The sequence below is a fragment of the Lolium perenne genome, chromosome 1 (genome assembly GCF_019359855.2).
Source record: "Lolium perenne isolate Kyuss_39 chromosome 1, Kyuss_2.0, whole genome shotgun sequence".
NCBI classification, from domain to species: Eukaryota; Viridiplantae; Streptophyta; class Magnoliopsida; order Poales; family Poaceae; genus Lolium; species Lolium perenne.
Window position 1 is genome coordinate 1,760,212 of NC_067244.2, and position 72,089 is coordinate 1,832,300.

At 46.3% G+C, this 72,089-nt stretch overlaps 1 protein-coding gene and 2 long non-coding RNA genes across 7 annotated transcripts; 2 read left to right on the forward strand and 1 right to left on the reverse strand.

Moving 5' to 3' along the window:
• Window positions 1-41,609: 41,609 nt before the first annotated feature.
• On the forward strand, window positions 41,610-44,739 carry LOC127303468 (uncharacterized). The gene is made up of 9 exons (XR_007853339.1): window positions 41,610-42,259; window positions 42,956-43,037; window positions 43,118-43,238; window positions 43,346-43,492; window positions 43,605-43,939; window positions 44,033-44,089; window positions 44,164-44,250; window positions 44,336-44,410; window positions 44,514-44,739. It is a non-coding gene; the product is annotated as an uncharacterized lncRNA (long non-coding RNA).
• Window positions 44,740-47,802: 3,063 nt separating this feature from the next.
• Window positions 47,803-54,297, reverse strand: LOC127340894 (uncharacterized). 4 transcript variants are annotated; one of them, XR_007875003.2, is made up of 5 exons: window positions 53,874-54,297; window positions 50,352-50,816; window positions 49,544-49,666; window positions 49,211-49,423; window positions 47,803-48,524 (listed from the first exon to the last, which is right to left on the reverse strand). XR_007875003.2 is itself a non-coding variant. In XM_051366680.2 (5 exons), the coding sequence occupies exons 2-5, from the start codon at window positions 52,517-52,519 to the stop codon at window positions 49,328-49,330; spliced, it is 723 nt and encodes a 240-aa protein (XP_051222640.1). In that variant the 5' UTR covers window positions 52,520-52,626; window positions 53,874-54,010; the 3' UTR covers window positions 48,886-49,327. The 4 variants fall into 4 exon arrangements, 3 of the variants coding, with proteins under 3 accessions (XP_051222640.1, XP_071681860.1, XP_051222627.1); XM_051366680.2 differs by lacking the exon at window positions 47,803-48,524 and adding an exon at window positions 52,481-52,626 and having other exon boundaries at window positions 48,886-49,423; window positions 53,874-54,010; XM_071825759.1 differs by lacking the exon at window positions 47,803-48,524 and adding an exon at window positions 53,298-53,389 and having other exon boundaries at window positions 48,886-49,423; window positions 53,874-53,987.
• Window positions 54,298-54,533: 236 nt separating this feature from the next.
• Window positions 54,534-57,261, forward strand: LOC127340909 (uncharacterized). 2 transcript variants are annotated; one of them, XR_007875018.2, is made up of 6 exons: window positions 54,534-55,305; window positions 55,600-55,707; window positions 56,039-56,182; window positions 56,258-56,627; window positions 56,720-56,753; window positions 56,833-57,261. It is a non-coding gene; the product is annotated as an uncharacterized lncRNA (long non-coding RNA). The 2 variants fall into 2 exon arrangements; XR_007875016.2 differs by having other exon boundaries at window positions 54,536-55,707.
• The last annotated feature ends 14,828 nt before the right edge of the window (window positions 57,262-72,089 follow it).

The window sequence follows — 72,089 nt, forward strand, 5'->3', positions numbered from 1 at the left end:
GTAACTACGCTATCATACGCCGATGACGAGACTAATGTCAAGGAAAGATTTTTTGGAAGGATCGAGGAGATATGGGAGTTCAATTACTGTGGAGAGACGGTGCCAATGTTCCGTGTGAGATGGGCCAAGAAGGTCGAAAAAGAAGGCCGATATTTCACCACCATGGTTATACCCGATGCCAAATCGAAGAACGCATCCGCGAAAAATGAGCCATGGGTACTCGGTAGCCAAGTTGACCAATGCTTCTTCATCACCGACCTGTCGAGGCCTAGCCGTGTTGTCGTGAGGAGGGGCAAGAGGAGCATCATAGGAATGCAAGGAGACGCCAACGAGGAAGACTTGGACCAGAACGGTGACCCGAAGATCGAGGAGGAATTCGACAAGCACTTCGACATGCCTACTACTAGTAAAATAAGAACGAAGACCTCCCTACCCTCTAAAGGTTGTCCATTCACGCGAAGAAATCTCAAGGTGGCCGACATAAAGCATTCAACCGCCAACAACAAGGGCAAGAAGATTGCGAAGAGACGCTAGAGCTCGGAGCCGGGACGAAGAAGATCTTTTTTTGGTCTATGCACATGTGTGTGCGTGTGTGTGTGTGTGTGATTGTGGCTTTTTTTGTGTACTCTAATGCACACATATATTTACTTTGGAAAACATGTGTGTATATGTGTATGACAACCAGAAAATGGCTAGTGTAGTGAACCAGAAAATCACACCAAACATGGACAGCCTCTCCTGGAGTGCAAAGATGAGGAGCACTGGCTCCAGGGATGCCTCTCTTTCCAAGACTTTTTCTATGGGTAGGGCAGACAAGGAGTTGCTAGTGTATCATAGGAGAAGTGTGCAAGAGAGGGAAGAAGCTGCTACCAGGCGCAGGGAGAGGGAAGAAGCAACAGCAGCTGGCTTGAACCAGCTAGGTGTGTGCCCTGTGTACACACAGGTTCTCCCACTTCCAAAATCCAGACCTAAACCTATTCCCAAAATGAAAAAGTAAAGCATCAGTTGAGGGAAGGAGGACCCACAGAGGTGCTTCCCTACTATGTGTCACCAAATCTTGAAGAAAAGGTTAAAGCTGGAGTTATCTTGTGCTGGCTGAGGAAGGGCATGAAAAAAATCAAAGATTTGGTATCCTAGTTTGTTGTAGTCTGTTGTAGTTTCAGCCATCTAGTTTTAGTGTGTCCTAGTTTGTCTAAATAATTATGTAATGTAAGGGTTGATGTAATGCTTCTATGCAATGATGAATAAAAGGGTTTATGTAATGCTTCTATGCAATGATGAATATAACCAGGCATGCTTGGTTCATATATACACTGGTTCATATATACACATGAATAAAAGGGTTTATGTAATGCTACTACTAGGATTTGTTAGCTAGACCCTAATAAAATTCATATACATTTGTACTTGTGTTCATATATACACTTGTTCTTGTGTTTCTCCTGTCCTCTTTACTGGTTTGGCTAGCTAGCAGCATATTTTTTACTGGTTGTTGTTGTAGTTGCTTATCAGCATCACTATGCAGATGCTACTGGTTGCTACTTGTTGCTGGAGAATATTTAGCTACTGCCTTTTCTATTAATTTCTGAACAAATGATGATGAATCTGTGCTGATAATGTATATGGGCAGAGGACTTATCTATGCTCTAGGTTTTGATTACTGGTTTGGACCAGTAATAAGGACTTATATATGCTCCAGGTTTTGTATCTGTGGTGAATGTGTGGCCATCATGAATCTGTGGTGATGATGAAGTCATGATTTTGTGTGGTGATGATGAATCTGTGGTGAATGTGTGTATGAATCTATTTTTGCAGGGATTTCATGAGTTGCCCATTTCTCTCGAAGCGTTGATTCACTTCTGTTTCGGTTGAGAAATGGGCACTCCTATGTAGAAATATTAGCAAAGGTCATGCCGAAATTTTGAATTTTTTTGTTGACTTTTGTACTAACGTTTTGCCTCTTTTTAATGAAGTGCAAATAAACATGTCGGCCAGCACTTCTAAGCCCAGGAGCCAGGAGGAAGACGCCAGAGAGGCCGTCCATGAAACTGTGCCGATCAACACTCAGGACATCAGAAGCGAGGCCAACACGGCTGTGGCCGAAACCCTCCTCCAGAAGCTTCACCAACGATACACGTTCCCGGAGCCATTCAATAAAAAGGTGGACTCTTTAGCTCTCACGAAGATGAGCACCGCCTTGAGCAGCTAGAAAAACCGGCTGAAGAAAAAGATCGAGGACGGTGAAAGCTAGGAGAAGATAAGTAGCAAAGACCCGTCGCTCTCCATAGCAGATTTTGAAGCATTCACTTTGTCCTTAGAGACTGACGATGCTCAAAAATGGACCGCCTGGGGGAAGAAAATGCGGCAATTGAACCTAGGGGCTCACCATTGCGAAAGGGGCGGTTACCGAGGAGAACAGCCCATTTGGGACAAGGAGGGTGCCGAGATGATACGTCTGGGGAAAGAAAGCCCCTGGCTAAGAATCGCGGATTTACAGGCTAGGAACTTTGTCCAGTCCCGCTACTACTTAGACTAGAAGACGGGGGAATTTGTTACGGATTACCCGACATGAAGGACTTCGAGAAATGCCTGGTAAGGATAGTCTATATTATTGCGCTGATCTTATTAGGCAATGAAGCCAAATGGGCTAACCTTACGTTCCTTTGTCTGAAGGAGGATGAGTTGAAGGCTAGTTCTACGGCTGACCCGTCGTCCCAGGGGTCGACGGAACCATGGGACATGCCTTTCAACAGGGCGACGAATGCATAAAAGCAGAGGGACCTGGACAAGCCGCCGACGTCGGCTGGCCGTGTGTCCGGCTTTGGCACAAGTATGAAGCTATCCGAGTAATACGGATTGGATGCCAAGAAGAGAAAGGAGAGGAGGTCCTCGGCTAAGGATAAATCCGAGGTTCAGGAGCTGAAGAAGGTGGAGTCACTAGAGAAGCTGGTGGCCGAAAAGCCGGCGGAGAACACCGAGCTGATGAGTAAGTTAGTGGACGAGAAGATCCGGCAGATCATCCCTCCTGGGTTGATGGAGGGGTTAGCTGCTTGGAATGTGGCAGGTCAACAGGGGCCAATACATGTGCCCAGTGTCTGCGGCAGCAACTCAAGCTTCCAAGTGTCACCGGAACTGGTGACCCCGACGCCGCCGCTCCAGCCGTCGCCGCCGCTCCAGCTGGTCGCATTGACGCCCCCAACCGCGGAAGCTGATAGGGTGGTGGTGCTTGATAATGCACCCGGCACCGACGCCCTTGTATCGACATTAGCCGAGATCGACGCCATCAAGAACGTAACTCATTAGTTAGTCCTCCGCGTCATCTTCTTTAACTATATGTGCCTTTCGTGACTGCCATCTCATGATGCCCAACATGCCCCTGACTCAGGACGAACCTTGCATACTCCTGCATACGGTGGAGCCTGGCGGTAAGTTGATGGAAGTTGCTCGCGACATTGTCATGGCCAGCCGCGATATGCACCACGCTAGAATTGCGGAAGATGTGATGAAGGTCAGGTTGGCAATGGTAGTGCTGGAGTACCGCTACATCACCCCCCCCCCCCCACCCCATCAACCTCCGGGCGAAGAAGAGGACGACGTTATGGTCCTTGGGGATTGCACCTCATGGCTCATGACATGGCCGAAGAACCAGATTCGTCTGGGGGGGGTCTTCCGAGTGCTAGCCGCAGCACCGGCGCCACCTCCCCTATCATCCGGCCCAAGATCACCCGCGCCGCCACCACCCTTAAGGAAACGGCAGTCGCCGCCCCGACTACCCTAAACGAACCGGCGGTCGCCGCCGCCACCCGGAAGGAATCGGCGATCGCCGCCACCACCACACGCCACCGACAGTTGTTGGGAATGCTACCGCAATGACCGTCGGCCAAACGCAAGGTACGCCAAACGGCGGCATCGCAACCGCCACCACCTCAGGTCCAGGACATGGCGCCACTTGATGGCAACGATGGAGATGATGATGACATCGATGCCTACATCAACACGAGCGCCTGCAGCCAAGATATGTACATGCCTCCTATGGATGAAGAAGCCTTCCGCACTCACGGCGATCAACTTGGTCGTCCCACTACAGTCACGCACCGCCTAACCTTCACGGGTTTTTCTCTGCAAGACACTCCTCCGGAGGCTGGCAATCCAGCTCAAGTCAAGCCGGCTACCATTTTCAGCCCTAACACGTTGCATAAGACGATCGTCGGGGAGCCACCCAAATCAACCCCAGCACCCGAAGCACCACCAGCTGTTGGAGATATGCCCAAGAGGCAATAATAAAGTGGTTATTATAATATCTTTGTGTTTATGATAAATGTTTACATACCATGCTATAATTGTATTAACCGAAACATTGATACATGTGTGTTATGTGAACACCAAGGAGTCCCTAGTAAGCCTCTTGTATAACTAGCTTGTTGATTAATAGATGATCATAGTTTCATGATCATGAACATTGGATGTTATTAATAACAAGGTTATGTCATTAGATGAATGATATAATGGACACACCCAATTAAGCATAGCATAAGATCACGTCATTAAGTTCAATTTGCTATAAGCTTTCGATACATAGTTACCTAGTCCTTCGACCATGAGATCATGTAAATCACTTATACGGGAAGGGTACTTTGATTACATCAAACACCACTGTGTAAATGGGTGGTTATAAAGGTGGGATTAAGTATTTGGAAAGTATGAGTTGAGGCATATGGATCAAGAGTGGGATATTGTCCATCCCGATGATGGATAGATATACTCTGGGCCCTCTCGGTGGAATGTCGTCTGATTAGCTTGCAAGCATGTGACTTGGTCACAAGAGATGACATGCCACGGTACGAGTAAAGAGTACTTCATTAGTAGGAAAACCCTTATAGGCGGAGCTTAGTTCTGTGGCGCACCACGAAAAATGCGCCACAGAAACTTTTTTTGTGGCGCACCAGGCAAGGTGCGCCACAAAAATAGCTTAATTTTGTGGCGCACCAAAGAACCGTGCGCCACAAAAACTTGGTGGGCCCCACCAGCTGACACCCCCAATCATTGGTTTTACTATTTCTATGGCGCACGTACCACAGTGCGCCACAAAAATAAGATATTCTGTGGCGCACGGCCACAGTGCGCCACAAAAATAAGCTATTCTGTGGCGCAGCTTGGCTCGTGCGCCACAGAAATAAGGTATTCTGTGGCGCATTTGTTCAGGTGCGCCACAGAATTAGCGAACCAGATATAGAAAAGTGAGCCAACCTCCCACCTACCACACTACACAAGCCATTCTTCTTCCTCCATCTAGCTCGTCCCCCCCTTCTCTCTCATACCATTTTGACTCTACTTTTCACTTGCTTGGGTATTTATTGCACTTACTTTGGTTGATACTTAATTGGAGTTGAGGAGAAGGCTCTCCATACTCTCTCCTCCTCTCGAACTCATCGATCGCGGTCTCGTCTCGGTATCGAATCTAGAAGGTGAGTAGTTGGAGGAGACATACATATGCTTGGAGGAGACATGCATATGCTTGTAGATCTTGTGTGGCCGTCGTGTGTATGGATGCTTGTTGCAGGTGAAGCGCTTGTGTGTGCCGGTGTGGTGCATGGATGTTTGCCGAAATGTTGATTCATTTCCGTTTCGGCAAGTTTTGCACTACCCATATGTCCTACTTTGAGGAGAGGTCATGCCGAATTTTTCCGCTCCATGTAATACCTTGAGGAGAGGTACGGCCCATGCATGTGTGTGCATTTGGTGCGGTTCTAATTTCCTGTTCTATGTATACCATTTGCAGGCAAGCATGGTCCTCTCGATGAGTTCCGCTCGAATCTCTAGATACAAGATAGACGCGAAGGAGGACATGATTCGGAACAATAGGCGCCAGATAAGATGTCCGTGTCGATCATGCAAACTCGAGCGCTGGATCAACCCTGATTCCGGACAACTGGAGGAGCACCTGCTGAGGCACGGTTTCATGCAAGACAACCAGGCGCGGCTGGCCCCATCAAATGGTGCGCATGAAGACCATGTCGAGCGAGATGACTATCATCATGAAGAAGACTATCATCATGCCGACGGGGACTATCATCATGAAGAAGAAGTCGGCGGAGAAGATCATCATGAAGAAGAAGATGCCGGCGGAGAACATCATCATGATGAAGAAGAAGATTCCGGCGCGACCCCGCTAATTTCGGCCTTGCGGGACTCTCATGTTCAAGATCTTCTCCTCCAGGAGACGAGCAATGATAGAGTTGCAGCTAGAGAGAGAGCCAAGCTGTCGCAAATGGAGAAAGACGGGATGACTCCGATCTTTCCTGGGTGTCGTCCGCAGGATACGCGCTTGCATGTAACGCTTGATTACCTGCAGATGAAGACGCAGAACAAGTGGACCGATTCCAGCTTCAGCAAGAACTTAAAATTCTGGCACGATCGTCTCCCGGAGGGGAACACATTGCCAAGTAGTACCGAGGAGGCCAAGAAAGTCGTGTGTCCCCTTGACCTACCGCATGAAAAATACCACGCCTGCATTAATGATTGTGTGATTTATAGGTGCGAGTACAAGGACAGAACCACATGTCCGGTGTGTGGCCACGGACGGTACAAGGTTGGGAACAAGAAGGTACCTCGAAAGGTGGTATGGTACTTTCCTATCACTCCCCGTCTGCAGCGGTATTTCGTGGACCCTAAGGAAGCAAAGCTCATGCAATGGCACGCGGAAAGGCAGAAGCCCGAAGAAGATCCGGAGATGGGCTATATGCTGACACACCCTTCAGACGCTGGACAGTGGCAAGCATTGGACATCGCCTTCCCTAGGTTCAGGGGCGACGAAAGGAACATCAGGCTGGGTATGAGCACCGATAGACTCAATCCGTTCGGCAACCAGAGTAGCACGCATAGCACCTGGCCTGTGTTTGTATGGCCTTACAACCTACCCCCGTGGCTGTGCACCAAGCAAAGGTACATACACCTGAGTATTCTCATTCAGGGGCCGAAACAACCAGGTGTCGACATGCATTTGTATCTCGGGCTGCTGAAAGAGGAGTTAAACACGTTGTGGAAGATGCCACCCCGTACGTGGGACGCCTACACTAGAACTTATTTCGATATGAGAGCCGCGTTGATCACGACGGTCACGGACTATCCTGGTTACGCATATGTATCTGCCCAGGTGGGCCACGGATTCAACGGCTGTGTGAAGTGCATGGACGATACCCCGCATCTACAACTACCAAGGGATCCCGGGTCCTCGAAAACCGTCTACCCAGGTGCTCGAAGGTGGCTTCGCTTGGATCACCCGTGGAGAAAACGCGGTGATCTGTTCAATGGTAAAGATGAGCCCGATGGACCCCCACGCCCGAGGAGCGGCGCAGAAATCGATGATCTTCTGAAAAATTGGAAGGAGTTCCCAGCGCCGGGAAAGAAGCGACCGAAGCCAGAGCCGCTGCTCGGTGTATGGAAAGCGAGGTCTGTTTTCCACGACTTGGAGTACTGGAAGGTCCTCCACACGCCCCACAGCCTCGATGTCATGCACATTACGAAGAACGTTACCGAGAGTCTGCTTGGCACTCTTTGCAACTCAGAAAAGTCCAAGGATGGACCGAAAGCAAGATACGATCTTAAACATTTTGGCATCAGGAAAGATCTTCAAGCCCCCGATACTGACGATGATGATGATGATGATGATCAGACGGAAGGGACTCAACGTCTCCGTAAAAGGGCTAAGAAGAACGCGGTGCAGCTTCCCGCTGCCTGCTTCACAACGAGTCCGGAGGAGCTCGAGCAGTTTTTCAGGTGCCTCCTAGGAGTGAAAGTTCCTCACGGTTACTCGGGGAATATAAGCAGATATCTGGACGTAGCGAAGAAGAGGTTCACCGGGATGAAGTCTCACGATTGCCACGTGCTAATGACGCAGATACTTCCCGTTGTGATCCGAGGCATAATGGACGAGCACGTCCGTGATACGCTGTTTGGCCTATGCAACTTTTTTGACGTTATCACCAGGAAGTCGATCGGCGTGAGGCAGCTCAAGATGCTACAGGATGAGATCGTGGTGACACTATGTGAGCTCGAGATTTACTTCCCGCCTGCATTCTGTGATATATGCGTCCATCTCCTTCTCCATGTCGTTGAAGACATCAAGCAGCTCGGCCCAACGTTCCTCCACAACATGATGCCTTTCGAAAGGCAGAACGGTGTCATGAAAGGATACGTTCGCAATAGGGCCCGTCCAGACGCAAGCATGGCCAAGGGGTTTCTAACCTACGAGTGCATCTCCTTCTGCCAGAATTATCTAAGCACCGAGGACAACGAGGATCATGCTGGTCTACCCCCCAGGACACACCTCGGGAGGCTCGCTGGAGTCGGTCACCGCGAGGGCTACCGCTCAGTCCATGTCGGCATTGACAATAGACGCGACGACTTTGACAGGGCTCACCGGGTCGCGCTACAACACTTAAAACTGATCGAACCTTTCGTGCAAGAGCACAAAAGCATGGTCGAGCAGAATTACATCGATATGGGCTGGCCGAGGAAGATGGGAGACGTAACCAAAAAGCACAACTCCAGCTTCACGCGTTGGTTCAAGCAAACTCAACTGCTTGAAGCACAGAGAAAAAGGCCTTCTACCGAAGATGAAAAACTCATATACACCTTATCACAGGGACCCGGGCATAACGTAAGGACCTATCAGGGGTACGACATCAACGGTTACAGATTCTACACCGAGGAAAAGGACAGAAATAGTGAAAATCAAAACTCAGGAGTAACTATGCTGTCATACGCCGATGACGAGACTAATGTCAAGGAAAGATTTTTTGGAAGGATCGAGGAGATATGGGAGCTCAATTACTGTGGAGAGACGGTGCCAATGTTTCGTGTCAGATGGGCCAAGAAGGTCGAAAAAGAAGGCCGATATTTCACAACCATGGTTATACCCGATGCAAAATCGAAGAACGCATCCGCGAAAAATGAGCCATGGGTACTCGGTAGCCAAGTTGACCAATGCTTCTTCATCACCGATCCGTCGAGGCCTAGCCGTGTTGTCGTGAGGAGGGGCAAGAGGAGCATCATAGGAATGCAAGGAGACGCCAACGAGGAAGACTTGGACAAGAACGGTGACCCGAAGATTGAGGAGGAATTCGACAGGCACTTCGACATGCCTACTACTAGTAAAGTAAGAAGGAAGACCTCCCTACCCTCTAAAGGTTGTCCGTTCACGCGAAGAAATCTCAAGGTGGCCGGCATAAAGTATTCAACCGCCAACAACCGAAAGGGCAAGAAGATTGCGAAGAGACGCTAGCTAGAGCTCGAAGCCGGGACGAAGAAGATCTTTTTTTGGTCTATCACATGTGTGTGAGTGTGTGTTAGACAAGTACATCCATGTGTGTGTGAGAGAAACAAGAACGTACATGTTTGTATGAGACAATTAATTTATAATACTCTACTAATTACTAAATAATGTTGTGTTATTTATTGAAATGTAACTAAAATATGAAAAAAAGGAAGAAAAATTGTGTGGCAGCCAGGGTTCGAACCTGGCTACTAATGGGCTAACATTGACCTTAACCACTGGGCTAGTGCTAAGTAATCACAAGACACAGCAGTAAACCATTTTGTTTTGCTAAGTGTCTAAATTCTGTGGCGCACGCCCCTTTAGGTGCGCCACAGAATTAAGGGATTCTGTGGCGCATGTCAGAGCTGATGCGCCACAGAATGCTTAATTCTGTGGCGCACGTGGAGGGGTGCGCCACAGAATTTAGACACTTGGTGAAATAACTCGATCAACCCTTTCTTCCCCACTCACAACAGCAGTTTCTTCCCCGACAACCCTAGCGCCACTGCAACCACCACCACCGCCAAGCGCCGCCACCTAGCGCTGCTGCCGCCGAGGAGGAGGAGGAGGAGGACGGCCACGCCACCGCCGAGCAGGACGCCCAAGCCCAAGCCGCCACCGCAGATCGAGGAGGAGGACGCGCGAGCCCGAGCCGCCGCCGCAGAGGAGGAGGAGGAGGACCACCACGCCACCGCCGAGCAGGACGCTCAAGCCCGAGCCGCCCCGCAGATCGAGGAGGAGGACCACCGCGCCCCGCCATCACCACCGCGCCCTGCCACCGCCGTTCGGTGAGATCGAGTCCCTCTCCCCCTCCCCACTCCCTCTCCCCCTCCCCACTCCCTTGTCCCCCTCTCATGTTCTTGTTGTTTACATTGCCATGATCCAAGCCATCCAAGCCATCAAAGAATTGCCATGATCCTAACAGTAGCTAATTTCTTGGTTATGGCATTATATTCTTTCTATTATTTTGCAAAATTGCAAGTTACATAGTAATGCATCATGGTTTTTTACAAATCAAATGAAACAACACCCTTGACATAATGTATTATGAATAGGAGAAAAAATATAGCACTGAATGAAGTGCAACTACAATGAGACAGGTCCCTCGGGTTAGATCCACTACGTGTGAATAATGAAACTTAGTTAAACTACAATTGCACCCCAAATCATGAAAGCACCAGAAAAACTAGCATGTTACAAATATAAATATATTAACTTTACAAATTCAAGGAGGTAGCCAAAATCAATGGCAAATGGTTGCATTCAGCAAAATCAGACCAGGCACATTACATCCAAAATGGCAGAAACCAAGTTCAAGCTACAATGAGAACACATAATGGTACCAACGTGTGTAGGACAATAATACTTAGTAGTGTATCATGTAGGCCAGACACTACATCTCCATTGAACAAGCATTCATGAAATAGAATAATGACTCCAATGCTACTGCTAGGATTTGTTAGCAATTCTTGGTGAAAGCTAATGATGCTACTGGTTTAAATGGAAATGATGAAATGATGCTATGATGCTATGATGAAATGATGAAATGTACAAGCTAGAAATTGATTTAGGTTCTCTTGTTCATGCAAATGATGCTACTGGTTTAAATGTAAATGCAAATGATGCAGTCAAATGCTATTTAATTTATTGCTTGCTATTTTTTTTAATTCATTGGTTGCTGTTTTTTTTAATTCATTGCTTGCACTAGAGCTAATAAAGTTCTTGCTATTTTTGTAATTCATTGGTTGCTGTTTTTTTTAATTCATTGCTTGCACTAGAGCTAATAAAGTTCTTGCTATTTTTTTAATTCATTGCTTGCTGTTTTTTTAAATTCATTGCTTGCAGTAGAGCTAATGGTTCAATAAAATTTACAATGCAGTAGGTTTTTCAATACAATGCAGTAGGTTTTTTAATAAAATGAAATGCTACTGCCTAGTTGATTTTGAATTGATGCTTGGATTTGTTGGCAGTAGAAAATTTAGGTTTAGAAAATGAAAATGCTTGGGTTAATAAAATGAAATGCTACTGCCTAGGATTTGTTGATTTTGAATTACTGCTTGGGGTTTCAAGATAATAATGCTACTAGTACATGAAATGCTACTGTAAGTCACTAGCATTTCCATATGATGCTCAAGCTTCTGCTATTTAATTATCTCTGGAATTTTATATGTTGATGTTCTTTATTGCTAGCTACTGCTAGCTAGGATTTGTTAGCAATTCTTGGTTCAAGCTAATGATGCTACTTTGGTTAGTGCTACTGTAAGTATAAGTGGTTAGTGCTACTGTAAGTATAAGTGTAATGCTCCAGGTTTTGATGCTCCAGGTTTTGATGTAGTTGTATGCTTCAGGTTTTGATGCTTCAGATTTTGATGTAGTTTGTAGCTCCAGGGTTTGATGCTTCAGGTTTTTGATGCTCCAGGTTTTGTTGTAGATGCTCTAGGTTTTGATGCTTCAGGTTTTTGATGCTCCAGGTTTTGATGTAGTTGTAGCTCCAGGTTTTGATGTAGTAGTATTTGGATACAATTTTGTATGATGATGAACATGGTTAGAATCTGTGAATATGGTGATGAATGTGGGCTCCAGGTTTTGCAGGGATTTCATTGAGTTGCCCATTTCTCCCGGAGCGTTGATTAACTTCCGTTTCGGTTGAGAAATGGGCACTCCTACGTAGAAAAAATAGCAAAGGTCATGCCGAATTTTTTGGTTGACTTTTGTACTAACTTGTTGCCTCTTTTTAATGAAGTGCAAAAATAAACATGTCGGGCAACACTTCTAAGCGTAGGAGCCAGAACGAAGAAGCGAGAGAGGCCAACAAGGACTTCTGGGAGGGCTACGAGCAGCCCCGGAAGGCCGCCGCCGAGTCGCCCGACGATGAGGAAGAGGCCCGGGACACTGCCTCCGAGGGAGAGGGCCGGGGGGCCGCCGCCGACACCGGCGACGATGATGATACCTGGGACGACACCGCCCAGACCGGTGAAGAGACGACCGGTGAGGAGAACGCGGCCAACCGCACGGAAGGTGATAGCGGCGGCAACCCTCAGGAGGGTAAGAAGAAGAGGACGGCGAGGAGGCCAAGGAGGGATCGGAGGCCGCAAGTGCTCGCCAACGTCACCGATGTTGTCATGGTAGTCTCCGCAAGTGGCCTACCGATGGAGCCTTCGTGGGTTGCCAAAGGGTACGGCATGCAACTAGGGTGCATCGTCCGTGAAACCGTGCCGATCCTAACTCATGACCTCAGAAGCAAGGAGAACGAGGCTATCGTCCAATCCCTCCTCCAGAAGCTTCACCAACGATACACGTTCCCGGAGCCGTTCAATAAGAAGGTGAACTCTTTAGCTCTCACGAAGATGAGCACCGCCTTGAGCAGCTGGAAGAACCGGCTGAAGAAAAAGATCGACGCCGGTGAAAGCTGGGAGAGGATAAGTAGCAAAGAACCGTCGCTCTCCTTAGAAGACTTTAATGCATTCAAGTCTTACTTAGAGAGTGACGATGTTAAAAAATGGACCGCCTGGGGGAAGAAAATGCGGGATTTGAACTTAGGGACCCACCATTGCGGAAGCGGCGGTTACCGAGGAAAACAGCCCACTTGGGACAAGGAGGATGCCGAGATGGTACGTCTGGGGAAAGAAAACCCCTGGCACAAAATCCAGGATGAACAGGCTAGGAACTTTGTCCGGTCCCGCTACTACTTAGGCGGGAGACGGGGAATTTATTACGGATCACGAAGACGTGAAGGATTTCGAGAAGTACCTGGTAAGGATAGTTCTATATTATTTCGCTCATCTTATTAGGCAATGAAGCCAAATGGGCTAACCTTAAGTTCCTTTGTCTGAAGGATGAAGAGTTGACGAAGGCTGGCCCGTCGTCCCAGGGGTCGACGGAACCGTGGGACACGCCTTTCAACATGGCGATGAACAAATACAAGGAGAGGGAGCTAGACAAGCCACCGACGTCGGGTGGCCGTGTGTCCGGCTTTGGCACAAGTATGAAGCTATCCGAGTACTACGGATCGGATGCCAAGACGAGAAAGCTGGAGAGGAGGTCATCGGCAAAGGATAAATCCGAGGTTCAGGAGCTGAAGAAGAAGGTGGAGTCACTAGAGAAGCTGGTGGCCGAAAAGCCTCTGGAGAACACGGAGATGTTGAACAAGTTATTGGACGAGAAGATCCGGCAGATCATCCCCCCTGGGTTGATGGAGGGGTTAGCTGCTTGGAATGCGGGAGGTCAAGTGGGGCCGATACATGTGCCCAGCATTAGCGGCAGCAACTCAAGCTTCCACGTGTCGCCGACGGTGCCGCTCCACCAGACGCCGGCGTCGGGGCTCCACCAGACGCCGCCGCAGCTCCAACCGCCGCCGCAGCTCCAACTGGTCGCATCGACGCCCCCAACCGCCGCCCTTGTATCGACAGTAGCCGAGATCGACGCCATCAAGGAGGTAAACTCATTAGTTACTCCTTCGCGTCATCTTCTTTAACTATATATGCCTTTCGTAACTGCCATCTCCCGATGCCCAACATGGTGCCCCTGACTCAGGATGAACAATGCATACTTCTGCAAACGGTGGAGCCCGGCGGCAAGTTGGTGGAAGTTGCTAGCGGCTATGTCATGGCTTCCCGCGTTATGCACGGCACTACATTGGCGAAAGACGTGGCGAAGGTCAAGTTGGTAATGGTAGTGCCGGAGTACCGCTACGCCATCCCCCCCTTTCAACCTCCGGGCACAGACGAAGGCGACGTTTTGCCCCTTGGGGATTGCACCTCATGGCTTATGACATGGCCGAAGAACCAGATTCGTCTGGGGGGGGGTCTTCCGAGTGGTAAGAAAAGCACCGGCGCCACCTCCCCTATCATCCGGCCCAAGATCGCCAGCGCCGACGACACCCTTAAGGAAACGGCGGTCGCCGCCCCCACTACCCTGAAGGAACCGGCGGTCGCCGCCGCCACCCGGAAGGAACCGACGATCGCCGTCACCACCAGACGCCACAAACAGTTGTTGGGAGCGCTACCGCAACGACCGTCTACTAGACACACGGTACGCCAAGTGGCGGCATCGCAACCGCCACCACCTAAGGTCCAGGACATGGCGCCACTTGATGGCAACGATGTAGATGATGATGATGACATCGATGCCTACATCAACACTGGCGCCTGCAGCCAAGATATGTACATGCCTCCTATGGATGAACAAGCCTTCCGCACACACGGCGATCAACTTACTCGTCCCCCTACAGTCACGAAGCAGCGCCTGGTCTTCACGGGTCTTTCTCAAGACACTCCTCCGGAGGCTGGCAATCCAGCTCAAGTCAAGCCTGCTACCGTTTTCAGCCCTAACACGCTGCATAAGACGATCATCGGGGAGCCACCCAAATCAACCCCAGCAACCTCAGAAGCACCACCAGCACATGAAGCACCACCATCAGCACCACAAGCACCCCCAGTAGGTCAGGTGAAGAAGGGAAGGAAGAGAGGAGCCAAGAAGGGCGCATCTTCGAGCCAGCCTGCTCCTAAGAGGATCCGGGCCGACGACATGGTACCACCTACCCCGGATGGCTTGCCCCGGTGTCATGAAGCTGGTAAACCTATACTGCCTCCGGACATGGAACACCTCGCAAGTGGACAAATGCTCCCTTTGCAGCACTCTATTCATTATCAAGAGAGCGTCCTTCTTAAAGAATAGGATCCAAATTACCCGGTGTTCTCGGTCAAGGTGCCGTCCGACCAGAACTTCGTCAATGAAGACCCCGCGGATATCTTCTTCATAGCGTTCGAGGACGTCTTCAATCTATTTCACTCGAAACGGCTCGACTATAACTTGGTCCGCCTATACGCGATCAATATTCAGATGAAGATCAATAGAGAGAGACCCCGCCACATCGCGGTAGCGGATCCCTACTACATGCGCGATAGCCAGCTCCAGGATGGCTCAAGGACACGGACCAAGGCGGTGCGGTACCTCCAGAACTTCATGCTCATGCACAAAGAGAGCAACACCATTCTTCTGCCTGTCTTTCCCGAGTAAGTACACATTCGCTCACGGCCGTCGTAACTTATGCTTTCTTATATATTTCTTCCATTGCCGATCATTTCCAACATTCCATTTCAATTGCATGTGTTGAGCAGGGACAAATACTGCACACTCATCATCCTAGATCCAAAGTGCTCACTAGCTGACAAGGTATCAACTCGTCAATGCCTATGGATTGTAGGCTAGGGTTTAGTTGGAAGTAGAGGGTAAGTAGATCTCGAAGGTTTCAGCCGGAAAGTACTCGACGAATATGAAAACTAGGGTTTGTAGACAATGATTCGATTCTCTTTTCGTCCCTCGCCTCCCCCTTTATATAGGAGGTGGAGCCGAGGGATTCGTGCTATACAAGTTACAGAGTCCGGGACGGTTTCTAACTCATCCCGCCAGATTACAAATAACACTTCCTATTACAACTCTTGACTTTCCTTGATATATCTTGGGCTCCCGAATCTTCTTATTCTTCGGGTAGTGGGCCTTCAGTAAACCCCGGGTACTATCTTCGGCAGGCCCATTTGGGATGCCTATGTCAAGAGTCTCCCCGAGATTTTGCTTGAATCGTAGAATCAGGGAAAATCTCCACTGTTTATTTTTATTCGAAAGCTTTAACTTTTTTATATTTCTTCACATAAGATTCTATATTGTACAGGGATAATGGTAGTTTGGGCTAGTTCATCTGACGGATCAGGTACTAGTTAACTGCTCTAGTGGCAATCCGCAAAAACCTACTTCAAAATCACGTCCCTGGACATGATCTCGGGATACTGGTGTAAACTTCGACAGGTGCCGCTTAAGGTCTTACCATTCTGTCGAGTCCCAGTCAAATTTATCGGGTACCTAACGCGTCCGTTAGGATTTTTCTTCGTATCTGTTGATACGGATAAAAGTAGCAGAGCGCAGTCTTTGGCGATGCCACGCCCAGCAGAACGGATCTGGGGTCTTACCTTCGCAAATTTGCGGCATTCAGAAATTGATCGCAACTTCGGCGTTCTGAGAATATATTGTCGAGTGCTTTTCCGGCTGTTGGAATGGCACATTTTATCGAGTCAAATATGACTTATACTGCTCTCCCGATGGGAGTATATGTAGAGTTAACTACAACTCGAAATATACTCTCTTGCTTTTCTATTTTTCCTTTGTTAATTTCATCGGGCACGCGAACAGCGTTCCCGATGGGAGTAGCCCCCGAGGCTACAGCCAAGAACTTGTGCTTGGTTGTAGGCTCAACATTTTAGTCCACCTTGTCGCTATATTGTCATTATTTCTCAATATGATCTTTTTCTTCTTCTTCTCTTTTTTTTTTACCCCTCGGGTGCGCGAACAGCGCTCCCGATGGGAGTAGCCCCCGAGGCTACAGCCAAGAACTTGTACTTGGTTGTAGGCTCCGCAATTTCTATATTGTCATAGTCGAATTTTTACTTTTTGTCGAAGTAGCCCCCGAGCATTTGGGGAAAAACTTGTTTTTGATCAAAGGCTCCCGAAGTATTGAATAATTCTTCCTGTCGCCAATCTTCTTTAACTTTTCTTATCGACATGCTTCCCTTAACCAAATTTACTTCATCCCTCTCGAATAGTCGTGATCTTTCTGCCCTGTGGGTCCATTGCTTCCACCACGTTAACACGTCGTGCAAGTGGGGGACACACGTCCTCCGCTTTTTCTGGCGCACGTACAGTAACGCCTATCTCAGTAAAAATACCTTTTTACCCTTGTATCTAGAAGATCTATTCTCACCATACGATTTCTTCATCCAACGGCACACTGCTTCACCCGATTCTTATATAAACCTTTCTTCAACCTCCGTTCATCCCCTCGCTTGCGCCGCTCACCTGTTCCTCTTCGCAAAACTTCTCCTGCGCCCAATCTCTCTCTGACTTTCCGCACTCACACACATTGCTCTGTCATTGCCATTGATGCCACCGCGCGCGCGTCTGACTCGCCACAGCACTCCGGAATCCAAGATGGCCGCCGAGGATCTTGAGTGGGAGAGATCCAAAATCTCCAACCAAGACACCAACATGCTGAAGAGGCTTGGCCTCATGAAGAAGGAGGACGCCATCCGCTTCCCTAGCGAAGAAAGCTACCCCAAGCCTCCAATGGAGTATCGGGTTAGTTTTGTTGATCATCTCATCCGCGGCCTCTCGACCCCAATCCACGATTTCCTCCGCGGTCTTCTTTTTGTTTATGGGATTCAATTGCACCAATTGACTCCCAATTCCATCCTTCACATTTCTATTTTCATCACACTTTGCGAATGCTTCCTCGGAATCCCTCCCAATTGGGCTACGTGGAAACGCATCTTCTCGCCTCCGCCGCAATGGCTCCCACAACGTCACTTATAACATAGGTGGCGTTGTTATCCGTGTTCGCACCGATGTCGACTTTTTCGACGTCAAATTTCCTGATTCTGTCCAAGGATGGCGCAAAAAGTGGCTCTACATTCACGAAGAAAGCGCCAACTCCGTTGAGCACAACATAGTTCCTTTCGACGGAAGTGCCAAAATTCAGCACCGCCGCTCCTGGGATGCCGAAGCTTCCGAGGAAGAGAAAAAGGCGACAGAGGCGCTCATGTCTCGTATTCGCCAGCTTCAAAATACTCGAGGCAAAGAGCTTTCGGTGTTCAAATCACTGCCTATTTCCTTAGGATTAGAGTGCAGCCTCTCCAGGCTCGCAAAAATCCCCTTTGGACATATTCTGGTAAAAATGACGCCAACGTAATCTCCGGTGATCTTTCCACCAAGGACTTGGAGAAGTTGATTCGAAGACTTTCTCGCCTGGGTAAAGACCCAATTCCTTCCTCTTGTCGCGTGGAACCGTACAGCGCCGCCAATCCACTCCCCGAGGTATTTTGTCTTGCCGAGTTTTTACCTTATTTTGCACTTTCTCTGCACCTCATTATATTGTCATCTCTTTTAATTTTCCTTCTGGTCACTATTTTTTACAGAACCATCCTACCATGACTTCCCTTCCTCCTCTTCCGGAAGGTGGAGAAGTCGAAGAACAGGCCATCGTTGCCGAAGATACTCAAGGTTCTGCTATTCGTGAAAGTGAAGTCGCGGGTTCTCACAAATCTGCGGCTTCTCATGAAAAAGAAGTTGAGTCTGAAGCCAGTGAATCGACGCAATCCCTTCCTCCTGCTGTTTCTCCCAAGAACAAAAGGAAAAGGACTGATGTTGAAGATTCTGGCACCTCTAAAGCTGAAGAAGTTGTTCCTTCTCATCCGAAGGCAACTTACGATCTTTATGCTGAATCCCTCATCAGCTCGTAAGTCGTCTTTATTTCTCTCTATTTTTGTACTCGAAATATTTAGCTTGTCTTGCTTTTTATGCTGCCGATTTTTTGATTATTAGCGATGACGAGGAAGAAGTTCCAACTACTGACGTGGCTCCTCGGACAAGCACGTCACGTACTGTACTTGCCTCAGACACGCTAGTTGAATGAGAAGAAACCTCGTCTCCTCAACAAAACGTCGTCACCACTACTCCGCCATCAAGCCCCCTTGCTCCTTCACCAAAAAGGGCAAGGGTTGAAAAGATTATTGAACCTGCCCCTCAGTTGGGCAGTTCGTCGACTCTGCTCCTAGATGATGTAAGCTTGTCGACATCTATATTTTCCTTATTTTGTTTTTTCACACCTTTTCTCTTTTTCATGCCGATGTTTTTCTTTCTGTGTTCACGTTGAACAGCCTATGATCAAGGATCTTCTCCGCATCGGTTCCCAATTTGTTGGGTACCGTGAATATGCTAATAGAGCCGAAGGTAACGACTTTTGTACTTGCTGTTTTTCCTTGATTTTTTACTCTTGGTGCTTGTCGCGATTTTTGATCTTTCTCCTCTCTTTTTTCATATCTCGACAGAGAAACTTGCAGAAGCTAACGAACGCGCCGACGCACTTTCTCGAAAACTTGAGCAAAGTGAGGCGGCTCGCAAGAAAGCGGACCTCGCTGCTAGCAAAGCCAAGACCGAAGCTGATGAAGCCAAGGCGAAAGCTGCTGGTGTCGAGGAACTGCAGAAAAAGCTTAAGGATGCTACAGCTGCTTTAGATGAGCACAAAGCTGCGCAAGCTTCTCGTGAAGAAGGAATCCTCAAGCGCCTGAAGACTCAGAGTCGCCGTACTTTCGGTAATTTTACTGCTCCCTTCTATTTTTAGGAGAATCTTTGTTTCTTGTCTTTTCACTAATACTTTGTTTCCTTGACAGTCCAAACAAACCAGGATTTTGACCTGACGAATCCTGTCGATGATCCGGTCCTTGACGCACTTTCCTATCTGGAGCTTCATGGGTCCGAGATTCGTGAAGGTGTATCGAATGCTAATGCAGTATTGTCGGCATTGTTCCCCTACTTCTTCCCGAAGAAGGAGGAGCCTGCGACTTTCCTCAACCTTGCCAAGATGTTCAATACACCGGAAGACCTTGGACTGAAGATGCGCCAAGAGAATATGAAGGTTGCCGTTGAAAACACTGTCGCCTTGGTTGCTGACGATGACAGGACTATCGACTGGATGAAAGTTGGCGACACCGAGCAAATAGAACAATCAAGGTGGAAGTCGCTGATCAAGGCGGCCAAGCCCAACACGAAGAAGATCTTGGCCTATCTCGGGATTAAGCCAGCGTCGACTCCTAGCTCGTCAAGGCCGGAGGTCTAGTTGCATGCCTCTGTTTTTCTTTGTTTCTTTTGCTTTTGTCGCCAAAGTAGTCGTTTAGCGACACGTATTTCCTTAGCTCCACTGTAATGCCCTTGTAATTATTCCAAGAGATTAATGAAAAATTCTATCTTTGCTTGTCGTTTGATTTTATCCTGTTTATATTTCAGTTGATATTTGATAACTATACTCCAACTTCCGCTCCTTCCAATGTGTCGCCTTCTTCTTCTCACGCGAGGAGAACTTTTGCTGATACTGCACCTGTCGACGATACCTTGTCGCAAGAACTGGACGAACTTCGACAGCAGCTTCAGTATGCAAAGAAGCAAACACTTGTGATGATGGAACAATCTCGCAAGTCATCTGAAGCCGAAAAAGTTGCTCTCCAGCAAGCTCGCGAGGCCGTGGCTGCCAAGGAGTTTGCTGCTTCCGAGGCTGAAAAGGCGACTACTCGAGAAAATTTCATGCTCGAATTAATGAATGAAGCCAGTGCAGATATGTCGGGTATGCCTGTTTCATCCTTCTGATATCTTTCATCTTCATGCTATTATCTCTTAAAGGTTTCCACTTCTTTGTTCCGATAGGTGCCTTTACCGATGCCGCCGCCGAGGAAGAGAGAGTAAGTGCTAGGACAAACTTCCTTGTTAATCTTTCCCTGGATCATGGTTCTTTGTTTTGGGCTACCCCGGAGAGGACCCGCCAAATTGTCAGATTTCAAGATCGCACCTCTCAAACTCGCGATTTCCTTGACTTACGTACCAAGACCTTATCCATGGTTTACAACTCCATGTTTCCTCGGAACGTCCAACCAAAAACTCTTCCTGAATTGATGGAAAGGTTTAAGGATGCTCGCGATATCCATGATTTTGTCGTAGCTCAACTAGTAGCCGGCGCCATTTGCTCTTATCATGCTCCAGATCTGCCACTCGAAACTTGACCTTACCTGTGTTGTCGAGAAGGTTCACCAAAAGGTAAAACGTCGGAGAGTTGGTGTTGACAGGATTAACACGAAGGTTACGCCCATAGCCGAAGAAATGATTGAGGACCTGCTTCGGATGGATGCCGACTTTTTTGCCGATGGCCATTATGCCGATTTTCTTGGTGCTGCTCCTGAGGAAAACAGAGTTACTCTTGATGACATACTGAATCAAGACTAGTTATTTTCTTCTTGTAGATATTTCTTCTTTGTAATCCATGACTATATTGTAAAGCAATCATTATATTTCTCTGTTTGTCTAGCCCCCGAGTGTTTCGGTGACTCTTTATTATATTTGTATATTTGCGAGGTTTTAAACCAAGGCATATATATACTTAAGGTGAATATGAGCCCCCGAGCTTTTTACTGAGTACTATTTTGTATTTTTATTGACTCACGAGGTATTTGAATACCAAGGCAAGGTTTTTCTTTTGTCGATGAACTATATTGAAATTCGTCGGAGCAAAGATTTTGGTCATGTCGATAAAGAAGAAAAGTTATATTGTCACTATCTTTATTATATTGCAGCACCGCGAGCCCGCCTCATTAAAAACCTTCTCCGGCCCCACTCGGTGCCCCGAAAAAGGAAAAGAGTGCGTCTGAAAACTCGCGGGCGTTTCAGTACATTGAAGTTTTACAAGGACTATATTTCGACTCTAGGCGTAGAACCGCCTAAGTTGCGCCACGTTCCAGGGGTTTGGCTCCTCCACCCCTGTCTTCTTGTCCTTTATCCTATATGCTCCTCCTCCGATTACTTCCGTGACGATGTAAGGGCCAAGCCATGGTGACTCGAATTTTTCATGACTTTTTTGCGTGAGCCGAAGAACTAGGTCGCCCACCTGAAAAGATCTTGGCCGCAAACGTCGACTGTGGTAATTCTTCAAGTCCTGTTGATATTTGGTTACCCGAGATAATACTTCATCTCGAGCTTCATCAAGTGCGTCGACGTCGTCCTCTAGCGCTCTTCTCGATGTTTCTTCATCATATTCAGCGACACGTGGAGAGTTGTGCTCTATCTCGATTGGTAGTACCGCTTCGCTCCATGAACCGTAAAAACGGAGTTTCCTGCGTTGCTGTGTTTGGTGTTGTTCGGATGCTCCACAATACGCTTGGTAGTTCTTCTGGCCAGGTATGTCGAGCTTTTTCCAGTGGTCCTAACAAGCGCTTCTTGATGCCATTGCAGATGATACCATTGGCTTTCTCGACTTGCCCATTGGTTTGAGGATGTGCAACTGACGCAAAGTTCAGCTTGATACCCACCTCTTCGCAATAACCTTTGAATTCATGGGATGTGAAGTTACTGCCGTTGTCTGTGACGATGCTATGGGGCACTCCAAATCTGAAGACGAGGCCTTTTACGAATTTTACTGCGGATGCTCCATCTGGTGAATTTATCGGCTTCGCTTCTATCCATTTTGTAAACTTGTCGACAGCTACTAGCATGCACTCCTTTCCTCCTGGCCAGGATTTGTGTAACTTACCCACCATATCAAGTCCCCATTGAGCAAAGGGCCATGACAATGGTATTGGTGCTAGCTCTGCTGCTGGAGAGTGAGGTTTTGCGGCAAACCTTTGACACGCGTCGCAAGTTCTTACTATGTCCTTGGCGTCCTCGATTGCTGTCAACCAGTAGAATCCTGCTCGAAAAACTTTGGCTGCGATAGCTCGACTACTTGCGTGGTGGCCACATATTCCCTCGTGTACATCCTTCAGAATTATTCTTCCTTCCTCTGGTGTGACGCACCTTTGCAAGACGCCTGAAATACTTCGCTTATACAATTCTCCCTTGACCACCGTGAAAGCTTTGGAGCGTCGAATTACTCGCCTTGCCTCAACTGGATCGTCGGGTATTTCTTTCCTCAGGATGTATGATATGTACGGCTGCATCCACGGTATCTGTATCACCATGACCAGGTCCTGATCTTCTTCTTCGTCCTCTTGCTTTTCCTTGGTAGCCCCCGAGGGTTTCTTGTCTTTGTGTTTTGATTTTGTCGACTTAGTGGATCTCTCTCGTTATTTCTTCCCTTAATACACCCGGCGGGACCGCAAGGCATTGCGACCCGATGTTTGCAAGAACATCGGCTTCGTCGTTGCTCAATCTGCTAATATGGTTTACTTCGCATCCATCGAACAACTTCTCGAGTTCGTTGTATACCTCCTTGTATGCCATCATGCTATCATTGACTGCATCACATTGGTTCATAACTTGCTGTGCCACCAGCTGTGAGTCGCCAAAGATTTTTAGTCGAGTTGCTCATGCTTTCGCCATCTTCATTCCATGTATGAGAGCCTCGTATTCTGCTTCATTGTTAGATGCGTTAGGGAACGTCATCCGGAGGATGTACTTCAACTTGTCGCCTTCAGGTGATATGAGTACTACTCTGCGCCAGCTCCTTCCGATCTTTTGGACCCGTCGAAGTTCATGGTCCAAGTTCTCGATAAATCTGGAGGTCCTGTATTTTGCAACTCCATCCACTCTGCGATGAAGTCCGGCAGTATTTGCGATTTTATTGCTTTTCTTTTTTCATACGTGATGTCCCGAGGGGAAAGTTCTATTCCCCAAAGGGAGACACGACCCGTAGCTTCCGGGTTGTTCAAGATATTTGACAAGGGAGCTTCATTGACCACTATGATCGGATGTGCCGAAAAATAGTGGCGCAATTTTCGTGCTGTCGTGAATACTCCATATGCTATCTTTTGGTACTGCGGATACCTTTGTTTAGATGGTGATAGAACTTCGCTGACGAAGTATACTGGCCTCTGCACGCCGTGGAGTTTTCCTTCTTCTTCCCTTTCGACAACTATCACCGTGCTCACCACTTGGGGTGTGGCTGCGATATATAGCAGGAGGGGTTCCCTTTCTTTTGGTGCCACCAGAATTGGCGGTGTCGAAATTGTGCGCTTCAAATCCTCGAAAGCTACGTCGGCTTCTTCAGTTCCACTGAAATTTATCTCCTTGTTTTATCAAAGCGTAGAACGGCGGTGCCTTTTCTCCCAGCCTAGCGACGAATCTACTCAAAGTCGCGACTCGACCCGTTAGCTGTTGTATCACCTACAACTTTGTTGGCTTCCTCATTGATACGATAGTTTGTATTTTGTCGGGATTTGCTTCAATCCCTCTTGCTGATACTAGAAACCCCAAAAGTTCTCCTGCTGGGACGCCAAAGGAACACTTCGTCGGGTTCAGTTTGAGGCAGAACTTATCAAGGTTGTCGAAGGTTTCCTTGAGATCCTCGATCAGCGTTGCCCCCTTTTTTGATGTTATGACGACATCATCAATGTATACTTGCACGTTTTTCCCAATCTGTGTCGCCAAACACTTCTGCATCATCCTTTGATATGTTGCTCCCGCATTTTTTAGACCAAAGGGCATTGTTCTGTAGCAAAACACGCCGTAAGGTGTAATAAACGCGGTCTTTACTTCATCATCTTCTTTCAATCTGATCTGGTTATAACCAGAATATGCATCCAGGAAGGAAAGACGTTCACATCCAGCCGTGGAGTCGATAATTTGATCGATCCTCGAGGGGAAAGTGATCCTTTGGACAATGTTTATTGACACACGTAAAGTCGACGCACATGCGAAGGACCTTAGTGTTTTTCTTCGGCACCAGCACAGGATTTGCTACCCATGTGGCTTCTGTGAATATCTCTTTGATAAAACCAGCTTCTTGTAGTCGGTTAATTTCTGACAGCATGGCTTTGCGGTTTGGTTCCGAAAAACGTCGCAAAGGTTGTTTGATTGGTCTCGCTAGTGGATCCAAGTTTAGGTGGTGCTCGGCAAGTTCCCTGGGTACTCCCGGCATGTCAGCTGGACACCATGCGAAGATTTTCCAAAGGTGCTCACGGAGGAACTCGACGAGCGCGCTTTCCTATGCGATATCCATGTCGTTTGCGATAGATGTCGTCTTTTTGGGTCTGTCGGGTGAATCTGCACCTCTTTTGAATTTTTCTCGGTACTGAAAGTTGATTCTTTGTTTGGCCTTCCAACGTCTGGCAGTACGTCGTAATCAGTCATGCTTTTTGACGCCAAGTACTCAGCTTGCATCCCGAAGGTTTCTGACAACCGGTGGAAATCCTTGTCGCACTTATCGGCTAAGGCAAAGCTTCCTTTAACTGTGATTGGTCCCTTTGGTCCAGGCAACCTCCACAACAAGTATGTATAGTGTGGCACTGCCATAAATCTAGCATATGCTGGTCGTCCCAACAGAGCGTGATATTGCGACGGAAAATCCACGACTTCAAACTCGAGCCTCTCGATTCTATAATTTTCTCGGGTCCCAAACTGAACGTCGAGATTGATCTTTCCCAATGGATAACTTGGTTTCTCCGGTGTGATGCCGTGGAACCTTGTGTCTGTTGGTTTCAAGTTTGCTAAGGATATGTTCATCTTCCTCAATGTATCTGCATACATAAGGTTTAAGCTGCTGCCGCCGTCTATGAACACTCGAGAGACATCAAATCCCGCGATAATCGCTGGCGAATAAGTCTTGACTGCCCTGGTCGAGGAACTTGCTGCGGATGATCTGCTATTGTGAAGCCGATATCTTGTCCTGACCAATTAAGGTATTCAACTGTTGGTGGAGGCATTTTCTCTGCCATAAACACCTGTCGTGAGATTACTTTCTGAGCTCTATTGGACGGCCTTCCCTTCTGAATCATCAACACTGCTCCATTGGAATTAGGATCAACATAAGGTGGTGGTGCAGGTGCTGCCGCTATTCTGAGCTAATGCCGATTGTCGTCTGTAATCGCGGGAGGAGGCGGCAAGTGAATCTCGCTTCTGGGTTCTCGAGGATTTCTCTGTGCTGCCCGCGCATTAGCGTTCTCTGCATACCGCAACATTGCTTGAAAATTTCGACAATCCTTCCGCAAGTGCCCCGACTGTCTTTTCCGTTGCTTTGTCGAGGAAAAATGCATCCGGCACGGTCCGTTCATCATCTCTTCGGGGGACACGAAAGGTCTTGGGAACCTAGGCCCGCTATTTTGCCTGTTGCGTGAATCATCCACTGTTATCACCTCGCTGCTCACCGCTTCTCTCGGTAATCATCTCGTTGCTTCCTCCTGTGTTTGTCCGAAAACCTGCCGAAATTTGTCCTGGAGCGTCGTAGTTCTGGTACGTCCGAGGAAATCTTCGCCTCGGTTGATAGTTTCGACCGCGGTCCTCCTCTGGCGACCTGTGTCGTTTGTTGTGGACGGCGTCTTCTCCGTCTGCCCATTTATTTGCTATCTCCATTAACGCGGATACTGTCTTTGGATTGGTCCTTCCCAAGTCTTCGACGAAATCTCCACGCCTGACTCCTGCGACAAACGCATCTATTGCTCTCTCGTCAGATATATTTTCTGCTGAGTTTTTAATGATATTCCACCTCTGGATGTACTTCCTCATTGGCTCATCTGGCTTCTGTCGACACGCTCTCAACTCCTCTAACGACGCGGGTTTTTTGCACGTGGATCTAAAGTTCTTGACGAACACATCCTCGAAACTTTCCCAGCTGTCGATGGATCCTGGAGCGAGTTTCTTTATCCAAGATCGTGCGGCTCCACTCAAATGCACCTGGATACTTTGCATGGCTGTTGCCCTAGTTCCTCCTGTGAGCTTCACCGTCTCCAGATAGTCGACTAGCCAATCCTCTGGATCTTGAAGGCCGTCGAACTTCTTGAAATTATCGAGTAACTTGAATCCTGAGGGGACTCGAGTTTTCCGGACTCTCCTCGTAAAGCATGGCAAGCCACACATATCTTCGTCGGTCAATTCCGGAGATTGCCGATGATCCCTTCTGCTTTGCCGCGCTCTGTCGACTCTTGCCTGTGCTGCTGTGTCTCTTGCTCCACTTGGCCCTTCAGGTGCTGCCGCTGTTGCTGCTGCAGGTCGTGGACTATTTTGCCTTGCCACTCCTTCGGGAGGCGTTGATACAAACGCTGTCCCCATAGCTCCAACTCCTGCTACCGCCATATTGTACAATGTTTCCCTTGGATCACCTGGAGGTGGTTTAGACGCAAGGATAAAAGCATGTGTCGCCATATACCCAGCCTCTGGTGTCTTAGGGATGATGTTTCCTCTTGTATCTATCGACATGAAGGACATGTCGAGGTTCTGGACCAAGTGCTCTCTTTCTGCTTCGGGTATGTGTTGCAGCCTTGATCTTGCTCGTTCCGCGCCTCCCGGTGGCTATCACCCGTAGTTCTAGATTGTCGACTTAGATCTGCCCTTCTCTGCTGGATGCGAAGCTGCCTCCTTTCTTCTGTTCAACTCAGCTGTCTGTTTTTCCAATTCCCTGGCAGCTCGTGCGAGCCTATATTGATATGCTTGCAATTCTTCTGGTGTGGCTGTGGTAGCCATTGGTTCTGTGCCGTTCATAGCTCTCGCGGCTCTGTCCCACGCTGCTTGTGAAAGTTGAACTCTATCTCGCGGCTCTGGCCCGACGTATTTGTTGCCCAGGCCTTGTCGCAGATTGGAGGGATCGACGTATGGATTTCCCAAACTGTCGAAAGCCTCAGATGTCTCCTCTTGATCTTCAATGGCGTAAATCTGATGATACTTTGTACTCAGATCTACGTTGGGTTTGGTGACATCATCGTTGAGATTGATGAAGACCTTGCCCACTGTGAGAGATTTGTCGATGAAGTCGTAACTGTCGACATCGCTTGAGCCATCGCTTATATATGAGTCCGCAGATGACTCAAACGACATGTCGTTGAAGATCTTGGCGAGTTTCTCTCTTGCTCTGGTGCTGACGTAGCGTGTCGCCGAGGTTTCTTCTTCTCCTGACTCGGTTGACGATGCATAGTTTGAAAAATCGGAATCGACCACCGACGATCCCGACGAAATCGGAATCTCGACACGATACGATCCTTCCTTCTCGACGCGAAAGCGAAACCTTCCGAACGTCATCTCCATGGGCTCCGCCAGATACGCATATGCATCCAAACGGGAGGGTGGGTGAGGAACAAAATCGACAAGACCAGCAGCGATCTGTTTACCTCGATCCATTGTGTTGCTTGCGGTTGACGATGTCGAAGATCTTGAGCGTGCCATCGAGATCAGCTCCTTACGCCTCTAGTTCCCACAGACGGCGCCAATTGACAAGGTATCAACTCGTCAATGCCTATGGATTGTAGGCTAGGGTTTAGTTGGAAGTAGAGGGTAAGTAGATCTCGAAGGTTTCAGCCGGAAAGTACTCGACGAATATGAAAACTAGGGTTTGTAGACAATGATTCGATTCTCTTTTCGTCCCTCGCCTCCCCCTTTATATAGGAGGTGGAGCCGAGGGATTCGTGCTATACAAGTTACAGAGTCCGGGACGGTTTCTAACTCATCCCGCCAGATTACAAATAACACTTCCTATTACAACTCTTGACTTTCCTTGATATATCTTGGGCTCCCGAATCTTCTTATTCTTCGGGTAGTGGGCCTTCAGTAAACCCCGGGTACTATCTTCGGCAGGCCCATTTGGGATGCCTATGTCACTAGCCCAGTATTTCGACTCGTCGAGTACGACGACGAAGAAAGACTACACGAGAATAAGGGGTGTTCTCGATGAGGCTATCCTTGGCTACTCCAAAAGTGGAGGCACCTTCGACAAGAATGGGCAATATATCAGGCCGGACACTAAAAAGATCGGGTTCAAGCACGTGATCAACTTCCCTTGTATCAAGCAGCCAGCTGGCAGCATTAAGGAGGCCTTCTATGTCCTCCATCACCTTAAAGGGTTTGTCGAGGATGCAGAGATGATGTCTCTGCCACCCAGTAAGCGAGACCCCATTAAAATGTCGGGGGAAATCAGTGATGATGATCTTAGAGAAGACTTCCATCGCATCCAAGTAAAGCTCTCAGAAATTATCTTACAAGATGTATCCAACGGATCGGGGCTCTTACACGCAGCCAGAGCGTTGCCTAAGAGGGATATCGAAGAACGCCTACATAGGCAGGGTGATGGAAGGACGTGGACGACGAAGGACTTGTACAAGCCGTTCCCGGAGCCGCTCAAGAAGACGTCTCGTTGACCGAGGCCGGTGTGCCTAGCATTACTTTGAATCGATAGACAATTTGTACCGTGTTGTAAACTAAACTTGCTTAATTTGCTCGAAACGGTGGTCGTCGTTGTTGGACTTCAATTTCTATTGTAGTCGTTATCGTTGAACCATATTACTTATGTGATACCGATGCTATATTTCTTTTAGGTTTTTTATTATTTCCTTGCTTTAATTCTTGTGAATATGTATGCATGTGAACCCTCTAACTCTTTCCATTGCGTTATATACTAATATGCCTTGTGTCCATAGAGATGACGTACTACGTCGTGTTCGAGGGGCGGGTTCCAGGAGTGTACGAGGAGTGGGAGGAGTGCAAGAAACAGGTGCACAAGTTCAGCGGCAACTGCTTCAAAGGGTACCCGACTAGACACGAGGCGGTTGCCAAGTGGAGGGCGCACCAAGCGAACAAGAGCAAGATGAAGACCTTCCTTGTGCTCTCGCTCTTGCTCACCATCGTCGCGGCGGTACTCTATTTCATCCTAGTGTAGGCGGCGGCCGGTGTCACTTCGTTTGTATCTAGAGATGATGAGAACTTTCTTAATTTGCATGGATTATGAGTTGTATGGAGCTATATGTATAACTCGATCGGGCTCTAAGTAATGTGATGATGATGTGATGATTATATATGTCCATATTATACCTGTCTATATTATATCAGTATATAACCTGTATACTGTATATAAAACCAGTATAAAACCTGTATAATACACCAGGGAGCACAAAATCGAGTATACCTGTAGATAGTTCTGTGGCGCACCAAAAAATAATTCTGTGGCGCACCTATTTCTGTGGCGCAGCTATATCACATGCGCCACAGAACTACTTATTTCTGTGGCGCACCGGCCCAAGTGCGCCACAAAAACCTTAATTCTGTGGCGCACGGCCAGATGCGCCACAGAAAGCTTATTTTTGTGGCGACGTTTCTATGGCGCACCCCCCATGCGCCACAGAATCAAATTTTCGTGCGCCACTGATGAGGCTTTTCCTACTAGTGCTTGTCGGAGACGAGGTTGAACAAGGTATGGAGATACCGATGATCAAACCTCGGACAAGTAAAATATCGCGTGACAAAGGGAATCGGTATCGTATGTAAATGGTTCAATCGATCACTAAGTTATCGTTGAATATGTGGGAGCCATTATGGATCTCCAGATCCCGCTATTGGTTATTGGTCGGAGAGAAGTCTCGACCATGTCTACATAGTTCACGAACCGTAGGGTGACACACTTAAGGTTTGATGTCGTTTTAAGTAGATATGGAATATGGAATGGAGTTCGAATTTTGTTCGGAGTCTCAGATAGGATCCAGGACATCACGAGGAGGTCCGGAATGGTCCGGAGAATAAGATTCATATATAGGAAGTCACTTTCCAAGTTTGGAAATGATCCGGTGTTTTTCTGGAAGGTTCTAGAAGGTTCTAGAAGAGTCCGGAAGAAATCACCATGGAAGGTGGAGTCCCGAAGGGACGCCACCCACCTTGGCCAGCCAGCCAAAGGGAGGAGGAGTCCCAGGTGTACTCCACCTAAGGTGGCCGGCCACCCCACCAAAGGAAAGGGGGGAGTCCCACTCCCCCTAGGTTTGGCCCTATGGAAGGTTTGGGAGTTGGACTCTTATTCGGATTCTAGGGCTAACCCTTGGGGATCCACCTATATATTGAGGGAGAGAGGGAGGGGGCCGGCCACACCCTTGGCCGCACCACCCAAGCCACCAGAGGTCGTCGCCCCAGCTACCCCCCTCTCCCCAAACCCTAGCCACCCTCTCCTCATACTTCTCCCGCAGCGCTTAGGCGAAGCCCTGCCGGAGATCTCCACCACCACCGCCACCACGCCGTCGTGCTGCCGGGATTCCGAGGAGGATCTACTACTTCTGCTGCCCGCTGGAACAGGGAGAAGGACGTCTTCATCAACACCGAACGTGTGACCGAGTACGGAGGTGCTGCCCGATTGTGGCACCGTCAAGATCTTCTACGCGCTTTTAAAAGCGGCAAGTGATCGACTACATCAACAACGAGATCTAATCTCGTAGGCTTTGGAATCTTCGAGGGTTAGTCTCATGATCTTCTTGTTGCTACCATCTTCTTGATTGGATCTTGGCTTGTTATTCGTTCTTGCGGTAGGAATTTTTTTGTTTTCTATGCTACGAATCCCATCAGTGGTATCAGAGCCGTGTCTATGCATAGATTGGTTGCACGAGTAGAACACAATGGTTTTGTGGGCATTGATGTTTTTTTTGTCTTTAGTTCATGTACTTTGCATCTTGCGGGATGGTGGGATGAAGCGGCTCGGGCTAACTTTACATGACCGCGTTCATGAGACTTGCTCCACGTTCGACATGCAACTTGTATTGCATAAGTGGCTTTGCGGGTGTCTGTCTCTCTCAGCATAGTGAAGATTCAATTTACTCTTTCTATTGACAACACTAGTATCACCGTTGTGGTTCATGTTCGTAGGTAGATTGGATCTTACTCGAAAACCCTAAACCACGTAAAATATGCAAACCAAATTAGAGGCGTCTAACTTGTTTTTGCAGGGTTTGGTGATGTGATATGGCCATGATATGATGATGAATATGTATGAGATGATCATTATTGTATTGTGGCAACCGGCAGGAGCCTTATGGTTGTCTTTATATTTCATGTCGTAGTATTATTTCAAAGTAGTTGTAATAGTTGCTACATGGGAGAACAACCATGAAGATGGCGCCATTGACCATGACGCTACACCGACGATGATGGAGATCATGCCCGATGATGATGGAGATCATGTCCGTGCTTTGGAGATGAAGATCAAAGGCGCAAAGACAAAAGGGCCATATCATATCACATATGAATTGCACGTGATGTTAATCCTTTTTATGCATCTTATATTGCTTAGATCGCGACGGTAGCATTATAAGATGATCCCTCTCACTAAATATCAAGATAATAAAGTGTTCATCCTTAGTATGCACCGTTGCTAAGACTTGTCGTTTCGAATCATCAAGTGATGATCGGGTGTGATAGATTCTACATGTGCATACAACGGGTGCAAGCCCGTTTTGGACACGCGGATACTAAGGTTGCCTTGACGAGCCTAGCATGTACAGACATGGTCTCGGAACACGGGATACCGAAAGGTAGAGCATGAATCATATGAATGATATGATAAACACTTGGAGTGTTTGCCTTTGAGGCTACATCTTTTCTCGTGATGATCGGAATTGGTGTAGTGGACTTGGTTCATGTGATCACTAAGACAATGCGAGGGATGTTGTTTTAAGTGGGAGTTCACCTAGTTAATTTAAGAATTAAAATTTGAACTCAATTTATCATAAACTTAGTCTAAACTCTTTGCAAATATGTTGTAGATCATGGCGTCCCCCCTCCATCAACTTTAACCAGTTCCTAGAGAAAGAAAAGCTTAAAAGCAATGGTAGCAACTTCACCGACTGGTTCCGTCATGTGAGGATTTTCCTCACTGGTGGAAATCTGCAATTTGTGCTCGAAGCACCGCTAGGTTCCCCACCACCACCTACAGTATCCGAGGAAGAAAAGAATGTTTACGAAACTCGGGTAATTCGGTACTCTCAAGTTCAGTGTGCCATCCTGTGCAGCCTAGAGGCGGAGCTCCAAAAGCGTTTTGAGCACCACGACCCTTATGAGTTGGTCCATGAGCTAAAAGCCATCTTTGAAACTCATGCGGCCGTGGAAAGCTATGAGGCCTCGAAACACTTCTTTGGATGTATGATGGAAGAGGGTAGCTCCGTTAGTGAGCATGTGCTCGCTATGTCCGGGCATGCGAAGAAGCTCAATGACTTGGGGATAGTGATTCCTAACAAGCTGGGTATTCATCGTGTACTCCAATCACTGCCACCTAGTTACAAGAACTTTGTGATGAACTACAACATGCAGAACATGAACAAAAAGTTACCTGAACTCTTCTCCATGCTGAAATCTGCTGAGGTGGAGATACAGAAAGAGCACCAAGTGTTGATGGTCAACAAGACCACCAGTTTCAAGAAGCAGGGCAAGCCTAAGAAGGGCAACTTCAAGAAGGGCGGCAAGAAAGTTGCTGCGCCTCCTGAGAAGCCTAAGGCTGGCCCTAAACCTGATACTGAGTGCTATTACTGCAAGGAGAAGGGGCACTGGAAGCGGAATTGCCCCAAATACATGGCTGATCTGAAGAGCGGCCTTGTCAAGAAAAAGAAAGGTATATTTGATATACATGTTATAGATGTCTATCTTACTGGTTCTCGTAGTAGTGCCTGGGTATTTGATACTGGTTCGGTTGCTCACATTTGTAACTCGAAACAGGAACTACGGAATAAACGAAGCCTGGCAAGGGACGAGGTGACGATGCGCGTTGGAAACGGATCCAAGGTCGATGTGATCGCCGTCGGCACACTCCCTCTACATCTACCTTCGGGGTTAGTTTTAAACCTCAATAATTGTTATTTGGTGCCTGCGTTGAGCATGAACATTATATCTGGATCTTGTTTAATGCAAGACGGTTATTCAATTAAGTCAGAGAATAATGGTTGTTCTATTTTTATGAATAATATCTTTTATGGTCATGCGCCTGAGATGAATGGTTTATTCTTGTTAAATCTCGATAGTAGTGATACACATGTTCATAACATTGATGCTAAGCGAATTAAATTAAATGATAATTCTACTTATATGTGGCACTGTCGTCTTGGTCATATTGGAGTGAAGCGCATGAAGAAACTCCATTCTGATGGACTTCTTGAGTCACTTGACTTTGAGTCACTTGATAGATGTGAAGCATGTCTAATGGGAAAAATGACTAGGACTCCATTCTCTGGTACAATGGAGCGAGCTACAGACTTATTGGAAATCATACATACCGATGTGTGCGGACCAATGAGTGTAGCATCGCGCGGTGGTTATCGTTATGTTCTAACCTTCACGGATGATCTGAGTAGATATGGGTATATCTATTTCATGAAACATAAGTCCGAAACTTTCGAGAAGTTTAAGGAATTCCAAAGTGAAGTAGAAAATCAACGTAACAAGAAGATTAAGTTTCTGCGTTCTGATCGCGGAGGCGAATATCTGAGTTATGAGTTTGGCATGCATTTAAAGAAATGCGGAATACTTTCACAGTTGACACCGCCGGGAACACCACACCGCAATGGTGTGTCCGAACATCGTAATCCAACTCTCTTAGATATGGTTCGTTCTATGATGTCTCTTACTGATGTGCCGTTATCATTTTGGGGTTATGCATTAGAGACAGCCGCATTCACATTAAATAGGGCACCATCTAAATCCGTTGAAATGACACCGTATGAATTACGGTTTGGGAAGAAACCTAAGCAGTCGTTCCTTAAAGTTTGGGGTTGCGAAGCTTATGTAAAGAAGTTACAAACTGACAAGTTAGAACCCAAAGCGGAGAAATGCGTCTTCATAGGATACCCTAAAGAAACTATTGGGTATACTTTCTATCACAGATCTGAAGGCAAAATCTTTGTTGCTAAGAACGGATCCTTTCTTGAGAAGGAGTTTCTCACTAAAGAAGTGACTGGAAGGAAAGTAGAACTCGACGAGGTTGTTGAACCTTCTCTCATAGATCAGAGTAGCGCAGTGCCGAAAGATGTTCCTGTCCAGCCTGCACCGACAGGAGAGGAAGCAAATGATGATGATCATGAAACTTTGAACGAGGAAGCTACTGAACCTCGCAGATCGACGAGGGAACGTACCACTCCTGATTGGTATGATCCCTGTCTAAATGTCATGATTGTGGACAACAATGATGAAGACCCTGCGACGTATGAAGAAGCAATGATGAGCCCAGATTCCAACAAATGGCAAGAAGCCATGAAATCCGAAATGGGATCCATGTATGATAACCAAGTATGGACTTTGGTAGACTTACCTGATAGCCGCAAGGCTGTCGAGAATAAATGGATCTTCAAGAGAAAAACATATGCTGATGGTAATATTACTGTCTATAAAGCTCGACTTGTCGCAAAGGGTTTCCGACAAATTCAAGGAGTTGACTACGATGAGACCTTCTCACCTGTAGCGAAGCTAAAGTCTGTGAGGATTTTGTTAGCAATAGCTGCATTTTTCGATTATGAGATTTGGCAGATGGATGTCAAAACGGCGTTCCTTAATGGTGACATTGAGGAAGAGTTGTATATGGTACAACCCAAAGGTTTTGTCGATCCTAAAAATGCTGACAAGGTATGCAAACTTCATCGTTCCATTTATGGACTGAAGCAAGCATCCCGGAGTTGGAACCGACGCTTTGATAAGGTGATCAAAGACTTCGGGTTTATACAGACTCATGGTGAGTCCTGTATTTACAAGAAAGTGAGTGGGAGCTCTGTAGCGTTCCTGATATTATATGTAGATGACATATTATTGATTGAGAATGATATAGAACTACTAAGCAGTGTTAAAGGTTATTTGAATAAGTGTTTTTCAATGAAAGACCTTGGTGAAGCAGCGTACATTTTAGGCATCAAGATTTATAGAGATAGATCAAGACGCCTAATAGGGCTTTCACAAAGTACATACCTGGACAAGATTCTAAAGAAGTTTAGAATGGATGAAAGCAAGAAAGGGTTCTTGCCTATGTTGCCAGGTAATGTCTTGAGTAAAACTCAAGGTCCGGCTACGGCAGAAGAAAGAGAGAGGATGAACAAGATCCCCTATGCCTCGGCAGTAGGCTCTATCATGTATGCCATGCTGTGTACTAGACCGGATATCGCACATGCTGTTAGTTTGACCAGCAAATATCAAAGTGATCCAGGAATGGAACACTGGACAGCGGTCAAGAATATCCTGAAGTACTTGAAAAGGACTAAGGATATGTTTCTTTGTTATGGCGGTGACCAAGAGCTCGTTGTAACTAGTTACACCGATGCAAGTTGGAACACTGATCCTGATGACTCTAAGTCCCAGTCTGGGTACGTGTTTATATTGAATGGTGCTGCAGTAAGCTGGCTGAGTTCCAAGCAGTGCACGGTGGCGAAGTCTCCAACTGAATCTGAATACATAGCAGCTTCGGAGGCTTCATCGGAAGCGGTATGGATGAAGAGGTTCATTGTTGAGCTTGGTGTGGTTCCTAGTGCATTGGACCCACTAGTCATCTATTGTGACAACATGGGTGCCATCGCCAATGCACAAGAACCAAGGTCACACAAGAAGCTAAAGCATATCAAGCTGCGTTTTCATTCGATTCGCGAGTACATCGAAGATGGTGAAGTAAAGATTTGCAAAGTACACACAGATCTGAATGTGGCAGATCCGTTGACTAAAGCTCTCCCTAGGGCAAAGCATGACCAACACCAGAATGCCATGGGTGTTAGGTACCTTACAATGTAATCTAGATTATTGACTCTAGTGCAAGTGGGAGACTGTTGGAGATATGCCCAAGAGGCAATAATAAAGTGGTTATTATAATATCTTTGTGTTTATGATAAATGTTTACATACCATGCTATAATTGTATTAACCGAAACATTGATACATGTGTGTTATGTGAACAACAAGGAGTCCCTAGTAAGCCTCTTGTATAACTAGCTTGTTGATTAATAGATGATCATAGTTTCATGATCATGAACATTGGATGTTATTAATAACAAGGTTATGTCATTAGATGAATGATATAATGGACACACCCAATTAAGCGTAGCATAAGATCACGTCATTAAGTTCAATTTGCTATAAGATTTCGATACATAGTTACCTAGTCCTTCGACCATGAGATCATGTAAATCACTTATACCGGAAGGGTACTTTGATTACATCAAACACCACTGCGTAAATGGGTGGTTATAAAGGTGGGATTAAGTATTTGGAAAGTATGAGTGGAGGCATATGGATCAAGAGTGGGATATTGTCCATCCCGATGATGGATAGATATACTCTGGGCCCTCTCGGTGGAATGTCGTCTGATTAGCTTCCAAGCATGTGACTTGGTCACAAGAGATGACATGCCACGGTACGAGTAAAGAGTACTTGTCGGAGACGAGGTTGAACAAGGTATGGAGATACCGATGATCAAACCTCGGACAAGTAAAATATCGCGTGACAAAGGGAATCGGTATCGTATGTAAATGGTTCAATCGATCACTAAGTTATCGTTGAATATGTGGGAGCCATTATGGATCTCCAGATACCGCTATTGGTTATTGGTCGGAGAGAAGTCTCGACCATGCCTACATAGTTCACGAACCGTAGGGTGACACACTTAAGGTTTGATGTCGTTTTAAGTAGATATGGAATATGGAATGGAGTTCGAATTTTGTTCGGAGTCTCGAATAGGATCCAGGACATCATGAGGAGGTCCGGAATGGTCCAGAGAATAAGATTCATATATAGGAAGTCACTTTCCAAGTTTGGAAATGATCCGGTGTTTTTCTGGAAGGTTCTAGAAGGTTCAAGAAGTGTCCGGAAGAAATCACCATGGAAGGGACTCCACCCACCTTGGCCGGCCAGCCAAAGGGAGGAGGAGTCCCAGGTGGACTCCACCTAAGGTGGCCGGCCACCCCACCAAAGGAAAGGGGGGAGTCCCACTCCCCCTAGGTTTGGCCCTATGGAAGGTTTGGGAGTTGGACTCTTATTCGGGATTCTAGGGCTAACCCTTGGGGATCCACCTATATATTGAGGGAGAGAGGGAGGGGGCCGGCCACACCCTTGGCCGCACCACCCAAGCCACCAGAAGCCGGCGCCCCAGCTACCCCCCTCTCCCCAAACCCTAGCCGCCCCCTCCTCATACTTCTCCCGCAGCGCTTAGGCGAAGCCCTGCCGGAGATCTCCACTACCACCTCCACCACGCCGTCGTGCTGCCGGGATTCCGAGGAGGATCTACTACTTCCACTGCCCGCTGGAACGGGGAGGAGGACGTCTTCATCAACACCGAACGTGTGACCGAGTACGGAGGTGCTGCCCGATTGTGGCACCGTCAAGATCTTCTGCGCGCTTTTGCAAGCGTCAAGTGATCGACTGCATCAACAACGAGATCTAATCTCGTAGGCTTTGGAATCTTCGAGGGTTAGTCTCATGATCTTCTCGTTGCTACCATCTTCTTGATTGGATCTTGGCTTGTTATTCGTTCTTGCGGTAGGAATTTTTTTGTTTTCTATGCTACGAATCCCATCACCAGCACCACCAGCACCCCAAGCAACCCCACCAGCACCCGAAGCACCACCATCAGCACCACCAGCACCCGAAGCACCCCCAGCAGGTCAGGTGAAGAAGCCAAGGAAGAGAGGAAATAAGAAGGGCGCATCTTCGAGCCAGCCTCTTCCTTAGAGGATCCGGGCCGACGACGTGGTACCACCGACACCGGATGGCTTGCCCTGGTGTCATGAAGCTAGTAAACCGATACTGCCTAAGGACATGGAACACCTCGGAAGTGGACCAATGCTCCCTTTGCAGCACAGTATTCAATATCTAGAGGGTATCCTTCTTAAAGACAAGGATCCAAATTACCCGGTGTTCACGGTCAAGGTGCCAGCAGACCTGAACTTCGTCCAAGAAGACCCCGCGGATATCTTCTTCATAGCGTTCGAGGACGTCTTCAATCTATTTCACTGGAAATGACTCGACTATAACTTGGTCCGTCTATACGCGATCAATCTTCAGATGAAGATCAACAGAGAGAGACCCCCCCACATCGCGGTAGCGGATCCCTACTACATGCGCGATAGCCAGCTGGAGGACGGCTCAAGGACACGGACCAAGGCGGTGCGGTACCTCCAGAGCTTCATGCTCATGAACAAAGAGAAGAACACCATTCTTCTGCCTGTCTTTCCCGAGTAAGTACACATCCGGTCACGGCCGTCGTAACTTATGCTTTCTTATATATTTCTTCCATTGCCGATCCTTTCCAACATTCCATTTCAATTGCATGTGTTGAGCAGGGACAAATACTGCACACTCGTCATCCTTTGCCTGAAGTGGTCACTATCCCAGTATTTCGACTCGTCGAATACGACGACGAAGAAAGACTACAAGAGAATAAGGGGTGTTCTCGATGAGGCTATCCTTGGCTACTCCAAAAATGGAGGCACCTTCGACAAGAAGGGGGAATTTGTCAGGCCGGACACTAAAAAGCTCGGGTTCAAGCACGTGATCGACTTCCCTTGCATCAAGCAGCCAGCTGACAGCATGAAGGAGGCCTTCTATGTCCTCCATCACCTTAAAGGGTTTGTCGCGGATGCAGAGATGATGAGTCTGCCACCTAGTCAGCGAGACCCCATTAAAATGGCGGGGGAGATCAATGATGCCGATCTTAGAGAAGACTTCCATCGCATCCAAGTAAAGCTATCTGAAATTATCCTAGAAGATGTATGCAACAGATCGGGGCTCTTACACCAACTCAGAGGGTTGTGTAAGAGGGATATCGAAGAACGCCTACATAGGCAGGGTGATGGAAGGACGTGGACGACGAAGGACATGTACAAACCGTTCCCGGAGCCGCTGAAGAAGACGTTTCGTTGACCGAGGCCGGTGTGCCTACCATTACTTTGAATCGATGGACAATGTGTAATGTGTTGTAGACTAAACTTGCTTAATTTGCTCGAAACGGTCGTCGTTGTTGGACTTCAATTACTATTGTAGTCGTTGTCGTTGAACTTGATTACTTATGTGATACCGATGCTATATGTCTTTTAGGTTTATTATTATTTCCTTGCTTTAATTCTTGTGAATATGTATGCATGTGAAACCCTCTAATTCTTTCCATTGCATTATATACTAATATGCCTTGTGTCCATAGAGATGACGTACTACGTCGTGTTCGAGGGGCGGATTCCAGGAGTCTACGAGGAGTGGGAGCGAGGAGTGGGAGGACTGCAAGAAACAGTTCAGCGGCAACTGCTACAAGGGATACCCGACTAGACACGAGGCTGCTGCCAAGTGGAGGAAGCACCAGTCGAACAAGAACAAGATGAAGACCTTCGTTGTGCTCTCGCTCTTGCTCACCATCGTCGCGGCGGTACTCTATTTCATCCTAGTGTAGGCGGCAGCCGGTGTCACTTCATTTGTATCTCGAGATGATGAACTTAATTTGCATGGATTATGAGTTGTATGGAGCTATATGTATAACTCGATCGGGCTCTAAGTAATGTGATGATGATGTATAATGTTGCTATATTATATCTGTCCATATTATATCTGTCTATATTATATCTGTACATAACCTGTATAATGTGTATAAAACCTGTATAATACAACAGACAGTACAAAATTGAGTATACATGTATATTATTCGGTGGCGCACCAAAACAAAATTCAGTGGCGCACCTATTTCTGTGGCGCACATGACCCATATGCGCCACAGAACCTTTTATTTCTGTGGCGCACTGTCCCTGGTGCGCCACAGAACTCCTTAATTCTGTGGCGCATGGGCTGGTGCGCCACATAATCCTTATTTTTTGGCGAAGTTTCTATGGCGCACCGCCCATGCGCCACAAAATAGGTATTTTGGTGCGCCACTGATGAGGCTTTTCCTACTAGTGCGCCAAGAAGGGGCAAGCCAAGGGGCTGACCACGAACCAGCGGCGAAGCACGCCTCAAGAGGCAATGAGCTCAGTACGCGCCAGGACGGCCACGTGGTGGATTCTGGGACTGCAAGGAGAGCTACACACCGACGCCCCCTTTATCAAGGCAGCCCAGCAACTACTCCCCATGTCACTCCTTTGGGGGGGGGGGGGGGTCCAAATCGGGACAGGAGGGATCAGAACAACCGACAAACTTGCAATTACTGACGTTCAGCCGTTGGATCGTGGCTATGAACGCTCAGGATCATCAATTCCCCGTTCCCCCTCCCCACCATAGCCCTCCATCCCCTTCCTTGGATCCACGCGGGGCTCTCCCTCCCTTGCAGCCTCCGCAACTCGCTGTTGTACGGTACCCATATCAGGGACACCTCGAGATCCTGTCCACGGCGGCGTTGCTGCCGCTCGACGAGAGGCCGTCGGACGACGTGCTACGTGGCGGCGGCGGTGGTGGCTCAAAGATTCCACTGCCGATGGCGAGGGTTGTCGTTCTCCACCTTCCCGCGCACTCTCCAACCACGCCAACGAGCTCTATGCTTCGGGATGAATTGTGAAATCTCTGGTGATTGGAGGATGAGTAAATTTGATTTCTTGGATTTGGGGGTGGTCATACGCATGCTTGTTGTCTCAGTAGGTATAATCGATAAAATTGGTTCTAGAAATTGTTGGGTATGGATTGCTGATTTTGTAGTCAATCTGTTCTGACCTGTAATGAGTACAATCTGCAAGAGGTTTGAAAATTTCGCACATATGTTGCTATTTCCGTGTACTCCTTGATTCAGCCAATCTATCCGATATGTTTGCCTTTTATTATTGCGACTTTTGGAGCTCAAACTGGTATGTAGGAATCTCTCCTGTTTAAATTATACTACCTCCGTTTCAAGGAATAAGGCGTCCTCGTTTTGCGTGTTTTTTGTTTGACCAAGAATTGCTTCAAATATATAATGAGTATTTGTATGAAATTAGCATCATTAGAAAGTGTTTTTCAATACGAATCCAAACGTTCTAATTACATATAATATAATCAAGATTTTGTTGCTCAATTTTTATGGTCAAAGTTCGTCTTGGAATACGTGTGCGCCTTATTCCTTGAAACGGAGGTAGTATGTAACAATCAACTGCTAATCTACAGGTGCTTGGAAGAAATATTGATAATAATGTTGGGAAGATTATCAGGGAAGTATCATTGGATAGCCATATCATCCCTGATGAGTCCCACGGAGAGCATCCTGCCCTTGCGCCCTCAACCTCTTCCTCTGATCATGCGACGGGGTTCTTTCTTACCTACTCACTCATTTCAAGCTAATGGCTGAAGATCTTGCTTATGTAGTTATGTTAGCCCACTTTTGTCGTTTAACCTGGGAGGGCATGTTCCATGTCTCAAGAGAAAGGGGAGGAATTTTTCAAGTATTGCTCTAAAGTTTATGAGGATGGTGCAGCTAGCAGTGGGACTGGTATTTAATATTTACATAGATTATGAAGGCTTAAATATATAGGTGTACTCATGTTTTAGTTTCCATATCCCTTCCAGCGTTCTTGTGCTTTCTTTAACCTTGGTTGTGGTACAATTTCTAAAGATTAAAAATAATTGAGAGTTGGGGCGCTAATCTATCTTCTATATATATATGGGTTATTGGGCAATCGCAAGAAGAATGATGGTTGTTTTATTGTGTCTCTTCCTTAATGTGGTCAATCCAGTGATGCAACTGCTCCATTGAGTTTCAAGCTGAAAATTGGTCATCCAAATGGCCCTTAAGGTATTTTGTTCTTCAGGAAACAACATAATTTATGTTGCTCCTCTTTCTTTCTTTTAAATCAACGTGCTTATTTCTATGTGAGACTGTAGTGCAGAAATGCTTATTTCATATGTGGGATTGTAGTACCAGGAATTGCTTACATTATTTTGCATGTCCTCAAGAGTATTGTACGTTAACCAGATATTAAAGAGAGCTGGCTATATAACTTCTGTTTGGGATATACATCAGAAAATCATTCAAAGAATAATAAGTGACTGAGCTTATACTACATTCGCAATCATAGTCCTAAACTACAAGCATTTATGAAATTAAATAGGTGTTTGGCTGAGAAATGAGATTATGTGCTAACTTGAAACTAGCTATATTTCTGATTATAACAGTGCTCTGTATGTAACCACTAACTTGAGAAACTAATTTAAATTAAGCTACTCAATAGGATCGGAGAGGTTATATCTCTTTTTATCACCACATCATAAACTCAATGCTTTGTTTCCATTATCATTGATACTTTGAGCTTCAGGTAGGTCATTGTATTTTTAGTCCGAGATATTATCGTGTTCTTTGTAGCACTCTCATTATTCATAGTATCATGTTCTTTGTGTGACCAATAAGTTTATATTATTTCTTCTTGAGGAGAAATGCAACAAATTGGTTCTCTACATTGGTTATTTAGGTCTGCCTTTTTCTTTCTCGCAGCGGTTCTATGCCTATCCGCTAGCTACGGTTCTCAGGTTTGCATCAATGAAGATAACATGGATACTTCGGCTTTGTGAGACAGGTATGTGCCTGTGCCTACTGGTGTGTGCTATGGACTGTCCGCGGCTCTAACGCTAATTCGTGCTCAGTTTTAAATGCCAGGTTCGATGGCACAAAGCACCCTAGTGAGCTGCTGAACGAGAGAGGGCGCAGGTTCAAATCAAATGAAATCAGGATAGCAACAGTTCAGGAGCTGGTTAATCTTAACAGTCATGTTAACCGGGTGATTGTCTAAGGCTCCTGACACCTTCGTTGTGGTGTATTTTATTTGCTGTTGATGGTGTTGTGATGTTACTGATGTTTTTGGCTTTCCTAACATGTATTTGGCAGGATAAACAATGCCAGTGCAAGATCACGATCGATGGCATACAACCTAGCGAGAACTGGTGGTTCCGGTCTTGTGATGAATGCACCTGGGGAATGCAGCCAGATGGCGACAGCTCTAAGTGCACGAAAGAAGGTTGCACCAATAAGAGTGTGAGCCCGAGCCCCAACGTTTTTTTTCCTATCTTTTATTTTGGTTGCGTATTTTCCTTTCTGTTGCTACCGGCATGGTTCAGATTGTTATTTGTTTTCTCCCAAACTTCAGATATGGGGTGCCTAATATAGCTTCCGACAGATGCGCATCTCTCCAGATGGTTCTGTTTGGTGAAGTTGCATGACAGATGATCGTCAAAAACGCCAAACGCCCTTGTGGCTGAATCCTATGGCCTTTTTAACGCCATGCCTACTGAAATTACTTGCTTGGTTGGAAGGATGTCCACTTTTCGTTTCGGCTGGAGAACATCTCCTAGGTCCCTAAATTTTACCCCGAGGGCAGCACTGTTTTCCTTAGCTTTGAAGGAGCAACACCTGTTCTCGCTGATACTGATCCCGGAGAGGCTTCTATGTCATATGTGCCTACTGGGAAAGACATAGGCACAGGTGCGTCGAGCTTCCCTGGTTACTAAGCACATCTTAGTATTATGTAAACACCGTTTTAGGCCTTCTCATGATTCGTTTGGATTGACTTTGCAGGGCGTTGGTGCACACCTTGCTCCATGTGGGCCATCTATTCCGCCTCCTCCTGCTATGGTTTGCTTATGAGATTTTTAACAAATGCTATTGTGGTTTGCGTTTTCTATTCTGATGGCATGGTGTTTCTGTAGGAGGCACCTAGCAAGGAAGTGGTAGAAGCTAAAGGAGTCGGCGCTGCTACTCCTAACGATGCTATGCATGGGATCGACGGGCAAGAGGTAGCTGACATGATGTTTTCGGCACTATTTTTTACATTTTGGTGATGATGTTTTTTTTCCGTTGTGCTCACTAGCAGTGTTGCAGGGCTCTTGATGGATTGGTTAACCCTTCAGCTTTGAAAAAACTTTTCAGTGGCAAGCTGGATGAATGTTCTGATAGGTATGCCATAAAAAGAAAATATTTATCATGTCTTGCTCCATCCATTCAAGATTCAGCCAACGCCACTGGCTCTAAGCCTGTGGTTTGTTATTTGTTCCTGTAGGCGCTCTGCTGATTAGCCCTCCCGTTACCGCTCCGTCTTGTTTGGTCTTCGGGTGGTGAGCTTGGTCGGCTGCTTGACGCATCTGTTCCAGTTGAGAAGCTGGCTTTCTTGGCGTTTTGTGTAGTTTATTAAGTTTAGCCTGTGAAACGTTTGGTCTGTGCCTGAACAACATGGTCTGCATCGTGTTTTGTGTAGATTGTGCCTGTAATATATTTATATTTATGCATTACCTATGCAATGTTTCTAGGAAAAGTCTTGGGAATACTGGGAGTTCTCTGTTGGTGTATTCGTCTGATATGGCGAACACCGGCTGCTTTTTACTAAGGTCAGGGGAGGCATGCAGCCAGCCGCGTCTGTCGAAAGGATGCAAGACTTGCATGTGTCTTCCTGGCGCGTCACAAGAAATGCAATTGCCAAGATGTCAGATCGGTGATTTCCAGGTCTGCATCGTGATCAGTAATTGTGCCGCTTATAAAAGGTTTTTACATACTGTACAGAGGTTAAATCCACTGCTTTCCGTTTTAGGGTTGTAACATTTTCGTCCGGTATCCCACATCATGTTTATATTTTTTTTTTGAGAAACACAGTACAAACGCAGACGCTCACATACAGGCCCATACACTCGCCCCTATGAACGCACACACGCACACCCTACCCCTATGAGCACCTCCGGAAGACTGAACTGGCGGATTGGATCATGAAATTGACGAAGTCACCACAGACGCCTCGCGGTCGACGGGAACGTCGCATCCCACTGAATGAATATTCCGCCTTTATGAGACACACAGATGTCAAACCTGAGGTTTGAACTCTGGTGGGCTGGGGATACAATCATCCTCCTAACCACCCAACCTCAGGTTGGTTCTCCACATCATGTTTATATTTTTAAAAAATAAGTTGATCAACATTTTTGACGTCCGGAATCCCACATCACGTTTATTTTTAAAAATTAATTTGATCAACCAGTACATGGTTTAAGGTAATTTTGAGCTACAAAACAGAAGTCCTCTTTGGCAAGTAGTTAGAAGAGAGTGCTTTGTCCCCATTAACACTAGATCGTTAAAACAATACGGCAGCTGCATCCTGAAAACTAATCTACATAGTAGCAATTGCCAAGCACATGTAGGGCTGGTGTTCAGAGCGAGAGTTGGGAGAATAGAACTGACAAACATGGAACCAAACTAAGTACCATATATAATTGCGTCATCCACCGTAATTACAAAGGCCACGCCAACATGCCGCCTTTCGTACTGGTGCAGCAGAGACGTACAAACTACATGAAGTATATGGCATCAGGTTCACGCCACCGCCATCTCAGAGCACGGATGAGGCCCGCAGCTGCATCCTTGGAGGTCCCAACTACGTGACTCCTGGAACGCAACACATCGAAGCACTCGATCAGTTTAGTAGGGCGGGCAGCTGCAAAGTGGTAAGTGGAGTAACCGAGTGCCCGCTGATGCACCACACATGCCATGCCATAACGTGAGGCGGCAGGCGGCGCGGCGAAGCGCGCGCGTCTGTCCTTCTAGTACATTAAATGTGTCATGTAGTCTTAAAACTACCTTGATTGAGGCGTGTAGGACTATTGGTTCTATATCGTTGTAGGCTTGCAAAGTGTGATTAATTTGTTTTAGTAAAGTTAGTAATATACCAGAGTTGTATAAATTAAGTTTTATTGCCAGGCTATAGTATAGTAGTGAAGTATACTCCTTCGATTCTTTTTCTTTGTCTAATCACTAAGTTTTGGTCATATTCAATTTGCAAGGCCACTCTTTTAATTATCTGGTTAAGAAAACAATCTCCCTCTCTCTCTCTCTCCCCTATAATGACGTCATTGCTTGTTTGATTTGAACCAATTCTATTCGTCACATAGAATCCGTGATTTTTGAAAAACTCTTATATAGGTACAAATTCTTTTGAGATGAGCCTAGGAAGAAGAATCGTTGGAAATATATGCATAAGGTCAATTAAATCCCAAAAGAAAAAAGGTATTAACTCGATGGAAATTTTAGCCGATAAAGTATGCCCAAGTCCCATACAGATAAATATTGTCGAGTACTTCTAGGTAAGATGTGCAACATATGCATGTGATACTCCAAGGATGTTATTTACATTTTAATTTCTCAAACCATCTGCTTCGGGATAGATTATCTTTATCTGGTATTCTCTTCCTTTATGCATGTGATACTCCAAGGATGGTATTCTCTCAAACCTTAATAATTATTTTTTTATATAATTATATAGTAGAATAATCCCATACTGGTTTTGCTTAAAAAAAGAAAAAGAGAAAAACTTACTGGATGCTCTGGATAGTGATGTTACGTACATACATCTATCTGGTCTGCGGATAGTTTAGCCGGCCGGCCTGTATTAGAATGAACCACATTTATGACAACTAATTCTGAGCACACAGATTACCCGAACCCTGCAGAAAAATGTATCTGGTTCGGTGCAAAGTGCTTCTAGTAGAACTTAAATATTTATGACAACTTGTACGTACGTACCATGAACTTATAGGAGTGCCTGCAGTGCCGCGACATGCCGTGTGCCGATTTCAGTCAGAATGTACGAATGTACGCTGCCACATGAACTCAACATACTAAAGAAAATTAATGCAAAAGTACGACCGGGAATATCACATGCCATCTTTGTTAGGAGAGGGACGACTGTGGTCTCAGTCGAATAATCATCGACTAATTTTCATCTACCTGAGTCTTGGGTGCGACTAAATAAAATATCTAGCTAGTTAATCCAAGTCGCGAACCGATCATGCACGGGCGCTGCAGCTAGCACCGCGCATGGACGATTTACATACTTGGTTTGCAGAGAAGTAATTAATTAATCAAGTCATCAGGTATCAAAGACATACATACTCGACCCGGTAGTCGTTCTGCCATCAATCGTGCTGGTGCTCCAGCTAATCGCCCACCTGGTAGGCTCGCCTCATCGTGATTTCTCCTCAAAATTCAAGGACATCTATACCTACAGGTGTTTAGCCGCCATGATGCGTGAGAAGAGAACCTGGTGGCGGCAGCCTTTTTCCAATTCCTAGATCGTTATGCCATCAGTAGTGCTGGTGCTTCGGCACATCGTCCTCATCTCGCCTGGACTTCCAAGGGCTAGACTTCGAGGTGGCATTCGGGCTGAGGAGGCTCACAGCGAAGGAGACATTCAGGTATGATATGATCCCCTCTCTCTCTCTCTCTCTCTCTCTCTCTCTCTCTCTCTATACACAAATACTATACTACATGGATATGGAATTTTTTTTTTTGAGGAACACAGTACAAACGCAGACGCTCACATACACGCGCATACACTCACCCCTATGAACGCACACACGCACACCCTACCCCTATGAGCACCTTCGGAAGACTGAGCCGGCGGATTGGATCTTGAAATTGACGAAGTCACCACAGGCGCCTCGCTGTCGACGGGAACGTCGCCTCCCACTGAATGAATATTCCGCCTTTATGAGACACACAGATGTCAAACCTGGGGTTTGAACTCTGGTGGGCTGGGGATACAACCATCCTCCTAACCACCCAACCTCAGGTTGGTTCTCACATGGATATGGAATTATTGTGACAAGCACTGACCTTTTGTGTCTCCAATGAGCACAACTGTTGACAAAAGAGACAATAAGTACAGAAAACAAACCTAAAATGCATTGGAGAAAACTTATTGTAGATGTAGATGTAGATGGAGCACAGTGTAGTGATTTGCTCAAGAGAAAGGCCTTTAAATAAAGCTATGCAAGGCACACTAGCTAGTGATGTGATTTCAGATGTTACCAATTCTGCCAGCAGAGGAAGGAAGAAAGGGCTGCATGGAAGGAATTTGAGCTGCCGCTGAGCTTCCAGCAAGCTCGTCGGCATCTACAAGCTTCTAGGTGAGGTGCACCATCTTCTAGGATGATGGTTGCTGTGCAACGCTGCGCCACCCATCGGAATTAATTTTAGTCGCTCCAACAGTCCGCTCCTTCGGGTGACATTTCTATTTCCCTGTGTTCATCTGCTGTAATAGTTAGTAATAATATGATCCTCCTGCTGCAAGAGAGTGGAGAGCCCTAGCTAGGCAGGCTGCTCTCTGCACAAAGGCTTGAAGATGGTAATAATGAAACCCAGGCTCCTCTCTTGATTGCCATGTAATAATCTTAGTAACTATCAATCTTAGTAGTATTAGTATTATTACCAGTGCAGCGTACTCTTGGTTTGATGGTTGCTGAAGTGCTTGATGTCAAGAAGAAGAGATTTATTCTCTTCCATCTTCAGCCACAACAAATTGACTTATCAGTTTCAGGGCCCCAACTTTCAAGCAAAACAAGCCTTGCAAAACTATGTCCTTTTATGTGGACAAGCATTCTGAAGCTTGATAGATTTAAAACCATCTATATTGTATCTATATATCTGTATATCAGGGATAGTTTCTTAGTATTGTTACAAGTACGACTTTGTGTAAAAAAATAGAAACAGCAGTGAAAATTTCATCTTTGATGACATAAAAAGTCGCCTTTGTACACAGAGAGCATCCTCCCTAGCAAGGGCTCTCCACTCTCTTGCAGCGCAACGATCATATTATTACTATTATGGAGGAACGTGTGAAATAGAAATTTCACAAGGAGTAGAAGATTGATGTAGTGACTAAAATTAATTCCGACAGGGTAGCGCGGCGTGGTGCAACAGAAATCGTAGCCTCACCTAGAAGATTCTAGACGACGACAAGCTTTACTGGTAGCTCAGTAGTAGCATAATTCCTTACAATAACCTTGTCTTTCTCATCAGCTTCGCCACAACCTCGGCGGTCTTCCCATGATTTTACTTCCTCGGCTTGAGCATGTCGCCATGGTGCATCTTGGCGAACCTCCCTCGCGTTCTTGGCTGGCTGTCTGCCATAGCCTTCCTGCAAGCATACTGCAAGCACAGAGTTGCAAACATTTATCACTCACTCATCATGAATTCATCAGCCTCTTCGATCTTGCATCTTCTTGCTTAATTACTTGTATATTAGCAGAAAAAGAGAGATTTGTATACCTTGATCTTTCTGCCAAAGTTTCTCTTGAACTTCTTCATCCTGTACCTGGAGAGCTTCTGCTTCCTTTCCTCAGTTTTTAGGTCACTGATGGTTACAAGCCCAGGGGTATTGGCACCAAGATTCTGTCAAAAAATAAAAATCCTAGTAAGTAATCTTAGGCTTTCAATGTAAAAAACTAACTTTATATGATGGTCCTACCTAAAGTCCTAAACACGTATCAGGATGACATGTCATTTATCTATCAGAGTGAAATACTTCATGTGGGCATGTAAATTAGAGAACCTTTATCCTGGCCGGTTGATGGCTTTGTTAATTCAAAGCCGGGCCCATCTCGAGCCCCCTTTTTAAAACAAAATTAGGGAAAATATACTAGTATCTTGCATGTCTAAATAATAAGTAAATTGGAAGAAAAAATCACAGTAGATACCGTTGAGTGTGCAGAGTATGTATATGCCTTGTATTAGCTAAAGCAGTGACCAGGTCATTAAGGGAAATGTGGCTTCAGGCATAATTAGTAACATCTGAAATCACATCACTAGTTAGTGTCATTCATACCTTTATTTAACGACTTTTTCATGTTGAGCAAAGCACTACACTGCACACCATCTACATCTAATGCGAGGCTTGTCCAACGCAATGAGAAAGCAATGCCTTATCATTTTGGTTTATGTACTTAATTGAGACACAAAGATCAATGATTGTCATAATAATTCCATATTTTTGTAGTGCAAGGGATAGAGAGATAGATAGAGAGAGAGAGGGAGAGCGAGAGACAAAGAGAGAGAGAGAGGAGAGAGATCATCATACCCATTTCTTCCTTAGCCCGAAGGCCGCCTTGAAGTCGAGCCCTTGGAAATCCAAGAAATTTGGCCTCACCGACCCATTCATCCAATCGGCCGAGTTGAGGCATTCAGAGCTAACACTCTTCTGGAGTGAGCATTCACCGGTTAAAGGTGATGCCCTGAGTTCTCCGGGGACCTTCTCAACTTGTAACATAGGGATGGCTTCTAGAAGTTCGGATATCATCTCTTCGATCACCGACTTCTCCATGACCTCCTTCTTGCACTCGTACATCACTTCACTCAAACCCATGTCTGAAACCTGGATGGTGTCATCCATTGTATTCTCATAGCAGGACATTATCGAGATGGCAGCCGTGATCGAGTCAAGGGTAAGCAGTGGTTCTTCAATTATGGGCTCTGGAGCCTTGAACAGATCCCCTTCTCCTCCAAGGTCATACTCTGGTATCAAGGATGGCTGCCCCTTGTTTCCCTTTTTTACATCAATTTTTTTATTAGAGTGGAGAAGTAAACTTAATTAATTAAGGCTAAAATGACAAATACTTAATCTCTATCAGTTAGAATGAATCAACCTACTTGATTTCTATCAGTTTGCCCACAAGTATAATGAACATAATCGAATCAATTAATAGACTAGGCCAATTCATTCATGAAAAGAGAAGAAAAAGTACAACATCAGAGTAAAGCCAAGAAAAAGGCAAATGTTTTGATCAAAGTTTAAAATAGCGGGCTATGACAAATAGTGGTAGCCCTACAAATCAGCTATAGCGGCGCTAAAGCGGAGCTATGACATGAGTGGGGACTGGGGAGTATTGCATTGTAGTGTTGGTGTTTGTGTTCATGATGTCATGCTACCACCAGAGCAGAGCATATACTAGATGAGCATCTAAAATTGGCCAAAAAGACAACCTAATTTGATCCCTTGGCAGGCAGCTAAAGGACAATTAATATCTCAGCCCCCTCTGACCTGGCTGTCCTTTCTGTGACTTTGAAAGGATTTTTTTTGAAGCGGGAGCCTTTAGGGCCCAATCCATTAATCAAGAAGAAGATAATTGCCTGCTAATTAGCGAAAACCCGGGCGGAAACCATTACAATGCGCCCCAAAACACACGGGGCACCACCGGCCGGTCTGGCTACTCACGTGCACTCCACACATAGTACCAAGAGAAAGACCATCGTCGAGGTTGCCCCAAAGGATACTTTTGAAAGGATGTGAAGTGAGAAGATTCAAGGCAAAAGGGAAATGAGAAGTTGGATCCAACATCACCAAACAATATTTAGGATATTTGAATAAAAATAGGGAGGGTACTCGGTCGTCAAATTGATGTGATAAATCATATAGAAGTGATTTTTTTTTACTTCTTGAAGGGGATGTTCATTTTCCGTCCTGTGTAGGTAGGAAGCAGTAATCTAGGAGTAGCATTAATCAAGCATCTGAAATTTGGTTCGGTTCATATTTTTGTATAGTAGTGTTGATTGATGTTGATGAAGGTTGTACTATATGAGGACAGGACAGCAACATGTATGCAATTTTTGGCAGTAGCTAAAAGCGTAATCATCGGGACCCTCGGTTGAACTACACCACCGCAACATCCACCATTTATTTTGGCAGGGCCGTCTCTAGAAATTTGGGGCCCCTGTGCAAGCTGTAATATGATGCCCTAAATTTGAAAAGATAGATAATTGTATAAAACTTTCATTTAATTAGATAACTTAGGCTTTGTTTGAAAGCAAAGTTCTTTTAAAACCACATTATTTAGATACAACGGTTTTTTGATTGCTGGGTCACTAAGTACTACAATTTGTGAAATGACAGCGCCATTTTTTTTAATTTCTTTGTTGGAAAAAAAGAGGTAGATACCTCGTTTCTCAATACTACAAAAATACTTCTATTTTTGGTAATGCCACGGTTTGTAAAATCACATTATGATTTGAAGCCGAACACCTCAAAGTATTTACAATGATAATTTTTTGAAAACCGTGGTATATCCAAAAGACATTAAGAATAGTTTGCTACCGAACGAGGCCTTAAGCTTTCTCATTTATCTACAAAATAATGAAACAGATGTAGTGATTCAAATAGTGTATCAATGCATTAATTATAGCCTTAGCAATGCAATAAAAAAAAGATCGAACCTTGAATTGAACCTTCAATGCAATAAAATGATTTTGCATCGTACATCCAACGGCAGCTTGTGTGTGTGATTGATTTTGATGAAGACCGTATTATACGAGGACAGCAGCATGTATGCAATTTTTTGGCCAGAGCCAAAAATGGCAGTCTGAAAGAAGCAGCATGTATGCAGCTATAAATTACGAGAGAAGCAATGAGCTTAAAGTTGCAATGTTTAACTAGTGGAGTGTGGAAATATTAAAATAGGAGAGGAGAGGACATGACACGAGAGCTTCTAGTTGACACCTCCCTCCATAATAATACTAATATACTAGTACTCCATTCCTTAGACAGCATGAGTTGCATTTGATTCACTCCAACAAGCTACATATCTATATCAAAGGTGGGTGGAAAGCCGTACGCCCTCCGGTTCTAGTTGACACCTCCCTCCATAATAATACTAATACTATAATAGTACTCTCCATTCCTTAGACAGCATGAGTTGTATTTGATTCACTCCAAGAAGCTATATATCTATACCAAAGGTGGATGGAAAGCCGTACTCCCTCCGGTTCTAAATAATTGCTAAAAAATAGATGTATCTACATACTAAAATATGTTTATGTAGATATATCTACATAAATAATTGCCAAAAAATAATCATACTAAAATAATTTTAGTTAATTTTAGTGTGTAGATAATGGATGTATCATCACACTAAAATAATTTTAGTGTGTAGATACATCCATTTTTTGGCAATTATTTTAAACTAGAGGGAGTAGTTGAATTTGTCTGGAGAGGAAACGACGGCGGCTATGGTAGATAGAGCAATCTGGGTACCTTTAGTAAATAAGTCCAGTGGTACGCATGTATTATCTCGGTCTTAAAATGAGTGTCTCAGATGTATCTAGATGCATTTTAGTTGTCCGTATCTAGAAAAAAGTTAAGACACTTAATTTTAGGATGGAGGAAGTACTATGTATGACGGAAAAAAGAAGCAAGAAGATAGGAGGTGGTGTTTTGGCACACGCGTGCATATGCACCCATTATAGAAAAAATTAAAAAAAACAATTTTAAAAATGTCAAAAAAATCTGACATAAAATTTTTGGTATACATCGTGACATCCTATGTTCGTTCACAAGTTTTCGTGGAAAAACAACATTTTGTGTGGTGTGTACAAAAAAGACAAAAAAATGTGCTGTACGTAGTGTTACAGCATCAAAATTTGTCTTTTTTACAGGAGCCACACAAAAATGTTTTTTTTCTGAAAACTTGTGTACCAACATAAAATGTCTAGATGTACATGTAAATATTTAGTTTAGAATTTTTTGACACTTTGAAATGTGGATTCACATAATGGGAGCATATGCTCCTATGAGCCAAAGTGTATTTCCCAAGAAGATACTACAACTCACGAGGTGGTTGTAGATGGCGTCGTCGGCTTCACCTTCATGTAGAAGAGGAAGAGGAAGAGGAGGAAGCGGTGACGGTGGTGTAGGAGCAGCGGAGAAGGAGAGGTCGAAGACCGGCGGCGAGTGGGCGTACATCATCGATCTCCTTGCCTTGTTGCGAAGGTGTTTGTTGTTGGGTGGATGCCTAGCTAGTAGGAGGCTGGCTGGCAGTGGCGCATGGACGCGGATGTAGAGACTCTCTCAGATCATCTGATTGAACAAGTACCTAATAAGCTAGTTTATGCGCGCGATGAACCAACCATCCATGTCTTCTTCTAGCTCTCACTCCCTCCCCTTAATGGAGCTGGGTGAATTTCCATTCTGGTTTGTGCTAGTACGGAGTACCTTTGTAAAACCAAAAAGCTCATGGGCGGACCCACCCTCACTGTTGCCCGGGCGCCCCTTGGGCGTAGCGATTCAGCACACCGACGAAGGTGCTCAATAAATTAAGCTGACATGCCCGCAGAGAGTGAATAGATGGAACTGTTGGCGGCATGTGAACCCGGCCGCGTCAACTCCGGCTGTTGATTGGTCCAACAATCGTGTACAAGGTCCATTGCCGGCCGCAGGTGGGTTATTTCTTCGTATACGACGAATACATGTGTGTGGTGTGGACCTGCCAAAGTACGTAAATGAGTTGTCATGCAGGATGCAGCGCATAAAGTTGCAGAGCAGCGAGCATGTGTGTGGAACTGTGGACCTGCATTAGCTAGCGACACCCATGCCAATGTCGATCGAAGTCGAGGACGCGGAGGTCGTCGAGCTAGCACCGCCTGGACGCAGGTGAGGTGCGCGACCTGCAGGAGCACCGGGGACATCTTCGGTCCATCCATGTAGCCGAGGAGGACGACCTCCGCGTCCTCCTCGGCTAGATGCATGCATGGACGCTGCGCTCACGCCCATCTCGTCCAGCCTCGCCGACCCGGCTCTCCTCCTCTCCATCAAGCTAGGGCGCCGCTATCGTACGTGCGCCAGACGGCTACATGCATGACGCTGCGGTCGGTGCGGAACGCCTACGCCATGGGCAAGGTGCGGATGGTGGCCACGCTATCGTTAAGAACCGCGGACCCAGCAGCCGCGGTCGAGCAGGGCAGATTCGTGCTTTGGACCATGCATGGCGCCCGGCATGTGGTACGTCGAGGTCGCCGTCGGCTGGCGTACATGTATTCTAAAATCTATGACAGAACGACGACGGAGCACGATCGATGGGCAGAAGAAGCTGGCACTGTGGCAGGCCGGCCATTGTGTCCCTGAGCAAGGGAAATAGCTAGCGGCGCGATGGTGCTTCCAGATGCATGCTCTCTCCGGCGGTGCAGATGCCAATGTCAGCAGCGGCGTTCTAGACATCTGCTCTCTCCAATCGTTCGGGAAGGCCGAAGGTGTAGGCATGGCATAGGTAAGGCCAGGCCTTTTATTTTTGCCGTATAACTATATAGGCCTGTACCAAAATTTGGGGCCCCCAAAAAAATTGGGCCCTGTGCGGCCGCACACTTTGCACTCCTGCCGGCCCGGGCCTGGACATGCCAGCCAAACAGGACAGCTTGCGTGAGGGAGAAATGTCTTCCATGCTATTGCATGCGGCTCCACTTCTGGCGTTTGCACTTTGCAGAGTGAATTTATTTAATTCATGGTCCACCATCAGAGATGTATTTTCATACGTACTCAAAACATGACAGCGGTTGTTTAGCAGCAATAGTGATGAATTGGTGGAGGTTGGTGATGGTGTAAGGAGTAAGGTGCTGAGCTGCTGCGTGCTGTTCGTGCTGCTGCAGTTGGAGAGGCTGCTCACGCTACAAGGGTAAAACCTAATCTTTGCATATTAGTGTTACCTGTGTAGGTTTATGTGGGCTGCTGTTGGTGTTAGTGTATTTATTTGCTGTGTAGTAGTTACATTTATTGATGTGGACGGAATTTTATGTTTGCATATTATGTTTCGGGCTTAATCCTGAAGTGCACACAGTGGGTGTGCATGCATTGTGGACAATGAATTTGTAATAAGTATGGAACTACTTTGCAATTTTATTGTGCTCATGTACGTTACTTTAATTTATATTCTTATTATGTTTTGTCAATTTTGGAACTATGTTATCATTTGTAACGAGTTATAACCAATGTTTTGTTGTTTACAGAAATGGCAGAAAGATCGTTGCTCAGTAGGGACGTTGAGAAGGCGCACCGTGCGGCGAAGCTAGAGGCAAGCCCTAATAGCCTCCCCACACTGGTGACACGCGGGGCTAATCAAAATTGGCAGATACACCCGGTTGGGTTGAGAGGTATGTGAGATTTATTTGATATATTCAATTTGAAGTACTGGCACATACTAATTACTTTCTTATATGAAATTGTAGGTTGAAGTGGGCTGGACTTCTACCTTTCCCGCGGTTGGTTGAGGCCACTATATCGGAGGTCATCGGTGAGCGAGTAGGCACGCCGATCAAGCGCCTTCAGTATGACCACTCCCTGCTAACCAGCCTGGTGGATCGGTGGAGACCCGAAACTCACACGTTCCACTTTCGCTGGGGAGAGATGGCCCATACTCTCCAGGACGTGTCTTTCTTACTGGGCCTACCGTTGGCGGGTCAGGCCACAGGCCCCCTGGCAGAACCAACGGATTAGGATGATGAAATGGCTGCACGTTTTCAGGGAACTCGTGCGGGTCAGCCTGATTTTCTCTATGAGGACCATGGCCCAGAGTGTGACTGGTTACTCAACTTCGAGGTACGCTCGCGGGGTTTCAGGCATTGTTCTAACAAATTTATTTATAGTTAATGCGTTGTTATAACTAACATATTTTGTTTTCATCGTTTTAGGCTCCTTTCATGGGAGGAGGAGGATACAGGCAGGGTATGTACTGTTCTAGCTATTGTGTTCCATATAAACTATACTCCACTTAGTTTGACATCACTTATGTTTTGTGCCACAGGATACACGCAGCAGACTGCTTCCAATCCTTCATGAGGAGCTAGTGATCAGGATGCTGAGCACATGAAGTATTACATCACGCAGCAGAACTATGTCGATATGCAGACTCCTCCACCAGAGCCCATACAGGAGACGCAGTACGACCCCGAGTCCGGGTCCTGGATCCCTGCTCGCATCATCAGACCCCCGGACAGGTTCGGTTGGACACCCCGTGCTACGCCACCCGCACGATAGCTCAGACGCCATCCATAGTATCAGACATTTATGTATGCATGACCTATGTATCTGACATTTATGTATGCATCACCTATGTATCAGACATTTATGTATGCATTACCAATGTATCTAACATTTATGTATGCATCACCTATGGTTCGGCTAACTGACACAATTATTTTCTGCAGGTACTATAGCGGAATTTAAAAATGGCGGGAGATACGGGCTAGAAAATGTTTAGAGATAGCTGGAGGGAGATATCACCCCGAAAATATTTGCGAAAGAGCTGAGAGGAACCCTACTAACCCTAAACCCAAACCATGCAAATCATCGGGTATTAGGTAGCCGGTCGGTCGTTAGCAGGCCGATCGGCCTCTAGCTGACCGGTCGGCCGGCTACTGACCAATTAGGGCTGCCGGCCATCTGCGCCCGACTCCTGGTCGGTCTTCTAAAATCCGATCGGTCAACTGCTGACCGATCGAGTCACAAAATTGGAATTTTTTGAAAACACGTGCTATTCCTGGAAATAAATAATAAATTCGTATTATTAAAAAAAATCGCAAACAAATTGGGCCAGAACTATTCCTCATATTGAGCCGTTACAGTTACCGATCGATGCCCAGAAAAAATGATCAATCCATGAGCAGGACGTGTCGTATGGGAGTAGAATGTAGACTTCACAAGTTTTCGTAAATCCTCCTCTCCTTTGTCTACCCTTCATCGTTCCTGCTTTCGAAATCCTGAAAGACACGACATGTTTTATCTCAACTAGAAACATAAAACTTCGACTTCCACTAAAGGTATAGAAATTAAAATATAAAAGGGGAGACTTCATATTTGTGTTTTCGTATTAATACCAATGTTTAAGCCATCGTTTATCGTTTACTGCTCGGTGCCTTGGTCGGCTTTAGATTAGGTTAATCCCTATCTTCCACTAAGGCAGTGGCGGACCTAGCAATTTTTCAAAGCCTGGGCACACCGCAATTTTTTTTTTCCAATTTGATCTACCAAGAACGGCACATATCAGGCACATATCATATATTTGGATAAATATCATGTGTATACAATCAATAATGTTTCATAGATCATAGAAGTAGAAACATGAAGTAAAGTAACAAATATACTGCTGAATATTGCCCACACGATGACACGGCCAAACTTTTGACAAACAGCGAATACAAGTTCAATATGCACATTCCATTGTTCAACAACCGCGCACACACCACCGAGAATCTACTAGATAGAAACTATAATAGTAAATAAATTATATAGCAATGCATTGAAATATAAACATAATGGAGATAATGGAGCATACCAATAATAATTTGCTAATTAGGCGTAGGATAATTGTCCTTTCCGATTTTTCGTGGCTTAAATATGTTTAACAATTACAGAGTGTATGAAACATACGTATCGATCGATGCCACTTCTGCTTGTTTTCCTTAACATGAGCAGCCTATGGAGTATGAATCGATATGATCCAAGTTATGATGGAAGGGAACGACCGAACAGGCCTTTGTTGGCCCAGTTAAACTGATATACGTATTTAGCAGCTAATTCATGTTCCAGGACCTCGCTGAAGTACATGCAAGCGGCCGTGACGAGCCTGGGGCCCAGGGCACGTGCTCGGGGTGCCCAGACTGTAAGTCCGCCGCTGCTGGTGGCCCTCTATGTATTACACTTTGTGATGTTTGAATCTTTTAAACTGTGCAATAATTAATTAAGGTTGTGTGCATCAATCGATGCAGAAACCAAGGTATTATCCCTCTTTTCAAAAAGAAAAAAAAGGACTGTACGACCTCACCCTATATGAAAAACTTAGGAGTATTACTAGCTACCAACCCACCAGATCTTCTCAATCTACATGCATATCATACACTAGTTTGGATCATTCCCAAGATAAAATAAAATATATCTCAGGTCACTTCAACAATAGTGACATGCATGTTATTTTGGCCAACAAGATGATGATTATCTGGCTTAGATGACCAGTGCAACTTGATGGATGCATGGCCCGGTGCATTGGAATCTAATGACGTGTTCTGTTACTTTTATATTATGAGATTAGGAGCTAAGAAAGGTGAGTAGATGCATGGACCCATATATTAGACTCCATCCATACCTAGGGGGAGGAATAAATGAGCCACATGTCAGTCCATAGTTTTAGTATATTTTGAAAATACCTTTATATTTGTATGTATAAAACAATATACTAAAAAATAGTACATACTACCTAAAAAGTGTTAGATAAACTACAAAATATTCTTAGATACTACATACTACGCGTACATACTTTCCGGTTTGATATATACAACATGCAAAACTCACATGAGTGTCACTACCACCGGTTGTAGGAAAAAAATTGTATATATATAAGAGATAATATATGACAGTGATGTTGATTATAGTAAAAAAATTAACGTGCGCCTTGATATCAGTGGCTACAGTCGAAAGAGTCATTTATTTATTTATTTGAGATGAAGTCGAAAGAGTCATGGAATGGTACCTAGTTGTTGATTAGTTTTAATATCATTGTTGTCTCTGTCTGTCAATTTTTTTTTGCGAATAACACCCTAGATCTATTAACCTTTCGAAGCAGTACAAAAGACCTCAAAGAAAATAGAAATTACAACCAGGTCCCTTATCCACTCCTCTACAACCGCCGATGCGGACCGGAGACGCGCCGCCGCTCTGCCTCCGCCGCTCCCTCCCGGAGCCGGCGAGAATCTTGATTCACCAGGCAACAACGATGCAGACGGGAAGTCGCCGATCTCGGTCGCAACGTACCCGCACGACGACGAAGGAGAGGAGTAGCACAGCACCACCGAGAGAAGGTCATCGTCTTCCTCACCGACGAACAAGAGAAAGGAAGACCTAGAGCAACTCCTGTACAGGCGACGAGGTCTAGCAGCCAAGGCCACGAGCACCAAGCCGCACCACCCCCAACACCTCCACAGCATGACCAGGAGCAGCCATACCGAGACGAAGAAGAGGTAGAGAGACAAAAGCACCAAAAGCCGGCCGCCGCCTCCATCACGACCAGTCGGCCAGGAGCAGGAACGCTCACCGAATCGGCAGATCCGGGAGCACCAACCGCCGGAAGCTTCACGGCTCCGCCAACCATGGCAACGCCGAGATGGGGAAGAAGCTCCAGCCACCTTATTCCACAGCGGCGCCACCACCACCACCCTGCCAGCGCCGCCGGGGAGGCTTACCTTACTATCTACAAGCCTCAGGTACAGATCAAAGGCCCCCCACTCTCCCGCCGCCACACGGGCAGCCGGAGAGGGAGGCGGCCGACGATCCGGCCGTCAGCGGAGCAAGGGATCTCAACTCCTTCCCTTTCTCCTCTCTCGAGCACTGTTCACGGGGGAAGGAAAAGTTGGAAATCTCTTAGTCGGCAGCTTGTCTCTATCTGTCAATTTGATGACAGCTCAACCGATTCTCATGTCTCCCTATCTTGTGCTGGAATTGATTAAACTAATTTCAACCAGGGGCAATGTTGCACCCTACCTACCCATCGATGACTAGTCCGCACAGCATCAGTCGGCAGCAGCCTAGGGCAATATTGTGCTAAGGTTAGTTGTGATAATTTTTGCAAAAAAAAAGGTTAGTTGTGAACGTTATTAGCCCAATCTGCTGGGTGTTCATTTTATATATTCATTGCGAGCGGAGTGGGAGGGTAAAACAAAACAAAAAAGGTCGGATTGACAGGAGTAGATTTTGTGATGGTACTATAGCACGGTAGTGGTGAGAGCAGACGAGGGGAGAGAAGAGGAAAAGGGAAAAACAATCAAGTGCATGCGTCCGGTTGAGTACGTCTTCTCCATCCTAAGCTAGTCGACCCGGTAGTCGTTCTGCCATCAAAGACATACATCACATACTCGACCCGGTAGTCGTTCTGCCCAAGCCCCATACAGATAAATATTGTCGAGTACTTCTAGGTAAGATGGGCAACCCTAACCCTCCCGCACCCGCGAGGCGAGGCGCCGCTGGGCAAAGCCCTAGAGGCGTGGCGGTGGCGGCGGATTTCCTCGACCGCGACAGGCGTGGGGGCGCGGGTTCGCGTCGCCGGCGGCGGCGATCCGCATCGGCCTGCTCTACGGTGGTGCCATCACTGGTGGAAAAAGGGCCAATAGTCACGGTTCGGAACATCCATTAATACCGGTTGTGCAACCGGTATTAAACATGCGGGACTAAAGCCCCCTCCCCCCTTTAGTCACGGTTGGTTACGAACCGCGACTAAAGGCCCGTCCACGTGGGCGCCAGGCGACGGTCGGGGCGGAGGACCTTTAGTCGCGGTTCTCCTGGCCAACCGCGACTAAAGGCCGCTGCAGGTTTAGGGTTTTAGCCCCCCCCCCCCCTAAACCTGGTTTCTTTTTAATTTGTATTGTTTTATTTCTTTTGTGTTTTATTTTAATTTTGAAGGAGTTTCACATATTCTACGGTACTACATACATGCATATGAATGTACAATTTCAAACAAATTTGAAATTAGAACCAAAGAGAATTCAAGAGGAATATACAATATATATTCAATATCGGATGACCAGCATATACAATTTTGAACAAGTTTCCATACATAATTTACTGCATCAGAAGTTCTACGTCCTCTACATAGTGTTCTCCTTTAGGATCGATGACTTCCCTCACGAACCATCCAGCTAGTTCCTCTTGAAGTGGTCGGAAGCGAGCTTCTGGACTAAGCATCTTCCGGAGGTTATTCCTCTTGACATTGTTATCACACGGAACCCGCTCAGAGGTGTATCTCCGGATCATCTCACAAACATAGTATCCACATAGATTGGTACCCGGTGGCTGAATATCCCCAGTCCCAGTCATTGACCTTTTAAATTGTAGCTCTTTTTTGAATTCACCGACCTTTTCATCTACGAACCGTCTCCAAACCCTACGAGGCAAAGAAAATTAAATGAACAAGAGAGTTATTAGTTACTTGATATTAGGAAATGAACGAAATAGGCCGATCGATATAGAGCGCAAATGAATGAAAATAATTACTTCTGCATCATTTTTCTCATGTCGGCCCAAAGCTTTGCATCCGTATTCGTAGAGTCGTGGACGAGAACTGTGGAGTCGTGAAATTGAATTACTAGCAGAATCCAGTGGAACCTGCGGACACGATACATGCACAGTCATGCATAACTCATCGATTAGCCACATACCATGCATGGAGTAAACAAAAGAGAATGTGCTCAAGACAGAAACACTCACCCAAAATGGTAAGGAAATAGAATATCACTTTTGAGTTCCTGCTTTGAAATAAACCGCCACAGGTCTTCCTCCACGTCGGCGGGGTGACTTTTTAACACATATCCATTAACGATTTGTGGGTCAATGAACCCAACATCATGGATGTTCCTTATTCTGCATTCCCTAAGCTTCATTCTGCATAATAGCGTACACAACAAGATAGTTAGGACTATATATATATATATATATATATATATATATATATATATATATATATATATATATATATATATATATATATAGTGCAGGCAATGAACGAGATGAGGTAGAAATAAATCACTTACAGAACGTAGCAACTAATGATAGATTTGTCGAGCTCGCGCAGATTGAACAGCTGGAACAATTCACTCTGATGAACTGTTACATAGTAATGTTTGAAGTGATGGTCATGTCTAACTTCCGCATAAATATATTCTTTGGCGTTTTTATTTTTTATGTAACCCTTGTACCAAATTAGCAGATTTTTCATTTGTGGAGGTAGATCCTCTTCCTGCGCAGGCTCGACGAGAGGCCCGTTCGGCACATATGTAATTACTACCTCACTCACTGGCGCCTCCTCAAGACCTAACACTGCACGAAGAGTCATACTCATCTGGGCCGCTTGTTCTCTGGCACCCGTTACAGTCAATCCCTGTGCTGCCGCAGCTGCTATAATTGTGGGGTCCATTAGTTCAGCATCCGGACCGGTGGCTTTCACTATGAGCGGGGGGATCGATTGTTTACTTTGTTCCCCGAGCTGGGCAACTCGTTTCCCGCTTATTTTACTTTCTAATTATTTCTTGGCCTCCTCCAAGGCTTTCTTCTCCTGCTTCTCCGCCAACTCTTTCTTCTCCTTCAACATGAGTGCTTGCCTACGAAGTTCACGTGCATAGTCCTCAGGCAGATTCTTCGCGGCTTGGGACGGTGTGCTCAAAAATGACTTAGCCCACTTCTTTTGCTCATTAGAAAATACTGGCTTGGGCTCGGGCTCTCTTTTCTTCTTGCAGTCCGCCTTCCATTTCTCATAATCAGTAGTCGCGGCCGCGTCGACTTCCTCGGCACTACGTTCCCAAGGCCTTGTGGGGAGAGGCTTCAGTGATGGCTCCGGTACCTTTGTGGTCTTAGGTACATAAGGGTCCGGGTTGATAGTCCAGGACTGCTTCTGCTTCTTTGCCGGAGGTGGATTGGGGGGCGGCGTCTGCTTACCCGCCCGAGGCGGACTGGGGGGCGGCGGCTGCTTACCCGCCGGAGGTAAATTGGGGGGCGGCGTCGGCTGACGTGAAGGAGGTGTAGGTGAAGCACCACCACCACCACCACCGCCACCGCCACCACCACCGTAGGGGGGTGGACTTGTTGGCCTTGGCGCCTCGCCTGGAAACTTGATAAACTTCTGTTGCCATAGAATGAATAGGCGCTTGACATCTCCAAGTCTTCTCGCCCCTTCAGGTGTAGCAATGTCAATCTCCAGGTCCTCAAACCCTTCGACTATGTCCTCCACCGTGACACGAGCATAGCCATCTTGAATGGGGTTGTTGTGGTGGAGTGCTCCAGGTAAACATGGTAAAGCACTGCTGATGGCTACCTTCATGGACATGTTGCACATTGGATAATGCAGATGACATTCTTTCATCTCCTTTACATCGTCCACTGGGTAGCGAGGAGGCTCCGGTGCAGTAATATCGATCGCCGGAGGCTCCGGTGCAGTAATTTCGATCGTCGGTGCATGTGCACCAGCCGGTGGGGCCTCCGTGGAAGCCACGCTGCTTCTCCGCTGCTGGCTTCCGACATCCGGTGGATGATCTTCATGCGTCCGAGCTGCCTCTCTTTCTTGTACTAGTACATCCACGGTTTTCTTCATCTCATTGAATTCCGGTGCCAACCGCGCCAGCTCATCTTTTTGCCGATCCGCCTTTCTCTTACGGCTTCTGTAACTGTAGGGGTCATTTTCCTGGGAAAACCCTTCTTCCCACGGAATGACGCCTTTGCCTCGTACACGTCCTCCGTGTTCAGGATTCCCGAGGGCTTTTGTCAGCTGGTCATTCTCTCTGTTGAACTTGATATTCCCCTCTTGAGCATCCCTCATTGCGTCAATAAGGGCTTGGGTGGGTTTAAACTTTGTGTCTCGGTGGGTACACTCCCCTGTCACCGGGTCTAGCGTTCCCCCATGCCTGAACCACCAGCTTTTGGCCCTAGGGTCCCATCCCTCGGTACCTAGAGGGATTCCTCGCGCCCTCAGGTCATCCTCCATCTTCTGCCACTTAGGCTCCGAAAGGCGGTATCCTCCTGGCCCCATAATATGATTGTACTGCTTCTTAGCCGCATTTGCCTTATTTTTATCCGATATGGCCTTGAATTCCTCTGATTTCTTTTGCCTCACAAATTCGGGCCAATCATCTTTCAGCTTCTCATACTGTCCGGTGAAATCCGGAGTCTTCCCCTTCTCGACATATTGAGCCGCTAAATTTTTCTTGTATGTCCGGAATGCTGTGGCTATCTTCTGAAGAGCGAACTCTTTGACCAGCCTCCTCCTCTTACGTCCCTCCGGATCATCGTTACCGAATTCATCTTTTTTGCGGTATTCCGGAGGTAGAACGAAATGCTCCATAAGCGTTCTCCAGCATTCCTTTTTCTTTCTCTTGCTGACGAAACTGGAACCAACACGTGCCTTCACTGGCTCATGCCATTCCTGGACGGTGATCGGGACGCTGTCTCTAACAACGACTCCGCATTGGTTGATGAACTTGGTGTACGCCTCTTCGGGCTCCAGCGGCTTGCCTTTTGGACTGATAACATCAATGGTATATATTACTCCTTGTTTCAAATTGCCTTGGTTTTGCCACGCTTTGTCTTCACCGATTTTTTCGACGATCCGCTGGCCGAGGGCTAAAATAAGAAAGAGAGTCGAGTTAATACACATATTTATTGAAATCGGTAAATTTGTATCACCAGCTGAGGCTCAATGTATATATATACCTCGCCGGAGGTGGTGATTGCTAATTGCTTATCAACATCGCCGGAGGTGTTTGTCGACGGTTCACCTCCATCAACAGTGCCCGTTCCTTCGTCATCACCTCGCTGACGACCTTCATCTTCACCGCCAAGGTTCAGATAAGAAGAGATATCATCTTCTTCATCTTCTTGGGGCGGCACATAAAGAATGTCACCGTTTATGATGCCGAAAAGATGTGCCTCAGCTTCCGAATTATAGTTATCCCTAATCGGGTCGGCTCTATCGTCCGCCATATGTGTCACTCCTGAAAACATGTAGTAAAAACTAATTAATCCTGGCGGTGGCGGTGGTAAAAGGGCGGTGGCGGTGGCGGTGGCGAAAGGGCGGTGGCGAAAGGGGGGCGGCGGTTGCGAAAGGGCGGTGGCCCTCACCACACCCCCTCCGTATACGCGCGGGGTCGGTGTGTGCATGCATGTCTCTCTCTCTATCTCTCAAAAAAAAACAAAAGCCTCGCCGCCCCCGCCCCCTCCGTATACGCGCGGGGTACCGGTTCCGTTTGACGTCGTTGCATGAAAATCGACTTGTAGTTTGACATGTGTAAAAATAACAAAATTTAGTGCTAAAAATAAGGTTTTTTGTGAGACTTATTTTATCTTTTTTACATATCACAAAAAACATCGGATTTTTTTTGTTAATTTAATTATTTATTTGTTAAGTTAAACAAAACAAAAAAAACAAAAAAAAACGAGAGAGAGGCAGGGGCGCCATGTACTGGCGCTCCCCGCGCCCTCTCTCTCTCTCCCGCACGGCGCGCGGTATACGGTGGGCGGCGGCGGATGAGGCGGCCGGCGGGCGCGCGCGCGGTGCGTGTGTACTGTGGCGCGCGCGTGCATGGCGGCAGCGGCGGCGGCGGCGCGGTCTTCGGCGGCTCGAGCGGCGCGCCCACGTACTCTGTCGGCGGCGGTCGTCTTCGGCTTAGCGGCGGTCTTCGGCGCGGCGGCGGCGGTGGTCTTCGGCGGCGGTCTTCGGCGAGGCGCGGTGGTTGGCGGCACGGCGCGGCGCGGCGAGAGCGACAGCGACAGAGGGCGCGGCGATGGCGACGGCAGTTCGATCGGCAGACGGAGCGGGCGAGGAAGAAAAGAAGAGGCGCCGCCCGCTCGTATTTAGTCGCGGTTGGTGCCTTTAGTCGCGGTTGGCAACACCAACCGCGACTAAAGGCCTTTTTCAAAATTCTTTCATTTTCTAAATGTGAAAAATAAAACTAATTCATTTCTAAATGTGAAAAATACAAATAATATATCAAAAAATTCAGAAAAAATAAACTAATTCATTTCAAAATCTTAAAAATACAAATTATAAATCAAAAAAATCAGAAAAATAAAACTAATTCATTTCAATATGTTAAAAATACAAATAATATATCAAAAAATTAAGAAAAATAAAACTAATTCAATTCAAAATGTTAAAAATACAAATAATATATCAAAAAATTCAGAAAAAATAAAACTAATTCATTTCTAAATGTGAAAAATACAAATAATGTATCAAAAAATTCAGAAAAATAAAACTAATTCATTTCAAAATCTTAAAAATACAAATTATATATCAAAAAAATCAAAAAAATAAAACTAATTCATTTCAATATGTTAAAAATACAAATAATATATCAAAAAATTAAGAAAAATAAAACTAATTCAATTCAAAATGTTAAAAATACAAATAATATATCAAAAAATTCAGAAAAATAAATCTAATTCATTTCTAAATGTGAAAAATACAAATAATATATCAAAAAATTCAGAAAAATAAAACTAATTCATTTCAAAATCTTAAAAATAAGGCGAGCGCCCTGTCTTCCCGCCACTTTCTTCCCGCCTCCTGTCTTCCCGCTCCCATTTTCCCGCTCCCATCTTCCCGCCACTTTCTTCCCGCCTCCTGTCTTCCCGCCTCCTGTCTTCCCGCTCCCATTTTCCCGCCATTTCTCACTACATATATGTAGCCCGGCTTGGCCAGCATTATCACATCTCTACAATCTCTCATCACTCTCTTATGGCTTCCACCGCACCCACTCTAACCTACCAGCAGGTGGAGGAGCTTTGCGCCTCGAACTACCCTTGCCCACCGGGCTACCGCGTCCCCGCCGGCTGGAGCCTAAGCGCCGGAGGCGTGCCGGTCCCTCCCGTCCCTCAGGGTACTGCGCGCCGGGCGGCCATCACGAACCACTACTACCTCGATCTCACGCCGGAGCAGCGGATGAATCCCCGCTGGCATCCCGATAACCAGCATACTTGGGACGCCTTCTTCATCAATCGGCGTGACAGGGCGCTCGCCAGGTATGAGGAGGACGGTCTGCCTCCTGGGAACTTCCACGAGGCCGGCCGTCGGCTATGGTGGTACGGCCGGACTCTACAGAGCATCATGGACTACATCACGGCCGGCGATATCCCCCGCCTGCGCTACCCTCAGTTCGAGCCACGAGCGCCGCCCGACGACAGCGACGACGACAGCAGCGACGACAACGGCGGCAACTTAGAAGGCGACGACTACCAGTACAACGGCGGCGACTATGAAGACTACGAGTATGCATATTATACGCCTAGGTAGGAGTATGACTAAGTCACTCCAAATTTCATGTATCATCAGTGGTATTTATGGCATGGCCAATCAATTTGGGCAATGCTAGATCCACCAAATCCCATGCAATTACGGCTCCTCTAGTCCTTTTCCCATTATACGCCTAGGCAGGAGTATGACTTAGTCACTCCAAATTTCATGTATCATCAGTGGTATCTCGAATCAATCGAATCATTCGAAAATGGACACCAAACACATCACAGATAATATAATTCACGTAATCCATTCAACAAAGTTTGGTACAATAAATTATTACACATCATTTCTTCCCTTGTGTCCCTGCTTGCTTACGATTGAGCCGTATCCATGGAGCATCCTCATCATTTAACTTAATGCTTGGGTCAGTGTTCACTTTGAAGGGCGGAATTTCACCAAACATATTATAATCTTCTGACATGTCTATCTTGCCCTCTACTCCCACGATGTTTCTTTTCCCTGAAAGAACAATGTGGCACTTTGGATCATCGCATGATGTACTGATCGTTTTCTTATCTTTCCGTTTCCTCGGTTTGCTACTCATGTCCTTCACATAGAAAACCTGAGCGACATCTTTCGCTAGGACGAATGGTTCGTCAAGGTAACCAAGATTGTTGAAATCCACCATTGTCATTTCGTATTGCTGGTCCACCTTTACCCCACCTCCTGTTAGCTTGAACCATTTGCACCGGAACAAAGGGTCCTTAAAGGAGGGTCCATAGTCAAGTTCCCATATCTCCTCTATGTAACCATAATATGTGACCTTCTGCCCATTCTCGGTTGCTGCATCAAAGCGGACACCACTGTTTTGGTTGGTGCTCTTTTTATCTTGGGCGATCGTGTAAAATGTATTCCCATTTATCTCATACCCTTGGAAAGTCGTTATAGTCGAAGATGGTGTCTTGGCCAACATGTACAACTGATCTACAACATGATCGTCATTCATTAAATGTTTTCTCAACCAACTGCCGAAAGTCTCCATGTGTGCCTTCGTAATCCAGGATTCAGGCTTCCCCGGGTTGTCCTCGCGTAAAATATTCTTGTGTTTCTCAAAGTACAGAGCCACCAAGCTGGAATTGGTCAGAACTGTGTGGTGTGCTTCAGTCATAGAATGGCCGTCCATACATATCGTTGATTTCCTGCCGATCGTGCCTTTTCCACTTAGTCTCCCCTCGTGCCGCGATCGAGGAAGACCAATCGGCTTAAGGTCAGGAATAAAGTCAACACAGAACTCAATTACCTCCTCATTTCCATAGCCCTTGGCAATGCTTCCTTCTGGCCTAGCACGGTTACGAACATATTTCTTTAATACTCTCATGAACCTCTCAAAGGGGAACATATTGTGTAGAAATACCGGACCGAGGATGGAAATCTCTTCGACTAGGTGAACCAGGAGGTGCGTCATAATATTGAAGAAGGATGGCGGGAACACAAACTCGAAACTGACAAGACATTGGACCACATCGTTCTGTAGCCGTGGTAGATCTTCTGGATTAATTACATTCTGAGAGATTGCATTGAGGAATGCACATAGCTTCACAATGGCTACTCGAACATTTTCCGGTAGGAGCCCCCTCAAAGCAATCGGAAGCAATTGCGTCATAATCACGTGGCAGTCGTGAGACTTCAGGTTTTGGAACTTTTTGTCCGCCATGTTTATTATTCCCTTTATATTCGACGAGAATCCAGACGGGACCTTCGTACTGCTCAGGCATTCAAAAAAGATGACCTTCTCTTCTTTGGTCAGAGCGTAGCTGGCACGACCTTGAAACCATTCCGGATGCCGGTCATTAGGGTCTTTGAAACGTTGCTGGTCCTGCCGTGCTTCCTTTGTATCATTTGTCTTCCCATACACGCCCAAGAAGCTTAGGAGGTTCACGCAAATATTCTTCGTAACATGCATCACGTCGATTGCAGAGCGGACATCTAGGACTTTCCAATATTCTAGCTCCCAGAATATAGATTTCTTCTTCCACATGGGTGCGCGCCCGTCAGCTCCCTGCGGAACTGATTGTCCGCCAGGACCCTTTCCAAAGATGACTTTCAAATCCTTGACCATATCAAATACCTCAGCACCAGTACGTTCCGCTGGCTTCGGCCGGTGATCTGCCTTACCGTTGTAATGCTTGCCTTTCTTTCTTACTGGATGAATTTTCGGAAGAAATCGACGATGCCCAAGGTACACATTCTTCTTACAATTTGGCAAATATACACTTTCAGTCTCATGTAAGCAGTGCGTGCATGCATTGTATCCCTTATTTGACAGTCCGGAAAGGTTACTAAGAGCAAGCCAATCGTTGATGGTTACGAAAAGCAACGCTCGTAGGTGAAATTCCTCTTCTTTGTGCTCATCCCACACATGTACACCAGGTCTGCCCCACAACTGTAAAAGTTCATCAACTAATGGCCTTAGGTACACATCGATGTCGTTGCCGGGTTGCTTCGGACCTTGGATGAGCACTGGCATCATAATGAACTTCCGCTTCATGCATAACCAAGGAGGAAGGTTGTAGATGCATAGAGTCACGGGCCAGGTGCTATGGCTGGAGCTCTGCTCGCCAAAAGGATTCATGCCATCTGTACTTAGACCAAATCTTATGTTCCTTGCGTCAGCTGCAAAATCTTTGAACTCTCTGTCGATCTTTCTCCATTGCGTTCCATCTGCGGGGTGTCTCAACTGCCCGTCCGACTTACGGTCCTCTTTGTGCCATCGCAACAACTTGGCATGCTCTTTGTTCCTGAACAGACGTTTCAACCGTGGTATTATAGGAGCATACCATATCACCTTGGCGGGAACCCTCTTCCTGGGTTTCTCGCCCTCAACATCGTCACCAGGGTCATCGCCTCTGATCTTATAACGCAATGCAGTGCATACCGGGCATTCATTCAAATTCTCGTATTCACCGCGGTAGAGGATGCAGTCGTTGATGCATGCATGTATCTTCAGAACCTCCAAACCTAGAGGGAAGACAACCTTCTTTGCTTAAATGCGTCTTGGTGGGCAACTCGTTATTCTTTGGAAACATATTCTTCAATATTTTCAGCAAGTTTTCAAATCCTGAGTCAGCTACACCTTCCTGTGCCTTCCATTTCAGCAAATCCAGTGTGCATCCCAGCTTTTTCAGACCATTATCGCATCCGGGGTACAGCGACTTTTTGTGATCCTCTAACATGCGATCCAAATTCTCCCTCTTCTTTTCAGTTTCACAGCTTCTCCGTGCATCAGCAATGGTCCGACCAAGATCATCAACGGGCTCATCACGTGCCTCTTCTTCACCTTCCCCTTCACCTTCCCCTTTACCTTCCCCACCTTCAGCATCCTCCATGAAAGTATCACCGAAATGATCAAGATAGTTGTCATCGATGAAATCATCCCCTTCTTCATCTTCTTCCATTATAACCCCTCTTTCTCCATGCTTGGTCCAACAATTATAGCTTGGCATGAAACCCTGCCGAAGCAGGTGCATGTGAACATCTCTTGAGGAAGAGTAACCCTTCTGATTCTTACAGGCAACACATGGACAGATAACAAAACCCCCTGCTTGTTCGCATTAGCCACTACGAGGAAATCTTTCAAACCCGTAGTGAACTTGCCTGAGAGTCGGTTACCGTACATCCATTGCCGATTCATCTGCATTATTATAATATAAAATATATAATTAACCATTATGATTTTGTTAAACTAATTAACTAACTACAAACAATAGAAATCAAACAATGAACTACACACATATGCATATTTTATCAATGACACATGAAAGGTTCAAGTTGCTAACCGCGATCGAGGAGGAAAAAATAAATGAGGAAGCTCAAGTGTGGCTCCGACACTTCATATCATGTTTGTTTCATGCTCTTGGGGCATTTCATCAAACACCTTGTGTGCATAAGAGGAACCAAAAGCAAACCTAACACCCCCTTGTGAAGTTTGTGAAGAGAATGGCTCCAAATGGCTAAGTGCTGGCTGCTGGATGGGTATATATAGGGGAGGGGCTTTAGTCGCGGTTGGCCAGGCCAACCGCAACTAAAGCCCCTCACGTGCACCAGCTGGCCAGCGAGCGCCCTGGGCCCATGCCTTTGGTCGCGGTTCACCTCCCGAACCGCGACTAAAGGTCCCATTAGTCACGGTTCGAAATATTTGGGGACTAATGGGGCTAGATGGAAGGCCCTTTTTCCACCAGTGCATGGAGCGGCGGAGACCAGATATTCCCGTTGATCTCCATCGTTTGGCGGGT

Coding starts and splice junctions, on each gene's coding strand:
- LOC127340894 (XM_051366667.2), bottom strand. CDS start 54,008: ATGATGTACGCCCACTCGCCGCCGGTCTTCGACCTCTCCTTCTCCGCT. Junction 50,817..53,873: donor ACGCCATCTACAACCACCTC/GTGAGTTGTAGT, acceptor GATGTAAAAAAG/GGAAACAAGGGGCAGCCATC. Junction 49,667..50,351: donor TCGGGCTAAGGAAGAAATGG/GTATGATGATCT, acceptor ATTTTTTGACAG/AATCTTGGTGCCAATACCCC.